This window comes from Erithacus rubecula (assembly GCF_903797595.1).
Source record: "Erithacus rubecula genome assembly, chromosome: 8".
Lineage (NCBI taxonomy): Eukaryota > Metazoa > Chordata > Aves > Passeriformes > Muscicapidae > Erithacus > Erithacus rubecula.
The window spans coordinates 6,451,042-6,505,159 of NC_136659.1; the positions used below are offsets into that span (position 1 = coordinate 6,451,042).

The 54,118-nt window shown below is 39.4% G+C and overlaps 1 protein-coding gene across 1 annotated transcript; it reads left to right on the top strand.

Moving 5' to 3' along the window:
- Positions 1–6,138: 6,138 nt before the first annotated feature.
- Positions 6,139–51,043, top strand: ITGAV (integrin subunit alpha V). Its single transcript, XM_079310424.1, has 30 exons — positions 6,139–6,443; positions 10,252–10,379; positions 22,313–22,404; positions 22,906–23,020; positions 24,131–24,192; positions 25,675–25,720; positions 27,171–27,296; positions 28,009–28,053; positions 28,226–28,269; positions 28,358–28,414; positions 28,794–28,846; positions 29,230–29,432; positions 31,256–31,447; positions 31,560–31,605; positions 32,160–32,261; positions 32,975–33,033; positions 34,007–34,161; positions 35,569–35,706; positions 36,062–36,129; positions 37,267–37,414; positions 37,754–37,846; positions 38,842–38,921; positions 40,610–40,690; positions 41,595–41,700; positions 42,336–42,494; positions 43,433–43,546; positions 43,815–43,928; positions 44,023–44,130; positions 45,118–45,240; positions 45,595–51,043. Exons 1-30 carry the CDS (start codon positions 6,283–6,285, stop codon positions 45,688–45,690), a joined length of 3,114 nt encoding a protein of 1,037 aa, XP_079166550.1. The 5' UTR covers positions 6,139–6,282; the 3' UTR covers positions 45,691–51,043.
- Positions 51,044–54,118: the final 3,075 nt, after the last annotated feature.

Here is a 54,118-nt window from a genome sequence, read left to right on the forward strand (position 1 = left end):
AGTTGTTATACATGAATAATTGCCCATTCTTTGTATGTATGGGCAGCAGGAGAAGTGGAATGAGGAATCTTCCCCCAAGAGGGCAGAAAGGGAAAAGCTTAAATGTGCTCTTTATTCAGGGCTTGGAAATGTCTGTAGTTTCCACCACTGGTAACTGTTGTCAGCATTAACTTCTGTTTGATAGATGCAAAAATAGTTCTTTCACCAGCAGCACCCAGCTGGGACTCCACTGCAGTGATGCCTGGCAAGGGCAGGCTGATGGCTTAGAAACAAACAGTACAAATTTAAAAACAAATTTAAAAACAATCACCTGCATCCCTCACTACCCTTGCCAAATCCATTAGAATGGGTAAAGGTCTGTGTTGATCTATGTTTGGTTTTATTCCTTGAGGAAAATATTTGTTATTTTACTCACCAATGGCATAGTCACCAGTACAGTGTTTTATAGATAAGGGCATGCTTTGGTTTAATATTAATGTCAGACAGGACAGTATTCTTGCACACAGAGGTTCAAAGTAGAAAGGCTTCAAGGTGAGGGTGGGTTGAGGTTCTTTGGGGAGAAAGGGGCATTTCTGCTTGGGGAAGAGGGAGGAGGTTTGAACTCTGGGGTATTCTATAACATGGTAAGGTGTCCTCTGATGGCTGAGCTGACATATCAATGTGGACAATGTCTGGGCCCAAACACTTGAAATGCTTCTTGAGAGACAAGGAGAAGGAAATACCTCTTTTAGTGTCAGTTCTTGGTATTACCATGTCTTAGTGCTTTTGTATTTGAGTAAAAGGATATTCAGAGTATTGGATAGAAATGAACTTGTCTGCACTCTATTCCTCTGCTGCCTTTCAATCCTACTTACTCTGCATCCTGTTATTATTTTATTATCTAAGTCTTTAACTTGTTTGAAGTCTGAGCTTATTACTAAGCACAGAGCAGCCTGAAGAATCATCCCTTTCTCAGGGAATTTGAAAGTTTTAAACTTGTTTTTGTTCCAAATCCTTCAGCAGGAATGTGGAAGCATTACTATTAATACAGGAGCACTAGAGGACAGATGCTTCAAGGCAGATCTGGCATTATGTGCCTGGAATGATCAATTAAAAAAGCCAACAACTGCTCTGTGAGTCTGAGTCTTGCTAGATTCCTTTGAAAATGCATGATGAAAAACATCATATAAAAATCAGAATGTTATTAGGGAAAAATAGAAACTTGGGGGAAAGATTCAAAAGTTGTACATAAGAAGCTGTAATTTATAGTAAATAGGAGATAATTTGCACTGAAGTCAGAGATAACAATATCTCTGGGATACAACAGGAAGCAGTGGTCTTGGTATTTCTGTATAACCAGAATCAGTCAAGAATGTAAGAAACCTAGGAAATGCCTCTTGTCATCTGGAAGTTTTCCATAAATGGAAATAAACTAGAAAGTGACCCGTCTTCTGTGCCTATAGAGCCTGTGTGTGGGGAAGTGCTCTGTTCCTCTTTGTCCACGAGAATTTCTGCCAGACATAGGCACTTCCACTTTCTAAATAAAACCTGTGTGCACACTTGCCATGGATGATGATCTCAGCAGAATGGGCAGTACTTAAAATAGTGTGAAAACAGTAGCAGGCAAAAGAAGAAAAAAGCTCTTAGGAAGGAGAATAAGACATAACTAAGAATAAGATGGTGGCAGAATACAAAAATCTCTTTCTCACCTTCAGGGAACTGTATAAAAACAGCATGCTCTAGAGGGTCTGTGTGAATCTAAAAAGGTTGAGTTAAAATTCATGGCATCCAGCAAGCAATGTACCTTCCTTCCAGGAAAGGAAGAAATAAGTGGAGGAGAGAGTGATGAAGAGATGGGAGGGATGATTCTTTGTTTAATCAAAGTATTAATTGTGACTGTTGTGTATTTACAAGCTTTGCTGGACACAGGCAGGAGGGCAGATTAGGAAGAAGTGCAGGGCCAAGTGCAGTTCTGTGTGATGGAATTGTCCTCTAAAGGAACAACTACTGCAGGAGTAACTCACGTGGGAGCTGGAGCTTTCCATCCTATGAGCTCACAGCTGCTGTGCCAGGTCAGATGTTTCAGTGGGGCAGCGAAGCAGAAGTACTGAACTTTCATACACAATATTCATATTCCATGTGAGACAAGTGCACAGCATGTAGATTTTGATGTTTCATCTCTTTTCCCACTCTAGGAGCAGAAAGCCAGTTCCATCACACTCTCTAGATTAGCAAATTCTCCCCATTCTCTTCTAAAAAGCTTTCCTGAGGTCTTTCCCACCAGAAGATCCAAGAGCCCCATATCTCCATGTCTCTGTCCTGGGAGCTCCATCACTCCTTCTGGGGATAGGTGTGGTGACTTCCCAGGCTTTTCCCTCTGGGCTGGTGTGTTCTCACACTCTCTTCCTTAACAGAGCAGGGTGGTATTTAGCTTTTTGTCTCTATTACATCTTCTATGCATGCATATTACAAAAACATTTTCAGAGGGATGCTGCAGAGAATATTATGGAGTTTGTTGTTTGGACTTTTTCCTGATCCATTTCTCCTTTATTACATTATTTCCTGTCAAAGCTTTTCTCTAGGGGGAAGTATTCTTTAAAAATATCTGAGTCTTTGGGGTTGTTACTAGGCAGCATCTGGATATATGTGTTTGGTAATCTGCTGAGTGCTTTGTGAAGCAAAAACTGAGTCACATGTGATTTATAATGACCAGCTTTGTCAGATTGAAGAAATGTATCCTTGGGTAAATCAAGCAGTGCTGTCCCTGAATTTGATGCTATGGAATCCTAATGTATAAAAAAGGGCCTGGTGAGTAATGAACTCTATAAAACACAAAAAGGATATTGCAGAAAGACTCTGACTAACACTGGAGTAGTACAGCTATCAGTACTGAACAAATCAGGAAAAATCCTGGTACAGCTCACTTCCTTTTGAACTGGGAGATTTCAGACTCTGTGCTAGGAGCTGGTTTAGCAAATGTAGCCATACCCTTGTTGTCCTAGAGAAAACGTTGCCCCATAGCCCCAGGCTAAGGACAGCTTTTGCTGACAACCAAATGAGTTTTGGCTGATGTGAATTGCTCATAGGGGCAATAAAGCAAATCAAGCCTAAACATCTCTAGTGGTTTCCTGGTGTTTCACCACTTAATGCTTCCACAGTTTTCAGATGTAATGTTTTATTTTTCCCAGTGGATATCAAAAATAATGCTAAACAAAATATAAACTAAAAGGCACTAACTTACTAAAGCAAACTAATCTGTGAAGTCCATCTTTTACTTCGTTTTCTACTGCCTTGTTAGAAATTGAGTTACATCTGAAAAGGTCTGTTCAGAGCAGCTAAACCTCTTGAGAAGTCCAAATGTCTGGATGGCACAAGAGCAAAATATTTACTAAACACACATTGATTAAGGCTTTTCTAGGAGACTCACAGTAGTCTCTATGAACAAATGAGTGATGATCTTTGCTTCAGGTATTCATTCTGCTGGTATTGTTTTAGAGGCTGAAGTTTATTGCTTACATACAGGACCCCTTGCAGACCCTTTGAAGCAGGACCACAGTGGTTTGCACATTTGCAGTTTCTACCAAATTGTGGCACTTTGTCCATTTCTTGCCTCTGCCTTTCGTGTCATGAGGTGGAGACTCAAAGTAAAAAAACATTCTGAAATACTGTATGTTACAGGCTGGACACTCAGGAATAGCAAAAAAATAATACCTGCCTACCAAAAGTGCTTTGCATCTTGCAAAGTTTTATTCAACTGTGTTAATAGCTGAACAAAAGCAAGACCAGTGAGTTGTAACAGAAATATGAGTTTGATCTGTTGGATAGAGTCGGAGTCTTTAGACTCCAATCAATTCCAAAATAATTGCATTCTGTTTTGAATACAGACAAAAAGCTTGGTGTCTTGGAAGGAATCACTCCTGCCCACTTCTTAGCTGTTGATTTTCACCACTGGGTATCTTAGCCTGAGAACTGAAAGCTACAGGTAACAATTAAACATAGAAACACGTAATTAACTTGTTTACATTCTGTAGGATGATCTCATTGGCTGTTCCTTATCTATTTGTTAGTCATGCTGAGAACTTAATCAACAGGGAAAAAAAAAAAATCACATCCTCACTGGAAGGTGTTTGCTGCTCTACACAAACAGCAAAGTCTGGTTTTGACTTTCACTTGTCTGTATATTCTGTCAGTCATTTAGCTCGATGCAACAATGGAATCAATCACTCTGCCTCTCCCCAGCAGAAAGCACTTCCCCTCATTCACAGTAAGCTTGGCTTTGATTGGAGTCTATCCCCAGCCTGGACACTTCATTTTCTTTTCCCACGTGGAGGCTGGGAGGCTGTGGAGCCGCGTAGGCTCGGCCGTCTGGCCGGGTTCACCGGGATGGTGTCGGGAACTTTGTCCAGACAGCAGCGCTGAGTCAGGAGCGGGCGGAGCGCGCACGGGCACGGAGCGGCTGCCGCACAGCATCTCCTAGGGAGAGACAACATTCCCCGGGTGAGGAACCCCCGGCTCGCTCAGAACCGTCTGAGTTACTACTATGGCCTGGCAGCACAAGGAGAAGTGCTGCACGGCCAGTCAGTCCCCAAAAAGCCAGAACTGGTCATTTGGTTAAAAACAATCTAGTGTCTTAAAGATAACTTATCCTTCACTGCTTGTGTGACGTGAGGTTATACAGTCGAGTAGAGGAAATAAATCCTCCTTTTGCCTAAGTTACTGAGTCACTGATCAAAGTATTCATAAAGCACTCTTTTAGTTTATTGCCCTATTTATTAGAGTTTGGGAACTTATTAACTCATCTGCAGTTTTGCTTTGATCAGATCTACAAAAGCTTTGAGATAAGTCAGTAAATAACAATAAAAGTAATATGGAGTTTGTTTTGTTGGGTGTTTTCTTTCTTTTTTTTTAACCTGTTGAGGGAGCAAATTTAGAAAAATTAGCAACAAGTATCAAGTCTTGTGTAGGAACTCCCCTTCTTGATAGAACTTTTGAGGTGGCTTCCTGAAGAAATGATAATTAATTAATAGCAAGAAGAAGTGAATGGAACACAGGAATGGCTGGTGGTTCTCTGGGCTTTCCTCTGCTTGTTGTAGAAATGCCTTTCTTTTGGGATTCCCATTAGACTAAATATCTATCTAACTTGGATTTAGGGCCTGAAACAACATTATTTGTTCTGTTACTTTTTCTCATGCTCACATGAGGAAAGCAAAAAGTTTAGATGTTTGGTGGCAAGAAACTCCAGTCCTGTTATGTTGTACAAATTAATATTCTGAATCAATATGAATTATTTGCTCTTTGTATGTGTTCAATTTGTTTTCTTTTACCTGAGATACTCAGCAGATCTTGAACTCTTGTGTCGGCTGAGGATGGCAAGGCTAGGAAGGGTTTGGCAGCAGCCTGCAGCTGACTGAGCCAGGATGATAGTGCTAAAATGTTATTAGTGAGAGATGATACAAGAGCTACAAACTGCAACTGAAGAGATTGGAGCTGGGGTGCAACAGTAACAGAGCGCTCCATCAGGGAGGGTTTGCAGATCCCATCTTCCCAGCCTTGCACCTACTGCTGGGCATTCCTGTGGCTGAGACCGTGGGATTTAAAATTACTTCATTTAATAGTCTGTGTGTTTGAAAATAAGGGGTTTTTTCCCTCCATGGCTGGGTCCACACTGGCACTCCCTTCACTCTTTGTTCAGCAGTTTTCCTGACAGATTTGTTCACCAAGGCTTCACCAAACAGACTTGGTAAGGCCTGGCACGGCACTCCTTCATAGGATGGTACAATGGTTTGGGTTGGAAGGGACCTTAAAGACCGTCACATCCCACCCCCTGCCATGGGCAGGGACACCTTCCCCTATCCCAGGCTGCTCCAAGCCCTGTTCAACCTGCCCCTGAACACTTCCAGGGATGGGGCAGCCTCTCTGGGCACCGTGTGCCAAGGCTTCACCACGGTCACAAGGAGGAATTTCCTTGCCCTTTCTCCGGCCTCGGGCTCGGGCGGAGATACGAGCGGGATGCCCGAGGCGAGGGCAGCTCCGGGGCCGCAGCTCCGCAGCCCGGGCGGTGCCGGGCGCTCCCCGCCCGCTCCCGGCGGAAGAGAGCGGCGGCCCGGGCTCGGAGCGGCCAGGGCCCGCCCCCGGCACCACATGATGCCGCCGCTCCTTCCTGCCGCCCCCGTCCCAGGCAGAAAGGGGAAGTGGCTGCGCCGTGCTCCCCGCCCCGCCGCGGGAAACGCGCGGCCCCTCCGCCCCCTCGGCGCGGGGCCGGCGGTCCCGGCAGAGCCGCGCCCGGAGCAGCGGGGCCGGGCCATGGCGCGCCTGCCGCTGATGCTCGTCCTGCTCCTGCTGGGCGCCGCGCTGGCCCCGGGCAGCGCCTTCAACCTGGACGTGGAGCGCCCGGCCGTCTACTCGGGCCCGGCGGGCAGCTACTTCGGCTTCGCCGTGGACTTCTTCGCCCCCGACCCGTTCTCGTAAGTGCGCGTCGCTCCCGGCCCGCGCCGCCGAGCCGCTCCCGGCGCTGCGCAGCGCTGTCCCGCCGCGGGGATGGGGAGCAGCCCCCGGCGGGCCGGGGCCGCTCCCGGAGGGGCTCTCCTTGCCCAGGCCCGGCGGGGATGGAGCCGGTGCCGGTGCCCAGCGGGGACCGCTCCGCATCCCTGCCCCGCTGGCGGCCGGGGCGCGCTGACCGGGGAGCCCATCGCGATCCCGAGCGGCCGGTGGGGCACGGACCTTGCGCTGCGGGGTTCTCTGCACAGCCCGCTCTCAGGCGATAATGGTGGGGATAAATACGGTGTAGAAAGATGCAGTTATGGTATTTTGGTTTCTGAAGCTGTGTCCCGTGGCATTTCAGAAGATCTGCTGTTCTCTCTGTGAGTGCGCTTTGCGGGAGTGCTGTGTTTGAATTGTGGTGAGTTTGTGCGAGTCGCCAAGCTGCTGAGGAGTCTAGAGAAGGAAAAGTTCCGTGTAAGCACCCTCCACGTCTGCTTCCTGAATGTGTTCCCGTTGCCTGTTAAAGATTAGGCAGTGTGTAGTCGCTGTCGTGTTTCAGACCTTTGAATCCTCGAGTCGCTAACAGCACAGCCTCGGTGTTCACAGAATGAACCGGGCTCTAGTTCTGAAATGCGGGATACAGCAACATCCAGCTTTTGTCACTTTCCCCCACTCCTCTCCCGTCTTTAGTAAGGGCTGTAAGACTGGAAAAGCTACTGGCTTTCATTCTGCTGAGGGGATATTCTCTCTCCTCCCTTAATCTTTAGCTTGTAAAACTTTATAAGCAAATTGTACAGCTATTGGCCAAGCCTTTCTGCAGTACATCAGCCAGCCTTGTTTGCATTTTTTTATTGCCTACATATATTAGAAGCCATCCTGTCTTAACTTGCATATGTTGCACCATCTTTCTCTGCTATCTTAATCCTGTAAGTCTTGGTACTAAAAGAAAAAAGCTTCTATTTTTGTCCTGCCCTTTATTTTTAAGTCAGCATGTGTGTCTGCAGAGTTATCAAGAGACTGGTAAATGCATGTAATAAACTTTCTTCCTTACTTTCTGATAAGGAATTATATGACCCAGCTTTCCATTAAATCATTATTTGGAACCTTTCCATTATTTTTATAAGAACTATTGACCTCAAAGTGCACTGCTGTAAAAGAAAACAGTGTGGTTGTCAGGCAGCATGAAAAACTTCTGTATATTTGTAAGTGAATTCTCTCCTTGGTTTTTTGTTATCACTAAAAGTTTGTTTGTACCTGCTAAGCTAAACACTTTATTTTACATTAAAGTTCTTAATTGAGCCAAGTAGCTATTGTACTTTTACAGGAACAGGCTCTAGTGGTGTTAAATTTTCAGTTTATGCCTATGGACACTGATATTTTTGCTTCCTGAAATAGCCAGAAACACTTGTATGCAGTGTCTAGGCATATGGGCTGTCAGGTGGTTTCTACACCTTTCTTTTTGCTTTGGTGAGTTTTATTTATCACCTATTATATACATGAGCACCAGAGGTTAAGTCAGTTTCCTTGGGCTAAAGATATTTGGATTGTCTGGCCTGACAACAAAGGCATGATATAAGTTCCTGAATTCTCAAGCTGCTGTTCCACAGTCCATTTTGACCTGCTGGATGCCAAGCTAAAGCTATTTAGAAGTCCAGTGTGGAATGGCTATTCCAGGAGTGGAAGTGTGGTGTTGTGTCAGGGTCTGTGTGGTGCCTGGCAGTGGGCACAGCTCCAGAACAACTGGAACAGGTTTCTCATGCACCCTGTGTTTCAGAGGAGTTGCACTTGATAGTCCAGCATTCACCTCCATGGAGACCCCAGTTTCTTTGTTGGCCATGGGAAGCCCTGGAAAGAGGCTGTTCCTGAAAGCACATCAGAGGTGCCAGAACACTCCCAGTCTTGTCCCAGCATTGGGATGGGGTGGATGGTTCAGGACATCATTCAGGAAATTGACAGTATCAAAGCATAGCTGGTGCATTCCCATGGAAATACAATTGTCCCTCTATTCCCTCTTTCCCAAAGTGTGTGGATTGGAGATTTCTTAGTATTTGGGTAATTTGCATATTATTATATGAGCTGTGGCAAAATCTGCTTGCTTGGTCTCTGATGATAAAAATGCATTTCTTTTTTTTTTATTTGGGGAAAAGACCTTTGTGGAGTCACAAAATGATTCCTTTATTTGTAATCTATTTAATGAACTTCATCACAAATATTAGCCTAAGAAAAATTTAAAACATACAATTAGAATGGGAAAGATTAAATATTTTTAACAAGCATTTCATTTGGGGGACTTCTCAAAAGTCAGTGGTACAAGAATAAAATGGGAGGTAAGCTACCACTTGTTGAATAGATTGTAATTATAATAATTGATATGTTTCTTTACTTGGCATTATAATGCTCATTTTTAAGCATTTCTGTTCTGCCCAGAAAGTTTATTTTAAGTTGATTAAAGTGTTTCAAATTCACGCTCTAGAAATCTAGACAGTCTATGAATGGCAGCTAAGGAAAATAAATGGATTGCAAGCTAGCTTGGATTTTCTATCAGGGTTCATGCCAGGACATTTTTAAGGATCTGAAAATTCACACAGGTTGAATACTGGTAGGTCTTCATGTGAACTGAGCTTTGGTGAGGTGCTACATGTTTATACCTACACTTACCCCTTTACTAGAAAGGAGTCTGGAGATGGCTCTGAAAACCAGAGCAAGTTTGATAAGCCTGGATTTGCCTGCCTGTAGACATTCTCTCCAACCAGTCCTGCAGCTTTTTCAGCAAACCCAGTTTCCAAACCAGAGGACTGTGATGCCTGACAAGACTTGCTCTTGTCTTGCTCCCTCCTAAGCAGTCGAAGAGCAAGCAAAGGAGCAGACTGATCCTGATGAAAGGAAGCACTTGATTTTGTCTTCTAAGCATGACTTCATGCTTCAAATTGGCTTTCTCAGTCAAGTGCTGATGAGTCAAGTGGGTCTCAGGGGTGCTGGGGCTCCTGGAAGGTGCTGGAAGATGCCAAGATCCTTGTTCAGTGTGTTCCTTACTTTGCCACTTCTGAGTTTTGCCACTTGTGAATTTTGCCACCTGTGCAGGCACAGGCTCAGGCTCAGGGCAGCTCCTGCTCAGAGTGCTCTGAACAAGTGTCTGTAGAAGCAAAGGTGCAGAAAAGCACAGAAGATCCTAATAAAATGATGACTGTGCACTGAAGGTGGGTAAGGGTTCATTAGCATGCAGATCTGTGGCTGAGCGTGGCTGGCACTCCGAGACTGTTTTTAGAAGAGTACTTGCTGGGGCAGGGCTGACTCATCACACTCAGTACACGCTGAGCTCCCTGAGCACTACTGCTTTGTTTATACATTGTTCCCATTTTTGACTGGCTTCCTTGAATTACCCTTACTCACAAAATTCACCAGAAATTATGCCAGCTGATGGCTTTCGTAAGGTACAGAAGTACACAATTTCCTGTTCTGCTGTACATGTACATCTTTTTGAAAGGCAAAAAAAAAAGAATACAAAATGCGTTTCTCTTATTTAAAATATAATCCTAAGCAGGCCTGGATACTTTAAATTTACCATATCTTTTTTCTCTCTGCTTTTGGCAATTTTCTTTTTTTTTTTTTTTTTGCATGCTTTTCCATGCAGAAAAGAGAACCTCATATGAATATCTCTGTAACTGAGAGTAGTTCAAGTTGGATTTAGATTAGAGTAGGCAAGACTTTTGCTTTATTAACTCTTCAACTGTCATCAAGTAATAACAGCTGTGCCTCAGGTGTTAAAAATTTGTTTTGCTTTTTTTCCTGCAGGACATTTCTTCTGGTGGGAGCTCCAAAAGCAAACACTACCCAGCACAACATCATAGAAGGAGGGCAGGTGCTCAAATGTAACTGGAACTCAAACAGGAACTGCCAGCCCATAATATTTGATGCCACAGGTAAAGTGTGGGTCACTGTGGGGGAGATGGGAATGTCTCTGCTCTAATGCTGTTGTGGGGAAGCAGAAAGGATTCAGGTCCCTGTGGGATTTTTTCATGGTCAGTGTGAATGTGGCTGTTTTTTGACTGGCAACTAATCAAGGCTTGCTTGTGCTTTCCTTTTCCTCTCCTCTCTTTTAGAATTCGGTTGTCCCTGGTATGTGCTGAAAGCTTGAGTGAGCAGACATTGTCCTTCTTGTGTTTTAACCTATTTATATTTTTCCTCTGCACTTTCCAGCAAGCCTAAAACATTTGGCAACCTAATTCTAAATGAAGCCCGAGGGGTTTTCTTCCTATCAAGAATGTGTCATATGAGAAAAGATACTTTTCAATATCACCAAAGGTGGTATAGGCAGAAATGCCCAGGAGTTTGATCTGAAACCAGGAATCCAAACTAAAAACTGTGGAGAAACATATTTTTAAAAATTTTCCCCTCAGATCTAACTCCATAGTGTTTGTGCCTTCTATGAAGCAGCACTCAGCTGCCTCAGGTCTTAGGTATTCCTTACCCTTTTCTAAAGCACAGAAGAGCCCAGCAGCAGCAGTATGGACATGAAATATTTCAGTCATTCTTCATGCTCTGGTGCACACAGTGATTTCCACAGGCTGTGGCAGGTCATGGGAATGCCCTGCATGTGCTTTTCTGCTCCAGCCACTCAGTGCTGAATCCTGTTTTCCACAGCATGTTTCAGGGAAGCAGAAAAACCTCCCCATGTCATGGGAGGGGATTAGCAAAACCCATGTGGTAGGGCAGAGGAAACACCTGTGCCTTGAAGGTCTGATTGGTTGTAATTCATTCTTGCCTCTGCCAGCATTTTGACTTGGCAGCCTAAAAGTTGCTAGATGGATGCAGCCTTTAAAAATCGTGTGCAGTAGAGTACAGAAGCTCTTCTTCCAGTTCCATTGTCGAGGTATGCCACAAAACATGGTTGGTGTTCAGATTTCTGAAGTCTTCATATCTTTTTGTGAAAACCACTGTCATCTGTTCCATTGCCAAAAAAAAAAAAAAAAAGTATGTAATGACACCCACAAACCCCAAGTCATTATCACTCCTTTGCTCATTAATCATTCTCTTATATCATTCTATAGGACCATATCTGCCAGACTGGTAAAAATCTCTAATAAGCTGCAAAATCTGATATTTTTGTCTGCATCAATGTCAAGGCAGTAAAAACAGATTATAACTATCTTCTTTTTGTTATTGTACCCTGAGCTAATTGTTTGCTAGAATACAAGTGTACTTTTTGTTTGCTTGGGTACTTTCAAGAAAGAATTTCAATGTCCCTAGTTAATAATCATCATTAATATCTTAGCCCAAAACTTCTGGTGGGGAAAGATAAGCCACACATGTAGGTTCTAGACACATCTAATGGGAATTATGAGTTTATGCTGTGAACATTTGCAGAAGGCTTTACCATGTGCCAGGTAGAGTTGATAGAGGCCACACTGCTTTGCTGTGTGTCTGTGTCCTGGGCAAACAGACATTATTTTGCTCATCATTTGCCTTTAAGGAGCAGGCATGTTAATCACTAGAAATTTAACAGTAAAAATAGCAGGTCATAACAGCTTAAGAGGATTTCTTACAGGCATGCTTTAACTCACTCCAGCTTTGAGGCAATGAATGGGGAAATAATACATTTGTCAATTATTCTCCTGGTGAAAAGGGGCATTGTATTTCAGATAAAATAATAAATGCCCTGAGACAAAAAAGAAAATGTCTTTTTCTTTGTGCACAACACAATGCTCGATTCCCTGTGTTCTGGTGACAAAGTGACACTTACACCAGCACTGTAAGCCCCTGCCTGCCCCTGCCTCGTTTGGGAACAGGGATTAGGGAGGGCTCCTGACCCACTTTGAGGAAACAGGAAGAGGAAGATCTGACCACTACTTGTGGTGCTGTTGCAAAGGGGCTTTTTGCAGATGACTAAATGCAGCCTCTGCAGGAATCCAGGCTCATCCCCCACTGCTTCTCATTTGTGCACTACCATTTGTAACTCCAGAGGTGCTGCTTAGCCCTGTGATACAAAGCAGAATTTTTATTCCCTCTCAGATTTGCTGGGAAAAGCAGGTTCTGCATAATTACTTAGATGTGTTTCTTCAGTTATTTTCTAATTGCTTACAGCCTTTGGGAAGTCTGACCTGTGGAAATAATGAGAAGCTTGTACTTGTGGGTTTCCTCTGTTTGCCTGTCGACACCAAACTCCTATAATTAACAGGAGTCATGACCCCATTCCTGCTCCTGCTCCCTTCTGCCAGGTAGCACAGCTGGAAATGCCAGAGCAGGCCAAGCAGGGAGTGAGAGCAGGGCAGGGGCTGTGTTCCTGTGCTGGGAATGTGGCAAGGGAATGGAGGAAAGAGAAAGCCTTGTTCTGACTGTGCAGGGTTGTGTTTGTCCCTTTGTCTTGTATCACAAATAAATATGACATTAGGGTTTTACAGAAGTTTTTTCCTCTATATGTTGCTCTTTTGTTATTAATTGGGACTATTTCTTCTTAAACTATCCTCATATTTATTTAAGTTTTTCTGCAGCTTTACGGGTCCATTCTTCTTCCCCATCCATCTGTACAAAAGCTCACTGGCTGTACAGGGCTGGGTTTTATTTTCTAGCTCTTGCATTTGGCTTTAACATCATATTTGCATAGCAGCATGGTCATTTATGTGATCAAATGTCATGGCTCTTCCATAGCCCAGGAGGGAAGGTACCAGCTGCTGGAGGATAATATTTGGAAGAGTTGTTCCAGCCCTAGAGCAGCAGCAGCATTGCTTGCTCACTTACCCTTACCCCAGCTGCCCTGGAGGAAAGTGATAAGTTGTTAAGCTGATAGTTCCTGTACTACAGAATTTACTGCTTTGTTTATTCCTTCCTGTGGGTGACCACTCAGCTCTGTCAGGAAGGGAGTTGGGCAGTAAGAGTCCATTGCAGTGGAATGCAATGTCATTTATGTAGCTCTCATGCTGAAATTGCATGTATTTTCCTCTTTCTCATGCCCTTCCCATCACCCTGTAACATAAAAGCCAAAATCAAACAAAAGCAGTTATGATAATTTTTAAACTTTTGGCTAAAAAAGCAATGTTCTTTCACAATGTATTTTCTCATTTAAAACAGGAATCTATTTCATGGAATCACAGGATGGTTTGGGCTGAAAGAGACCTTAAAGATGATCTAGTTCCTGCCATGGCAGGGAGAATTTGTGAGAGGGAATCCCCCTTTGTCCTGGATCTCTCAGCACACTGGTTCTACTCACTGAAAATTCACTGGAGAATATCCTGCCCGCTTGTGTCTGTTTGTTTCTGTGCACATTACACTAATTGCTTTTGACATTCTGGTATTACATGGTGGCTTTGGAAGGCAAAATGTGTATATGGCACATTAACACTTCCCAAATGTAAAGATGCTTCACTGTGGGGCTTCTCAGCCTTTTAGCAGTGACATCAGTTGGCTTTGATTTAACACAGTTCTGACTGTGTGACAGTGGCATAACAGACATGTGTGGTAGAGTCTGCCCTGAAGTTCAGGGGTGCACATGGCTGTGCTGCATGTGCTTGTGTCATGGGGCTGGAAATTGAATACTTTTTAAAAATAGGCTTTCTAATGTCATCAGGCAAGTCTTTCAGGCTGGCTTCTTTTCTTAGGAAAACATAAAGGTGGTAGGTTAAGAAAGACCCAAGCACCAGAGCAAACTTCCTCATCTGCACACCTCTCTTTTGGTCCTATTGTAAAACTGAAATATTAAGCAGTGCTGCTCTTACTTTAACAGGTTATCCTGCAAGTCTAGATAGAAACAGGTCTGATTTAAACACTTTTTTAGCTCTGTTCCTGTTTACCTTGTTAATTCAGCAGTGAACATACCTCTGTCACAAAACTAAAACTTCTGGTATTGGTTTTCTTCTATATCTTGTCTTCTTTCTACAAGTGACAAAGCACTATCACAATTTCAATTCAATCATTATGCAAAATACTTGGAATTTTTCCCTTTCGTCCCAGTTGACTTTCAGAATGTGTAGGAAGCCTTTGGTTTTTTTTTTCAGGACAAGCACTAAGGGAAATTTATATTCTTAAGGCAACATATTCTTCAAAAATATCATAAGCACAAGCAATGATAATAAATCCTTTCCTCTGCAAGATGTTTTACATTGCACATTCAGATTAACAAAAATCACAGGTTGTAGCTCAAGGTAAATATTTATCTTCATTCATTCTTATCTCTTCTCCACATTGGATAATTTTGTGACTGAAAATCTAGGGGTTTTTTTGTTTAAATCCATAGAAATAGGGGGATACTCTGAATTTTATGAGGAAGAAAATGTCCAGGAAAGCAAGTTATGGAAAAACTGTTTTTACACCTGGCTAAGCCCTTTCTACCAGACTGACCAGGGATGTGGTTCCTCTCTTACAAAGCTTAACACTTGGCTTTTTCTGCCAGCTGCTCAGCAGCATTTTCCAGGAATAACATATTTCCTGTGGTAAACTGTGAAGGGAATGCAGTTAACACAACAGCCCATTTTCTGTTTCTGATCAGTTCTGAGGCCAAGGTCCAAAGCTATTTGTTTCAAAGATGTATCAATCTCCCTCTCCTTTTTTCATCTCCATCAGCCTTCATGGACTGGCACAGCAAATTTTTTATAGGTAGTACCAGATAGTGCCAACAGTGATTCCATAATCTTCCTCAGGAAAAAGATTCTTGAAAAGTTAAAGGATAATCCACAAATTTATTTTTATGTAGTTGTTCATTTTCTGTGTATAAAATTAAATATATGTTTTCTATGCAACAGGAGGATCAAAAGTTCACTGAGCCAGACAGCAAAACCAGTGAGCAGAGGAGTGGCCAAATGTGCTTTTTAGGAAAATCTACACATCATAATTATGTTTTTACTTATGTGTTTTACAGTTAGGCATGCATGGAATGGCAGGGTTGATACACTTGCTAATTGTCTGACATCTAGATAAGTAACTCCATTATTTGTCCCTGGAATTTTAGAGGATCATTCTGAGTTTTCATTTCAACAAACAAAAAATTTTTCATAGACCCATGTAATCAGTCGGAGTTAGGCTATACACATGGCAAATTAATATAAATAAAAAGTTTCCTATGTGCTTGTTTTGTTTTGTTTTTTTTTTTAAGTCATAATTATTTATATTATTTAATTTTTCTTATTGGGGTCCTGGCTCATCATCAGTCAAGAACAGTGGAAAGTGGGTTGGCAGAAATAGTGTTTCTTCATGTGTCTATTTTCATAAAAGTTTAACCAAATTATTTTATTACCTGCTGCTTTTTAAAAAGAAAACTTTAATTGAGAAATGTGTCTGCTGCAGTACAAGATGCTTGAAACTGCAGCTCTTTATGTCAGCACCAGAAAGTGCAGTCCTGAGACTGCCTCAAGAGCTGCTGCATTTAGAATCATCTGATGAAATGCAGACAGCTCTATGAACTGTTACAAAGGAAAATATGCTCACAAAACCAATTTGAACTTCTACGCTAATGAATAGCAGATTTCTTGAGCAGAATTCGTGTTAAGGCCAGGGAGATTTGCTTGCTCAGACAATGGATTGTTTTGCTTTTCTGAGACCTGTGGTAAACCAGGGATGCATGGCTGAGTGGTCATCCCTCCTCTTGGGGAAAGCTTTCCCTACTGCTTTCATTCCCTCTAGCAGATCTCAAAATTCAAGCCTGGGGAGACTTACAGAAGCTGTTCAATACTAGAAACTGGGAGCATCTCAAATGTTTTCAGCTCATTGTGGTGTGTTTTTAGTGCTTTGAGAAAAGAATTCACTGTGGCCTCTGCCTGGAGAAAGTTTTATCTCCGATAGTTGTGCTGTCCCTCCTCTTCCCTCCTCCTAGGGTTTGATGCAACAAAGTAATTTTAGAGAAACTGTTTGTTCTTCAATGTTTTTGGATACAATTCTTTGGAGACTGGATATTTTGTTTTGTGCTAAAAGAGGAGAAGGAAACTTTTGCAGAGGAAATACCCTTGTAAAGAACCCTCCTGATTCCTCCTTATGTTTGCCGATTTGGTTTTTTTTGTCCCCCAAGTGGGTGATTTTAGACAATAGGGGGCTTTGTTTGGAAGCCTAAACCACCAGTTTGGCATGGCTGGATCTATCTGTGACCTATTTAGCTTGAAGTGGGTATTTTAACTGCCTGGGGCAGCTTTGAGCTAGATCTGCTGATCTTGAAGCAGACCTTGAAGATCTGCTGATGCTGAAGTTATGGTTGGAGTGCCATAAGCTTACATTTCCCTTCTGGAGATTTTGATCATTTGTACAAACAAGTCAATTGTTCAAAACTCCATCATTTCCACTTACAAAATAAGGAAGTGTGAGATAGGTCGGTATTCTTTGAAAATAGCTTGCTTTAACAAAGTACTGCTTTATTTTTGGCTGATTGCTTTATTGGTATCACCATGGAATCCACAGGGGAATTTCAATCTCAAAGGCCATTGATTTCGTCAAAGCTAAAACAATAAATCTTGTGAAGACCATTCATTGATAGGGAGTGAAATGGATTGATTTTTATCTGGCTAAACCTCTCATTAGCTCAATGTCCCTGAAGTTGGTTGTTGTCCTTCTCCTTTTGCTGGGTAAGTGGGGCGTGCCGTGGGATGTGAATGCAGAATGTATCGAACCTGCTCCGCTTGCTGCTGGAGCTGACAGCAGAGAGCTGCCCGTGCTTTTGTGATCAGGCACAGTCCTGCATGAACACTGCTGGCTCTGTGTGTGTGTGGCTGGATCCCAGGGCTATGACGAGCTGGAAAAAAAAAAAAAAAGAAAAGAAAAAAAAAAAAAAAAAAAAGCAGCTTACTTATATTAGGCAAGGGAAAATATGTTTTTGTTCCAGCGCTGCCCGGGGAAAAACGCAGGATTCATACCTCAGAAGAGGGAAGGTAGAAGTGGGAAGGTCTGTATTCCCATCTCCTTGAGTTATTGCAAAACGCTGGGGCTAAACCAAGGTTGCTAAAGCATCAGCTGCCTCCCAGCATGGGGAGTTTCAGATGAAGATAAGCTTGTGTTCGCTTGCTCCTGCTGCGTCAACTGAGCTTTAAATCATTCAGATTTTGGTTGTGATGATAGATGAAAGATACTCTACACTGCACAGAGTTCTCCTATTATGAAAGGAAGGCTCTTGCGTATTTTATAGCTTTTTCTTTCTTTTGGCTAGCTGCATAGTTTCCATTTACCTCGGAACTATAGTTACCTTTTATCTATCAACTTCATTTACATTGAATCAGCGTAGTTACAAAGAGGTTTATTTTAACAACAGGTCTGTGAACTGGGTAACTACGTTTTACAACTTCAGAAGTGGTTTTAGTATGGTGACACTGAACCAGGTTTCATCAGTTCAGTGCCCCTTGACTCAGGATCATCTCTGTTAAGTCTGGCTGAAGATGGGGTAAATGCTTTAGTTCAGTTTGCTCATTACCATAAAAACGGGCAGGCTGCAAGTTACAACTGGATCCACTTACTCAACAGCAGGACTTTCCTAGTAACTCCTTTGTTCCTGTAGCTGATAACATTTACCTTGGGAAAAGAAGGTGCCAGCTATCCAAACGTGATCGTTAAAACAATTCCATTGCTGAAAAAACTTTGGATCTTTTTATTATGTTTGAAAGACGGATTTATTTTCTTTTTCTGCAATTTCTACCTAGCATCTCTCCACATTACTACATCCTATAGGATTTGAATTTATAAATGAAAATTAAAGAGACAGTGTTCCGTTGGTCCACCAGCAATGGACCAATTTTTTTGTTTTTTAAATTTTAATTCTATTCTTGCCCTGACTACCCCATCCCTCCACCTGGAAAGTACCTTGTGAGACACAGCACTGTTGACTTGACATGTCAGCCCTTTTTCCCTATTGAAAGAGTCATGTAAAGTCATCTTGTGATGTCTGCTACAGTCAGAAGGAGCAAAGGAAAGAGCAGAGCATAAGCTGCCTTTACAGATGGAAATAATACCCCATGGTCATATGACACAATCCTGGAATTAATGACTCATCAAGTCCTTGTAGCACTGACAAATAGCACTGTATAAAAACTCTGAATTTAAAGGCTTTTTCAAGGCAAGGTTGGATGGAACTCTGAGCAACCTGGTTTAGTGGAAGGTGTCCCTGCCCATGGCAGAGAGGTTGGAGCCTTTAAGGTCCCTTCAAACCCAAACCATTCTGTGTTTCTGTGATTAAAAATGTATGTCATTGTCTTCAAGACATGTGTATGGTATTTTTGGGATCCCCTGAAATTTTAGAAATACAAGAAAAGTCTGTAAGAAATACAATAAGGAATAACCCTTATAGTACTAAGGCTGATTATAATACATCAAAGCATTGGTCTGGATTTATGCATCCCTGTATGCTTAAATCTTACCTATAATACAGTTTTGGTTTGTTTAAAGTTTGTTTTTGGTTTGTTTAAAGTTTGTTTGTTTTTTAATGGGTATGGGAGAAGGCTTGTTATTTTTGTTTTTTAAAAAAATATATAACTACCACCAAAAATGATATGAAGATAAAATAAAATCAAGTCAGCCTCTTTGTAATAAAACACAGAAATGCTCAAGTCAGTCCTGTACATTCTCAGACACTTTATGGTATAGGTCAACATTTGACTGTGGTTAAAATTGCTTCAGTGAAGGCTCCTATTTAAGTGTTTTAACGTTTGTTTTTCCCACTCATGAAGAAAAATTCAAATGGTTTCTTGTTTAAAGTAAGGGGATTTTTGTTGAATGGGTGTTTTCCAGATTTCCTCATAAAATTAGTTTCTCTTTGGATCTAAGAGAAAGGCTTGTAATCTATTTGCAGACTTTTTCCTGAGAGGAATTTTGAGTGAGGTGAGCTAATAGGTAAAAAATAGGTTAAAAAAGGTTATTTTCTTCTGTAATGGGGAGTTAATGTCAGATTTGGCCTGTGTCAATTTTTTACCTGAGACATCTGTCAGTGTTTCCAATGTACATACTTTCAACTTGATCTGGATCTTCTGTCAGTGTTTCCAATGTGCATACTTTCTACTTGATCTAGATCTTCTGTCCTCGTGCACTTTCCAGTGTTGCCATTTTCAAACTGAGAGGGTTCTTAAGACCCCTTAGCTTTACAGAACCTAAATAAGCTTTAGATAAAACTCAGTCTAAGTCATCTTAGCCTTGCAGCACATCTTGGTTTGTTATCTGTGTCTGCACTGACACAGGGCATCTTGACTGAGATGTTTGCAATTGTGTTTCTACAGCAGCAATGTGCTATAAATAAATAAAATCCATTTTGCCAAATTGCCTAATGGAACACATTTTTCTGTGGGGTGGTGGGGTTTTGTAAGAATTCCTCATTTGTTGGTCAGGCCTTCAGAAATTACGATGCTGGCTTCTGAAGTCATGACATCTGGCACATAAACTGCATTTGGCACATCATTATCTTTGTGGTCATGTTCATTTGCTTTCTGGTTTGGAGATTTGGGGCTTTTATGTGCCAACTTCTAGTTGTATCTGAAAGCATGGAGATTTCTAATATTATCCTCAATTTAGAGCTGAATCAGGGCTTTTTAATACTGTAGAAAAGTATTTTTGTCCCCTAACCACTAAAGGAGATGCTGTCCTGGATACTGATTCCTCTTGGCAGCTGGAGAGTGTGCAGGGAAAAGGCAGAGAGGAGCTTTTTGGGCAGCCTGTGCTGGTGGTTCTGCTGGCTCCCCTCTCCTCCAGTGCAGTCAACACAGACCATGGGCAGGTGGCACCACTAACCAGTGTTTGGCTTTCTTTTTATTGTATTTTTTATTCTCGTAATTCATCCCAGACTTGGAGGAGCTAATTTCCTTAACAGCTGAGATAAAATCAGATTGTTGATAATGCAGAATTGCTGCTTACTTGCTATTGCAACACAACCTTTCCTTCTACTTCCTGCCTGTTGTTTTAAACTTAAATGGGAGGTTTGCATCCTAGACACCTTTATAGTACCTAGAACAATAGGATTCTGCTTTACACTATGGAACTGCTGTACCAGCTTTCATTTTTGCCATATATATAAATATCCAACAAAAAAGTATAGAATGCCACTCTACAACCATTCCCAAGTTTTACATTGTTTAAAGCTGTGTTTGGCAAGTAGAGCTGAGAGATTTCTTTGTATTCAGGAGTAGCTGGAGGAGTAGAGGGCAGAAGCCAAATCTGTCTTTCCAGGCTACGTAACCCTGGGTGTGGTTAAAAGATGAATTAACCACTTTTAAATCCCTTTTGGTGCCAAAAAGGATATAAACCTCAGCCTTGTGTTGGTGTCTTCTCCCCAGCAAGTTAGCACTGCTCCCCTCCCCTTGCAGCCAGCTGGACTGGAACCTCATCCTGCTGAATAGTTTTTTAGAAGGGTTCATTTTTAGGTGGTTCATGTTGTGGCCATGTCACCAGGGAGTAGTGCCAAGAGAGACACAGGCAGCAGGAATGAACACATGGACAGGAGGGAACTGCTGCAGCTTCATCTGAAACTAATCCAGTCATGCCTTTGAGCAAAACTATCTGTGGGTGGATTTTCATAGTTAAGGCAATGATCAGAAAAAATGGTGGTAAAACAGGGATTTTTGTGTGTGCCAAAGATAGTTCCCAATTTGGAAAACTTCTTGATCTGGTTTTGTTTTTCTGTACCATTGAAAGGTGACATGCAGGTCTCCAAGCTCCATTTTAGCCTGTGCAAGGGTGAGGGTACAAAGGTTCAATGTACATGGATCTGTGCAGGTGTGCTGATCATCAGCCCCCCCAAGCCTTTAGCACCAGTCCAGTAAGAGATGGGGGAGAGATAACAGAGGGAGGTGGGGCTTTGAGTCAAAGTCAATGCCTTTGATGACATTAGAAAAAGCCACAATAGTTCTCTGTGCTGCAATGTGCTTGGCATTGGTTTCTGTGCACTTCTAATCTGAGAGCAAAAATAGTTCAGATACTTGCTTGTTTTGGCTGACTCGGCAGATTAAAATCTCTTCTGTCTTTTTCATGGGACTTTCCTAAAGGAAGTAACACAATCTCTGCAGACAAAACATTCTTTACAAGGTGTGGAAGTTTTGATTCAAGTGGCCACAGTCTCTGATTCATAGCAGGGTTGGGTTTGGGGATCCCCCCTGGCACTCTGGAAGTGAAATATGTCTTTTGTCTCATCATTCCTGTAGTTTCAGCCTCTATAAACCAGCCATTTAGGGAACTTTTAGAAAAGGTATGTTTTTCCCAGTGTTATATTGATTTTCTCATCATGCTGGCAATGTTTTCCTCATTTTGCCAATGAAAGTACACAGGAAACAACAAATAATTCTGACTTTCAGCATTCACCCCTGCAGAAATACTACTTGTTTCTATATGCCAGCGTCACAGAACAGACACCAGTGCAAATTACTCTAACTTGCTCTCTTTCCCCATATCTTGTAAGCTTTCAAATTGCATTGCAGTGACACTCAGAATAGAGCTGTTACCACTTGGTAGAATTAGGAGAAGGATCTCATTCCTGATTCTAGCCAAAGCTCACATGATTTAATCAAGGCAATATTTCTTTTAGAAGCATTAGTCCTAACAGGGCTTTGGCTCTGATTCTTGAGCAGTGCTGTAATCTGCTTGGAAGTCAAATATCTCAACTATGAGGTATTTACTGTGTGGCTGTCAAACATGCTATAAACTTTGAGCTCTTACAACTAATCTGCTTTGTACCAATGCTCTGTGAGCAAGAATAGCTGCTTTGGGCCCTTGATATAAAAAAAAAAAAAAAAAAAAAACCCAAACAACTAATAAATCCTTTTAAAATACTGTTTTCATCAAAAGGTGATATTCTCCCATGTTGCTGTTTCTGGTTTTCTCTGTATGCATCAAAACCAATGGCTTAGTGATTTTTTTTTTTTAATTTTTACTGTACAGGTTCCTGTGAAATTAGGGTTCTTTTTTCTCTTTGTAGGTAACAGAGACTTTGCTCCTGGTGATCCCCTGGAATTTAAGTCTCATCAGTGGTTTGGAGCTTCTGTGAGATCCCAAAATGATAAAATTCTGGTAGGTCTTTGATGCCCTTCAGATGCATCAGTACTGAGATATTGCCATGGAAGAAAATGCAAAGAGATCCAGATAACTTGGAACTTAAACAAAACCCCACTAATTAGCATGGATTGTCTTTTCTTCAGAATTTCTTGGCTAGGCTTTGCTTAAGTCTTTATAAACAAAGGTTGGAGCATTTTTTTATAGTCTTAAGGAAAGTAGTAAAATTAGTTTGATGGAGTTAGAATGTGTTACAAATTCTTGATAAATAGTTAAAGCTGTTGCTTTAAGAATATATATTTCTAAAATTCTTGCTATAAATTAGTTATTTATAAATTAAAAACTGACCATAATTCTGCCCCACTGCTGGTAGTACATATCTCCTCTAATATGACAGGATGCATCTGCCAGGTTTTTTGTTGCTTTTCTGTAGAAAATTGGAATTTCATTGTATTATTTGATAGCCACCAGCATTTTGAAGAGGAGTTTGTTTCCTCACTGCTGTGTGTTCTTCCCTAGGCCTGTGCCCCACTGTACCACTGGAGAACTGAAACAAAACAAGAGAGAGAGCCTGTAGGAACTTGTTACCTGCTTGCTGGGTCAAAATTTGTGGAATATGCTCCCTGCAGGTCAAGTAAGTACAGGGCTCTTATATTGGTTTTCTCTTTGGAATTCCTCTTGTGTGTCACATTTTGTGTACATTTTGGAGCAGAGTGTTTTACAGCTATTTCTCCCTTCCATATATAGCAATTAGAACAAAACTTAAAAACTAGATTCAGACATCTGCAAAATTATGTAGCAAGTGCTTTTTCAAAGACTACATCTAGAATTTTTATGAATCTCAAGTATTTTATCATTTTTCAAGCACATTAAGGTGCAAGATCATTTTAGAAGACAAGGTTTTACAGAAATAGGTTCTGATGTCCCTGTGTGCATACACAAGTAATGATGCATTGTTTCATTTATATTAATTGTTGAACATTTGTAGTCTTATTTTCCAAATGCTTTGCATTTATTGGGTTGATAGATTATTCAGAGTTTTTTTTTAACCTAAAACTTGAATGTTAAAGTTAGGATTGACTTTTTATTTGCTGAAAATCATTTGTGAGCAGGAGAAATAAAATCCAGCCTGGTCCAACGTAACAAGAATTTAAATAAGTAAATATTAAACTAAATCATGCTAGGTAAAGAGTCACACTTTCAGATAAGGAGCTTCCAGCATTTCTGCTCTGAAACTGTATAATCCTAAAATTGATTCAGCCATAACAATTCTTGCTGGGATGAGTCTCAGTATGGAGGTATTTTTTTCAGCCAGGTGTGCTCTTTTTGTTTTAAGCCAATTCACCTTTCTTTTCCATACCAAAAGAAAAACTTACCCCTCTTTTCCAGATAACTTATTTTGTGAATAAAAATTGTAAATATATTTTCCCCAAGATTTTTTAAGATTAAATACAAAGGAATATGGGGTTGCTTTTTGCTTTGACTGTGCTAGCCTAGAACATGTGCTAATGTTACATGTCTCTTAGGCCAGCCCTAAAGTTATTACAGCATTTGGTTGGGAGTTGTTAATAGAGAGAAAATACCGATTAGGGAGAAAAGTATTCCAAGGTTCAAGTTTAGGAGTGCAAGTTTACATAGGAACATGCATTGAAAAGTAGCTGCAGAATCAACTGATTAAGTACTGATAATAGTTTATTTACTTATTTTTCTCCTCTTTCTTTTCTATCCTCTTTTTGTTTGGTAGCAACTATCGATGCAGATGGACAGGGATTTTGTCAAGGTGGATTTAGCATTGACTTTACAAAGGTATGTGATTTTTTTGTCATTTCTCTGGGTCAGCAGACAGCTGCAAGTTTACAAACACTCCTGATACAGAACACTTAGAAGCACAGCTATTATGAAACCAAATGTTACTGCTCCTGGCAGGGAGTGAACCCACAGCCAAGCAAAATTTATAAATAAACCACTCAAAGAGCTTTTATAAGCCTGTTTCTCCCTACATCTTCACAGCAGCACACTTTCACCTCTTGTAGGAACCATGTCCTGAACAAATAATCTGCTTTCCCAGCTTCCTGCCATACCCCTCTGCTGCTCCTCACATGGATTCAGCTGTTAAAAGTCAGGATTTTTGAGATGTGTTCATAGCTAGTGTTACTTCTTGAGGAGTAACAACTCAGGGAACTGGTAAACAAAGTGCTTGATTTTTGATTTTCTCATCAACTAGAAGTACAGGGGTTTATTACTGACTTACATTTCTTCTACTTTTGTGTTCTCCCTGCCTGTTGTAGTTCTTTATGTGCTTCAAATTCACAATGACTTTTGCAATGCAAGCCCAGTAAAACTGTTCACAGGTCTGAGAACATACTATAATGATTTATATTGTACACTGAAATTGCTGAGCAAAGTCAGGACATGTTAAGACCACGCAAGCCCTGTTTGTGATGTGGCTTTTTTTGGGTTCTCTCATCTCTGGATGAGGTCATATCCTGTCACTCTGTGCCCAAGGCCACTCTTGGTTTTTCTCCAGAGGAAACTGCCAAGTGCAGGATAGCACTGTGAGTTTTTGGGTTGTTTTGCACACATCCTCAGATTCACGATGCAGAATCCAGGCCCAGTTAAAACCAGCTTTGGGCTCCAATCCAAAACCTTAGAGTGGGCAGGCCAGGGTATATCTCCAAATGTCTGACCTAGATTTTTTCTGAGTGGTGAGTAGGAGCTTTTAGCATTAAAACCTGAATAAGTGACTTAATTATGCACAAAGCCTATGGCCTAATTCAATACTTACAGAGCAAATTCCCAACCCCAGGATAGCTAATGTAGTTAAAGTTCCATAAAATGGTTTGTGAATTGCAATTGTGCCAAAAAATGTGGAGTGGGGGAATTACATCACAGTTATTCTGAATAAATATTTTCTAATGATAAGTTACAGAAAGTGGCAGAGGCAAAAAATGACACTATTTTGTGTGCTGACCTAAAAACATGATGTAACACTGAGTTTTCTCCTAATAGTATTCCTGTTGCCATACATATATGGAGGAAGAAGGCTCTATTACAGTAAAAACAGAATTCTACCTAGCATTCTAAATGGTGAAATAGGTTAGCACTTTACAAGATGCATTTCTAATTAATCACTCCTTCAGAAAGGAAAATGTGTGGTGGTCAGCAGAGCTAGTGATGTATATGCATGGGATTTCTTCCCACAAACATAGGACATGTTGTCTGGCTTTAGATGTGCTTAATGAGTTTTTAATTTTTCTTTCTGTCTTCCTTGTTTTATTCCCTTCCAAGGGAGACAGGGTGCTGCTTGGAGGACCTGGAAGTTTTTACTGGCAAGGTGAGATATATCATTAAGTCACAGAGATTTTCTCTTTATCCTCTTGGTCATTTTGATCCACACTCCTCCAGCTGTCGTCAGTAAGAAAATTGATAGAAATATTCCTTTGTCATTATCTGCTGAATAATCAAAGCAACCACAGATAAAGGTTGTAGTAATAATAGTATAGATGTCCTTTGTGTTCTAAATAATTCCATGATCATTATACAGGCTGGAACTTGAGATTTGTTTTCATCAACAGGATAAGTTTCCTTTAGTGTATTTTGTTTCACTATCTACATCTTTTATAATCTGACACACATACAAATTGCATGCAAACTTTCAGTGAGAAATATCCCCTTTAAAGAGAATTCCATTGTTTTTCTCTGATGACAAAGATATTTTGCATTTGTATTAACTGGTTTGTGCTGTGGGGCGCATTTTACCTTTACCTGGCATTACCTGTATACTTTGCTCACGTGGGATTCAGCTGGTGTTTGTTTGCAGGATTATTTACCCTTTAACTGCAGCTCTCTGTTCAAAGGAGGGTGCTGCTGTAATCAGGACACAGCTGCCAAACTCTGCTGCCTGCTTTCTAATGCAACATCTAATATTTATTAATAGATTTCTGTATCATGACAGCCTACATGTAGGTGCTACAGCACAGGAGGCTTATTCCAGTCCTGTGTTTTAAATTACACACAAAACTGAATGATTGGAGCTAAACTGCAGATACAATATCATATAAATTAGATTTCTGTGTTCATTTTATTGCTTTTTGGCAAAAGTGGCACTTCATCTGCCAAAACAACCTTATCCTGTTCTACTACCAAAAAAGCCTACTTGGCTCTGAATAGAAGACAATATAATACTTCTGAGAATGAAATTTTTCGTCCTAAACTTTTATTCCACATCCTGAGATGCTGGAGAAGGAATCTTCCCTTCACTTCATACATGTATTAATATGTATATGAAGTCAGTGCCATTTTGAATGGGGTTTTTTGGTGATTCAAGTTTTCATTTAAACTGGAAGAAAAGAATGTAATGGAGTCACCACCTAGTGGCTGATGAAGAGAAAACGGAGAACATGGCATTACAGTGTGCTCATCTATTTTTTGTTCATTTTACTGACTTGTCTGCCAAAACAGGTTCTTCTGTTGTGCTGTTTGAGCAAGGAGCACCCAAAGGGTTCAGTTCTGCACACCCATAAGCATATGATTCTAAACACTGCCTTTTAAGTCCTACCTTAGTGTAGGACTGGGCTCTGTTGTGTGCTTTTGATTCAGTAAGTGCACGTTTTTGCTGCAGTAGGATCCCTATTTCTGTGTCCTTGTGCAGCTGGCCCCTCTCCGCTCGGCGTTGTGCAAGAGCCGCTGCTTTCGAGGGCAGCATTCTGCAGATGAGTCACTTCAGTGAATGACTTCACAAATCCTGGCTGGGGTTTTAAGCTGTTTTCTCTCTCTCTCTTTAGGCCAGCTTATTTCTGACCGAGTGACAGAGATTGTGGCAAAGTATGACTCCAAAGTCTACAGTACCAAGTACGATGAGCAGTTAGCAACCAGACCTGCCAGTGCTGCTTTTGATGACAGCTACTTGGGTACGTGGTGGGAAATGAGAAACCTCCAGCTGGAACACTCCCTGCACTATTGATGCTTACATCTAAATCACACAGCTAATGATTCAGCATCTGACAGATAACAAGGGGGTGACATTCCTGAAAATGCAGTCGTTTGCGTATGGTGGAATTGTAGTTATTTATTGTAGTTATTTTGCTGTGGGCTTGACTCAAAAAGCACCTGATGGCAAAATAAATGGAAATGTTTTTATAGTTTTCTGTGCTTTGTGATTCATGCTGAATATGGGAATGCCAAAAGCATGATTTTTATATGAGAGGTTAGTCACATAGTTGGTTGTTTCTTTGTTATTTAAAAGTGGCTATTTCTAAATAACCTACCAAAACAAATTAAAAATGCTAAAGAATTTTGTTTTGGAAGAAAAACAACGAGGAGTGGGAAATCATCATTTTGCTTCATGTATGTCTAACCAGGCTCAGGAAAAACACAAGGATATATCAGGACAATTTCCACCACAATGATTTTAAAATTTTCATCTTCTGATCTCAAATTCCTGGATACTGATGAATTACAGCCACTCATGGAGGTCTTCACAGTCTAAGGTGCTTCAAGGCAATATTTATACCAGTGCATTTTAAGATGAGGAGAGGAGGACTGTGCACAAAGACACCTGTGAGAAGTAGGAGAGATGAAAGGTTTAATAAGGTTTTTAAAGGTTTTCATCTGTCTCTGCAGGTTATTCAGTGGCTGTTGGAGACTTCAATGGTGATGGCATTGAAGGTAAGCCCCTTGCTTCAGTAAGAACATCATGTTAATAGGCTGGGCAGATCTTTCAAATCAGTGGTACAGTGCACAGAGAAATGCACCAAGGGCAAGGAATGAGCTGCTCTGTTTAGCAAAATCACTGTACTTTGGGATCTGACTGTTATCTGTGTCTTCCTTCATGTTTCAGACTTTGTATCAGGAGTCCCACGAGCAGCAAGAACTCTGGGCATGGTAAAAAATTTGAAACAATAAAATTTATAATAAATAAGAAAAGGTGACAATTGCTGGTATGTTGTAATGTGTATTTCTTCACATGCAGGTGTCCATTTACAATGGGAAGAACATGTCTTCCATGTACAACTTCACTGGAGAGCAGGTGTGTGGCTTTGCTGAGTGTGGTGGGTGACCAGGAAGCTTTTCCTATGTTGCAACAGTATTTAGAATATTAGATAACAGCCTGCATATTACTGGCTTGAAAGCCAAAGCAAAATTTTATGAAGACTGAGGGAATTCTAATCTTATTTAAATAAAGAAAATGCTGTCTGTTTTGAGAGCTGAGGAAGAGACTGGATCATGAAAGGGGAAATGGAAAAAGTAACTGATAGGTTACAGAGCATGGAAGAGAAATTAAAAAGAAAGGAACAAAAAAAACCTGTGGCATATATTATCATCTCCCTGATGCATTTTGTGTACAGATTTGTGTAATCTTGCTTATCACTACAACTCACAGGTTTGGTTTGGATTTTGTTTTCCAGATGGCTGCCTATTTTGGGTATTCAGTGGCTGCCACAGATATCGACGGGGACGAGTAAGTGTCCTCTTCTCCCTCTTCTTAGCAATGCCAGCCAGTTTCTTTCTGGAAAGACAAAAAAAAAGCTTTTATTAAAAGGTCTTTGCCACAATCTAGATTTCTGTCTTCATTGCTGGTTTAACACATCTGCATGACTCTTTCTAACTCTCCTGGGTTTTTTTTTGCATATGTCTACATAAATAGATATGTATATTCACATGCTTAGGGTCCATTAAATTTCCACATATTTGTGCTTACTTTGTCAATAAATACTTGCCTTCAGTTGCATTTAAAGCTAGTTAACTTTCATCTGAGTGCTGCCTTCAGTGCTGAGTTCACAGGTGCTGAAGAGAATGAATTCCCATGCTGCTACTGAGGAGCTCTGTCCTTTTGTGGTCCAGTTACACAGATCTGTTTATTGGAGCCCCTCTTTTCATGGATCGAAGCTCGGATGGGAAGCTGCAGGAGGTTGGCCAGGTGACCATCTGCCTGCAGCGAGCCTCGGGGGGGTTTCAGATGGCCAAGCTGCACGGCTTTGAGATCTTCGCCAGATTCGGCAGCTCCATCGCGCCCCTGGGGGACCTGGACCAGGATGGCTTCAATGGTAGGATATGCTCCTTGGGCAGGGCCTCCTGTTGTGGAGGGAGCAGCCAGCACTGGCAGTGTGCATGCTGCACACAAGCACTGGGTGCTGCAGCTGTGGCCGAGTGTGGGACGCAGGTCTAGACTCCTTTCGATGCTTGTATGCTACTCCCAGGAATGCTAACAGGAGTTCCATGGATGCATCGAGCAGAGACTATACCACTGAAACAACCCCATGGACTGCTCTGGCTCTTACACTGACCACCTCATTGCTGTGGTGGAAATACTCAATAGCAGCTGCAGCCAGATGTACCCAGAGCTGAGTGTCTTGAGTGAGTAAATGGAGGAGAGGTTTGAGTCTGACACAGCTGGAGCTGAGGATTCTCAAACCCCTTGCCTAAGCTTCTTGTTACTTTCTGATGGGAATGAAGAGCAATGAAGCAGATAAGAATCATGTAGTGTTGAGATGGAGATTTCCAGGGACTTCTTAATGTCCATTGTACTCCAATGTTGCCTGAAGAGTAGTGGGAGTTTGAGTTCCACCAGAAATCTTCTTTTTTTTTTTCTAAACTGCATGCAAGCTAAGTATTTTCTGTAAGATCACAAATTACAATAGATGGTTACTTCAAATTCCTGGGTAGCTCTAATTTGTTTTTAATGCATAAGTTCATACTGTAGACCTTTTTAGTTGTTAACTGGATGTAGAATCAGTATGAAGATGTGAGATTACTGCAACTATCTACAGAAGACACTGGACAGCTGATAGCCAAAATTCCAGTCACTTGATGAGATTATCCCAAACATTTTTTGATTCCATCATACTTAACATTTGAAATGCACTGTAGGAAAGTGAATCATAACAAAAGCTGCCTGTTTGCTGTTATTTAGTCTGTTTGTTTTGGGTTTTATTGCTCTGCATTATTTTGCGAGTGTTAATTAAAATATCTTCCATCATAGTTTAGTGCAAGATAGAAATTTTTACTGTCTTCATTAAGTTTTAAAATAGGAATCAAAACCACAAAATTGTAAACTTTTGAGTCCTTATTCTTTTCATCAAACTTCCCCAAATTTCAGAAAAGAAGGAGAAATGTAATTATTCCAAGTAATGTTTTATGTTTGGTTCATGACCTATCTATGGACATGCTGAAATTAAATCATATGTAATTTCTAAAGCTGTCCATACAGATAGTCTAATTAGCATTTTGTTTCTTACCATTTATTAATCATTAACAGTGAGTACTTTTAAATTTAAGGAATAGAATAACTGCACTAACTGGAAGTTTTCCATAAAATATGCTGCCAAGCCATGACTGGGATAGACTGGATTTTAGTATTTACCATTATTTGGTTTAGGATGATTTAAATTTTCCAAATTATTAACATGTCCCACCCATTGGAAGAACATGAACATTTAAATGAAATGGGAAGAGAGTCACACTTAGTTTTGTGGTTTGGCACCCACAGTGACTAACTCTGCTTGTTTTAATAATCTCAAAACCATCCCAAATCCATATGATTTTACTGCAAGTCAGTTACTAAAGTGCAGAAGTATTTGTAGAACTATTTCTCTCCTCCCTATCCCCATGAAAGGCTGTGACATGTTCTTGTTAAACATTTGTACTTTTTAGAGAAAATAGCATCCAATAATAAAAGAAAAGACAGAACAAATAAAAGGAGCAATAAGCAAACAAATGTTGATGAACATTTTAAAGGCTGGTTGCATTTCCTCCCTATGGACACACATTGAAACTGAAAAAAAAAAATCAGAAATTATTGATTGATGTAAGCACAAACATGTTCTAGTTTGTGTCTGGAGATGTTGATGATCCTTCTTTTGATTTTCAGATATTGCAATCGCTGCACCTTATGGTGGAGAGGACAAGAGAGGACTTGTGTATATCTACAATGGAGGAGCAAATGGTTTGAATGCCATGCCATCCCAGACCCTGGAGGGACAGTGGGCTGCTCGCACCATGCCCCCCAGCTTTGGGTACTCGCTGAAAGGAGCCACAGATGTGGACAAAAATGGATATCCAGGTCCTCTGCTCCAAATGGCACTTTGCAATAACTCAATAGCAGTGTCACCCCTGGGAAACAGCACATCTCAACAAGCAAGTTGTAATGTGTAATATGTCTCCTCTCTTTCTAGACTTGATTGTTGGAGCCTTTGGTGTGGACACAGCTGTTCTGTACAGGTAAGGGTTCCTCTGTGCTTGGACCTGAGTGAAAGCTCAGTGGAGTTCTGGGGTTACAAAAGAAGGCAGGATCAAGGAAGTCTGAAAATCTGCCACTCCACTATCCAGACCTCTGGAGGTGGAAAAACACTGTACTACTTTTTTTACTGAGTAAACCTATCTGCTGTCTAAAATTCATCTTTCTCAATAATATGTATTCAGGAGAAAACATAAAGAAGCTGTCTTGAAGGCTTTCTGAGTGTCAGTTTTCTAGATTGACCCAACAGCTGCAAGCTATTACACTGCAATCCCAATATTCTCATCCCAGCTTGCTCATTTTGGGAGAATATGTTGGTCTGTGCAATAAGTAGACAGCTCTTCCTCTTTACACAGTTGTCCATGTTGTGGCTGATGGAAATGACAGGGCACAGAAAAGCTTCATCTAGTCAATGGTTATTTGTTTTTCTTGTGGTTTCACTAAATATTGTGTGTCTGTGTATATTGCACAATTTGATGGGGGGGGGCATTGTCAAACATGGTGTTGAGTGCTCTTCAAGAGGATGTTTTCTTTGCAGGGCTAGACCAGTTATTAGAGTAAATGCTGCCCTGGAAGTTAATCCAACCATCCTAAACCCAGAAAACAAAGCCTGTTCACTGGGAGATCTAAAAGTTTCTTGGTAAGCAGAGCATCTGTGTTTTCCTTTGAGGGGAGGGATTTCTTGGGTTTTAATTTTGTAAGCTTCCAATTTTGAAAGGTCTCAGGAAGTCTAGTCATCTTATTAAAAAAAAAAAAGACAAATATTTTTCTGCAAGAGCAGACAATACAATACAAAATAAGAACTCTCTGACAGCAGATGGAGGGCCAGTACTGTCTTTAGTAGATGCCAGACTGACTCCCAAAACCTGCAGAGACTGCCAGTTGTCTCTTGAGTAGAGTGAGGTCTTCCCAAAATGGCAGCACATCACAGGGTATTTGCAGTGTTTTTACCCACTAATGTACACACTTGGGCAATGATCTGTTCTGTAAACTGATTTTGCTTCTGGTTCCCAGACTATTATCCAAATCCACTTTCCCTTCCTACTGCTAGCTTTCTTTTCAGGGTCAATATAATAGCTTTAAAAATAAGACCCATTTGATTACAGAAGTAAACATTCCAGTCCACAGGAGATTGTCCCTAGACAAATCAAGACTCCACAGCTCTGCATTGCCTGCAATTCTGTCTCCTTATTAATAGATTATAGTTTCTCTTCCATCAGTAGAAAACAGCTTTTGGAAATGAGCTAGAGTCTCAAAAAGAGGATACATCTGAACAGAAATAAACAGTGAGGAATTTTAGAAGAAAATGAGAGAAAAACTGTGTGAAATTAATTTCTTTTTCCTCTCAAACAGCTTCAAAGTAAAGTTCTGCTTAAAAGCGGATGGCAAGGGAAAGCTCCCGAACACACTCAGTAAGTTCTGCTCATTGAAAAATTAGAATCTTGTTGTATTGTTTGCAGACATGAGCAGTGGTCATTGTTATTTTCATGAGAAACAGCTGGGTGCCCTTTGCAGCACACTGCTGCCACTTGGGTGGCATGTACATCTGTGGTTTTTTTGGCTGTATATGTGTGGAAGTCATTTGACCATACCAGAGACTTTAAACATATGTTCAGCTATGTGGTTAACTAGTCTTAGAAAGCCCTTTGTACTTTACAGTATTTACAGTAACTCTCATTGAGGGGAGTTTTAGACAAGAATATTCAAGTATGTGCATTGTTAGGCCTGAGAGATACAGACAAGCCACAGGGAATTGTGACATCTGGTTGAGATCATGACTTTCTGATTGATATAATTGACTTTTAAAATCAGATTCTGGGATCAGAATCAGGAAAATATTGTTTCAAACAGGTTTTTAAGTTGTCTCCCAGAGATTTTGTAGTGTGTCAAGCAGCCTGCTGCAATCAGGTTTTGTCTACTGATGGCAAAGTCTTTTCCTTATTTTCTGTGGCACATACGTGGGAAGGCTCTGTTATGTATTTTAAGTTTTGTTATCTATATCAAATATTTCAAGTATTTAGATTAGTAGTAATATTTAAAAATACAAGTGTTATGTGCAAGATTGCTTGAAATTTTCTAGGGGAAAAAATTCTAACTTTATTTCTTGCAGTTCTACAGAAATTACAAATTATAAATGTATCTGTGTTCTTATATATTTCCATATTAAGGAAAAAGCAGAATCTAATTTAGAATAGCAACAGTGCTTGAGAACTAGTGTAGTGACAGATTTCACATGGAGAGAACTGGAAGTTTTAAGAGGGGCAAGCACTAGATTTTCATTGTAATTGAAATCAGTGTTCAGCTCCATTTCTGAGTGCAATGGAATGAGTTTTCTGAGTTTAATGGAATGAAATATCCCTAACCCAAACCCTTTGGCTTGGCCAGATTTCCAGGTGGAGCTGCTGTTGGATAAACTGAAGCAGAAAGGAGCTATAAGGAGAGCTCTCTTTCTCCACAGCAGACAGCCCAGCCACTCTAAGAACATGACAATTACAAAGGGGGGAAAAATGAACTGTGAGGAACTTGATGCCTTCTTGAGGGTAAGTAGCTATCAAAGTTTTAGGCAAATAATTTTTGGTGTGTTTTCTATTATAAGTTCATTGTGTAAGGTGTTAAAAAACCCCAAAATAACAACAACAACAAAAAGAAAATAAAAGAAAAAAATGCTAGAGGAACTTCATTTTCAGTGGCTAGACCTGAAATTACTAAAACCATATGTCTGTCTCAAATTACTGCTGCTGTCACAGGATGAGCAATGAATCTTATTGTGGCTAAGGTCCTGGTCCCTAAATACATTGAAAATTCAGCTCAGAACTTTGTTCTGGACTTCTTGGATAAGTCATCCAGGCACCAAATTAGTTACAATTTCCAAAGGACCATGAAAGTGAATAAGCAGAAGTTGTCCCATCTACTTTGGAGGTTAAAATTTGAAGAAAAATAACTGACAAGCCAAAATAAGCAAATAGCAGAGGAGATGAAGAAAGTTGAAATAATAAGTTTGCTTTTTCTCAGTCTTTCTGTTTTCATCCCCATGATTGTTAAAGATACTAACACAATTTAAAAGTTTAAATAAATAGAAGAAACATTGTATGTAAGTTCTATGCAGCTCAGTGCTCTCTGAGCACTTATAAATCAAACATATATAATACTTGCTTCCTACTAAAAAAATCCCAAATAAAAATGCTAGCAATCATAAAGAATTCACAGAGGGTAGGTAATACTTTCTATGACCTGACTTTTGTGAGTGGGTTATATATGGCATTAGACATCTCAGAATTTAGGATTAGTAAAGATTTAGCACATTTCCTCCTTACATTTTCATAAACAAAGTAATGGCACATGACCTATATGAAATGGTTATAAATGGGGTGCAAAGACAGTTTAAAACTAGATAATCAGTAAGTTTGTTCTTAGAAAAACATAGGAGACATGTTCTGAAATAAGATCCTGCAGCAAGCTGTGCCAGAGTCAGTAGTTTTCATTACTCTTGGAAATGAAGCAGAGTTTGCACTGAGCAAATCTGTGGCTGTTGAAAAGCTAAGAGATGGTTTGTAAGTTCTCTGAAAGGCAGGATCAACATTTGATAAACAAAATGATTTCAAATGAACAACATGAAAGTCAGCAACTTCCAAGTGCCAAGTAATAATTTCAGGAAGGAAAAATTATAAGTACAAAGATGAGGGATATTAGAAGCAGACTGAGGTTGGTCTGACAGGAAAGAGCAGAGCTGTGTAGCCCTCAGGCTCCTTGTTCCTGGATTTCCATGACTTAATATTTCTGTATGCTCCAGTTTTCCATTTGTTAAACAGGCATGTCAGTGCTAAAATTGTGCAGGTTTTCTGACAAGAGATTTTCTACTTTGAAAAGAGCTCAAAAGTTTCAATGTTGTTTTGGCCTCTCCATTCCTACTGCATTTTAATTGTGGTTCAAATCTTTGGTTTCCTTAGGATGAATCTGAGTTCAGGGACAAGCTCACTCCCATCACTATTTTTATGGAATATCGTCTGGATTACAGAACAGCTGCAGATGCCACAGGATTGCACCCTATCCTCAACCAGTTCACTCCTGCTAATATGAGCAGACAGGTAAAGTGCTTAGAATGATGAGAGAACTCAGGACATGCTTTGGTTCTTAGGGAGAAAATCAGTTAGAGTAGTACTGGAAGTGTTAACTGGAAGGCTTGGAGTGTTTCATCCATTCTCATTCTGCTCTATGTACATTATTTTTTTCCTTATAGTTTTCTCAAGGTAATAGACATAGGTTTTCTATTTTCTATAGCAAAACTCACTTATTTACTTCTAAGACTAATTACATGAAAACATTTCGTAACCAGCTATGTAGATTTTTTTTTATGTGGTAGTGAAACAGTATTACTGAAAATGTATGTCAGAACAGATGAAGGAATTATTACAACAATATGTGTGTTTGATTTTTGTATAGGCCCATATTCTGCTGGATTGTGGGGATGATAATATCTGCAAACCAAAGCTGGAGGTGTCAGTAGAAAGGTAAATACATTACAAAAATACAACAAGGAAAAGCAATTTCCCTACTTGAAGTCTAAAATTCAGTAGCTGGTAACACATTTGTTTAAGGGATGTGTTGAAATAAGTAGGACTTCTCATTGTACATGATCAAAACTCAGGCTTAAATGCTTAAAAAAAAACCCAACTATTTTCTGCTTTGTAACTTAATGTCTTTATCATGTAATGCACCCCTCCCACCCCAGCCTCCACTCTAAGTAGGCCATATTTATTTATTTATTTATTTGCTAAGCTGGACATGTACAGTGAGAATAAACCACTGCTAGCTGCCATTGTTCTGTTGTTTAATACCAGATAGACACATGAAAATGTGATTTTATCCAGGGGGAGGAGTAGGTCTCTCTCATCACATCTATGAAAAAAAATTGCTGGTATTGTTAGTCTCTTTTATCAAACCTGAAAAAAAGAGACAAATTTTCAGTGGTAATTCATGAGTCTGAGCTTTTTGTACTTTGTGTGGCCTGAAACCTCTCTTACTGTATTATCTCATAATCTGTTTTTTTAATGCATTATAGTATATGCACATTGTTTGTAGATAGGGCACTTCACAAGCACAAATTCATACAAACACTTCAGAAACATTTTACATCAGTGTAGGTACCTTGATGTTTTTGTTCCTAGTTGGTGAAATGAAAATACATTGTTTGCCAAGATTGTCTTTTTGTATCTGAAACCAAAGGTATTGCAAAGGTCTTGGCTCTATTCTGTGTAGTTGAGCCTTCCCTTGAGTTTTTTTATAAATATGTGCTTGTACCTCTGCAAAGTGGGCCTATAATTCAAAATGTACACAGGGATTTAACTGCTTATAATTGTTTGTTCCTTGTGAGAAAAGGGTGTCAGTGGTTTTTTGTTTTGTGATGTATTTTACAGGAAAGGTTCTTACAAAAGAACCTAATACTTGCTCCATTTGTGATTGTAGAAATAGGGTTTTTTAAAAGTACCTTAGAATTCTCCTGACACTCCTGAAGGAAAGGTACTGCCTCCAGATTTCTCCAGTGTCTTTGTGAAATTTCAGAATGTCTCCTGTTTCTCTAGGTTCAGCCACTTCAATGCAATTTAAAACCCAAATGCAGAGCTCATTTTTCCTCTGTTTTTTTGTAGTGATCAGAAGCAGATCTATATTGGTGATGACAATCCCTTGACCCTCATTGTCAGTGCTCAGAACCAGGGGGAGGGAGCCTATGAAGCAGAACTCTTCGTTGTTGTTCCACCCCAAGCAGATTTCATCGGCGTCGTTCGTAACAACGAGGTAAAATTCCAGCTGCTTTTGGGGAGTCATCTCAGGTGCTGCTGTGGAAATCTGTAGTGGTTTCTATTCTTTCAGTCTTAGAGCAAAGAAAGCATTGAAAAAGTGATCAGATTTTTCAAAGCCCCTCTCTTTTATAACCTTGAAAACAGGTCTGTCATATTAAAAACATTTGTCTCCTTGGAAACTTTACTCAGATTTTATTTTATTACTTGACTGTGATATGGCTGAGAAATTATATTAAAATTAATACAGCATATCTAGTTCTTCTCTCCAGACTTTCATCCAAGTGTTCAGATGTAAAGAATGACATTCCTAATCTGTCTTTCTGGTTTATTGCAGGCTTTAGCCAGACTGTCTTGTGCTTTTAAAACAGAGAATCAGACTCGCCTGGTAGTTTGTGACCTGGGCAATCCCATGAAAGCAGGAACTAAGGTAAGGTTTGTTCCAGCAGGTGCCTGGTGGCTCACCCAGGAGGGCAGCTGGCATTTTCTTTAATCACAGTAGTGTTTGGGCAGGAAGTTTTCTCACAGGAATTTAAGATTAGATCTGACATTTAGCTGCCCACGCTTTGTTAGTACAGTAGTAGTTGGTTTCAACTTTTCAGCTAAATTGAAGGCTGAAAGGAGTGTTCATGAGTTTTATGATGCAACTCAAAACGAGTTGTTCATTAATTAGTGGAATTAATGGAATTTGGTCCCACATGAATTTTTTATATTTATCTGATATGTATTTTTGGGATATAACCAAGAGCTAGCCCACAACACTTCTTTCTCTTGATTCATCTCTTTTCTGTCTACTTTCATGAGGAAGGACAGAGTTTTGTCCAGTTGAAATCTCCACAATTTTACCAATTGTAGCTGAAATTGGAATAATTAAAAAATTATTAGGGAAACATGGCAGATTTTAAGGTGGTAAGAGGAAATGAAGTGAAAACCAGTCACAATTATAACAATTTCATGATGCTTTTCTTCCAAGAGCCATCTTGTATAAACTAATAGATCCTATTTCCAAAGTCTGTTGAAATGTGTCAAGCTGAACTGCCCAGATTTTAAAGCAAATATGAATTGTCTTTAACCAAACCTTGGGAAATAATTTTTAATCTTTAATGTGTTCCCTGCTCTTTAGAATACAATAGTTTTTGCAACACCTGGTGAGGCTCAGTTATGTGTTGCAATAGCTGAAGTAAGGGTGGGGAGCATGATGCAATCTTTATTTTGTGTTTTATGGCAGTGATGCCTTGGTAATCTAAGAGAGGGCAGTTTATTTCCAGCCTGGATCAACTGGACAACTTTAATTTGCCCATTCTGTGTGTGTTCTCTCATCACCAGAGTCTCAAGCAATTTCATTGTATTCTAATAGCATTGAGAAGGTTTTATTGTGTGTTTTATTGTGCCTCCAACTGACCCACAGTGATTTTTTCCCCCCAGCTCTTAGCTGGCCTGCGTTTCAGCGTGCACCAGCAGTCTGAGATGGACACCTCTGTCAAGTTTGACTTGCAAATCCGGAGGTATGGAGATCTGAGTATCACCTGGGAGAAGACACACACAGTAAATTCACTACACAGTATCACTCTGACCTAATTCTCTTGTCTTTGTCTCATAATGCTTGAAAAATAAGCACACTGAATTAGGTTTCCTAAAATAGAGGAAAAGACATAAGGATATTTGTATGTGCATATTGTTGTGCTCTACTGGCATTTGTGGTGCCACAGAATGACTTTGGGTTTATAACCCTCTTTTAAAACTGATGTTTGAACTCTGAATTCCTTCTGATGCAAAGCCAGAATTTTATGTATTTAGAGGAGGACAATCTTTCAGGGCAGGCAATGGTGTAGTCTGAGCAAAAGCAACATGCAGTGAACCATCACAGCAGCCAGCCTAAAAAAGCCTGAAAATTAAATGGAACAAAACAGTAGTGTTCCTGTTAATTATCAGATAAGCACAGCACAGCCATATAAATGTAATATATAAATCTGAATTTGTAACTTTGAAAGATGGTGTCTAAGGTCAGAGATGTGGTTATTACAAGTATCTTTACCTAATGCAGTTTTATGTTATTTTTAATGGACAGTACGAATACAGCTGTTTTTTTTTTTCCCTGGGGTGGACCAAAAGCACTTTTGTTCTTTTTCCATTTAAGGGCTTTATTTTTTTTAATGTAGTGAATAAATTAATCTTATCCTCATATGCCTTTGTCATCTCAGGGAGTTAGGAAAGATTAAAGCTGCCGTTCCATTTTAATGATAGAGTGGTTTGCCATACCCATCACAGGTCTTGGCACATGAAATATCTCTTTGATCTCCCTTTGGTGTCTGTTCAGTTTTTTCCCTTCTCTAACTGGTAAGATGTGCCAGTGGCACATCTGCTCTGGGGTGTCTGTCACCTTTTTTAGGCTAACAGCAGCCACCTGCCACTGTCACTGGGGCAGAAGCAGTCAGTGAGGTTGCTCAAGTCATGCTTGTCTCCTGGTGGAAGAGAAGGGAAGTTCCTGAAGTGCTTTAGGCCTTTTAAGAAAGAAAATCTTCAGTGGCTTGTGGATGCAAGAAGGATGAAGTGTGGTGCAATGGAACACAGTAGTCACAGTTTATAGTGACAGGCATTACCAGGGAATTATCTGGGAGAGGTTTTAAGGATCACACTGCTTGTCTTAAACTCCCAAAGCTAGATTTTCCTATGCTGGCTCAGCTCCTAGCAGAGCAGGTCGAGTCTCTAAAAGAGTGAGGTATTTACAGGTCAGGAGGAAAGCACTGTTGCATGTGTTTGTTGATTACAGCAGCAGTGAAGAATAATTAGAAGATTCAAGAAGGTCTTTGTAAAGGAAAGTGTTTGGTTAGGGAGACAGAATAATCAGATGTGTCCAAGGAGATCAAGACTCTGCTCCCAGCACCACTTTGAGGGGGGAGCATCCCCTGTATTTTCTTACATGACAGCTGTATGACAGAGTCAGCATCAACTCTGTGTCCTTCATCAACCAGCTGAGGCTCCCCCAAACTGTGCAGAGGGTGGGGCTCCCATGCATTCATGTGAGAAATTGCTGCAATCTGCTCCTTAATTTTTAGCAACTGTGCTTTCCTACAGTGCTTCAGGACTCATGCTATGATGTTACACACAATTACTTTGAGGTGTGGAGGGTTTTTATTTTTATTAAATACTTTGCTTATTTAATTTATGAATTTACCTTTTATTTTCCCTGCAGTTCCAACCTGTATGACAACCTGAGCCCAGTAGCATATTATCAGGCTGACCTTGCTATTTTAGCAGCTGTTGAAATTAGAGGGTAAGAAATTCCATTTTAATAAACACTTTTAAGGAGCTTTCTACATTTGCTTCTTTATATTCACCGAACTTCCTTTCAGGTCTGCATAAGCTTTTAAGAAGGTTTGGGGAAATTTTAATCATAAAGACAATGTGATTCTTTCTAGCCAGCCTTTGGAACTTCTGGATGTTGAATAATTGTAAATAATTAGAAAATTAATTCCAAAACGGATATTGTGCCTTCATTACTAGACATATTTTTAGAAGAACAAAAAATCACCCCTCTTGTTTGCAGTTTTACATTTCTGCAGGTCACTTTTCTCTTTCACAAACTGACTGGGGTTTCATCTGAAAACCCCTGAAACCCAAGTTGAAGATTCCATGGAGTTTGTAATGTCCTCACCTTCTTCAGTCTTAAGCATTGTATTAATATTGTAATGACTTGTAACTCCATCACTTCTACTTCCCACCTAAAAGTCCTCTTGCTTAACCACTTCACGTGGTTTCCTGAGTTATATATTTTTTTAATTTTCCACTACATTCATTATTGTAACAAATTTGTTCAGTGTCTGAGAGGTGGGGTATGGCACACAGGAAAAGCATGATTGGTATATTCACTGTTTCAGGGCTGAGTTAGTCTTAGGACTGTACTGCTAAGGCTCTAAATCACCAATATTTCTCATTATCACAGTATTTCACACTGATTTTGTTTGGATGACATGTGTGCCATTAATCTAGTTTAAACCTAGAGAACAGAACTGAACTTCTAATACTGAAATCACTTCTGTTCTTTCAGGTGTTATATAGAGGATGAAAAAGTGGAGATTTGTATTTTAAGTATATTGACTTTTTTATTTCGATGTTCTAGAGAATGACATTTATTGTTTCATACTTGCTAATAACAACTCTTTTGCTCTGCTCCTTAGTGTGTCATCCCCTGATCACATATTCCTCCCTATTGCAAACTGGCAGCCAAAGGAGAATCCCCAAACAGAAGATGATATTGGGCCTCTTGTTCAGCATATCTATGAGGTGTGGAATCACTACTGATTTCAGTGTCATGGTTCTGTCATATATGAAAATAAACCTTTTGTTGTAGCTTTTCTCTGGAATAATTATGTTTTTTTTTTTTTCTTTTGTCTTGCATGTAAGGAAAGATTTTATTTTTTTAATGCTAGGCTAATGATTGGTATATCCTAGAAGGGTTGGAATGCCTACAATTAGTGTAACAGGGGTTGATTACCCCCATAACTACATGTATTATATTTTATTGCCTTTTGAAATCTAGATCAAACATTTGAAGTAATGTGAGCTCCTGAAATGACTCATAGCTGTAAATAATTGTACTCTATCTGTTCTGAATCACTACTCTGCAGCCTTTTGCTGTGGAAAAAAATTAAGTATTTAAAATTTCCTTAAAAGAATTATCAGAGATTTAATCTAGATTGTTTAATTACACAAAACTTACCAAGAGAGCTATCTGAATAATAATAGTTAAAAGTTTTACCACTTTTAGGTAAGGTTTTGATGTTATTGCCATAACTAGTTGGGGGTGGAGGTAGTACCAGTATCACATTCGTGGATTAATTATGAAGTAACAACTATATGCACATTAACAGAGAAAGTAGCACATTTTTAATATCTGTGAATTTTATTTTCATAATCAGCTGAGAAACAATGGTCCAAGTGCATTCAGCAAGGTGATGATGACTCTGCAGTGGCCCTACAAATATAAAAACAACACACTGTTGTATATTATGCAGTATGAAATTGACGGTCCCATGAACTGCACTTCTGACATGGAAATCAACCCACTGAAAATTAAGGTAAGCAGGACTGTCCCTTTGAGTGGAATAAATGCTTTGTAAATACTCAAAATAGCCAAATCCCTGAGAATATTACAAACTCAGATAGTTGTTCATGGATGAAAAACTAAGTCTATACTTTTCCACAGTACATGTCAATGTATGTGAAATAAAAGGTAAACAGCAGGTCAAAACTGTCAGCTCAGAGATCAATTTGTCTTGTTTCTTTTTATTGTGGGGTTTTCTTCCTTTCGTTTTTTTAACTTCAAGGCTGTTCTATATGAGTTCTATGTCCAAAGCAATAGAATTATAATGAATGTGGTCATGAACTAAAACCTAAAACATACCAGATGCTTCTGGACTGTTTATCTAAATTTTCTGGGTTTTGTTTCTTGGAAGAAAATGGTATTATTTTTTATATTACATTTATCTATTTATCTAATTGGATAAATTAATCTGATTTGGATGAATTTATCTCTTCATCCAAAGGTCAGAAATGACAATAAGGGTTAGCTATCACTGCCAGCAAAACATGGGATTTACAGAGCAGAAGAAACTCCTTTTTCCTGGGCTGGACTAGGCAAAGAAACACCAGATAAAGCCCAGCAAGTTTAATTGAGTGTAGAGCTGATTTCTAGGATAGTTTCTAAATAGCAATAAAAGTCAGTATGTTAGTTTAAGAAGAATTTGAGCAAAAAAAGGACAGAGGGAAGATATTCTATGTATAGAACAATTAAGAATATTGTACATCTCTGATAACCAAAAAGCAACTTCAATGAATATATAAATACAAAGTTCCTGTGCTTCTGCTCTACAATTTGCAGTGATTTATTTTCTGCCAGGATCTGAAGAATAGCTAAGATAGAAAGAGAGAACTAGCAGTCAGGTGGTTTTGTGACCTCCAGCTTGAAGCCTGCAGTTAACTAAATCATTGTTTGGGTTGCCTTGGTGTGTCCTAGATTTCTGCTTCCAAGGATGATGAGAGGAATGAAACACTTGGCAGGGAGGACCATCGTGACCACCACATCAGCAGGAGGGATCTGGCTGCTGCAGAGGGGGACGTGCACACTCTGGTGAGCTCTCAGCACTGAGGTGTTGGCAACACACCTAGATGAGATTTGTCCTTTACAAATGTGATTGGAAATAATCTGTAATAGGAAATAAACATGTCACCATATCACTGTCTTTGAAACTGAAAACTATAAGTAATTATCCAATGCTGGATATGTATTTTAATAGTTTATGGTGCTTTGCCAGTGTAGGTATATGGTTGAAGTAATGCCATTAAGGACTTTACAAATATTTTCATACTTGGAATATCCTTCCTATTTTTATACACAGGGCTGTGGAAATGCTGACTGTTTAAAGATTGTCTGTCAAGTTGGCCACCTGGAAAGGGGGAAGAGTGCAATATTGTATTTAAAATCACGCCTTTGGACCCAAACTTTCATGAATGTGAGTGACTGTGAATATTTTGTCACTGTTTCAGAAACATTAAAAGTGACTTCTGTACACAAATGCAATACTAATTTTGTTTTTTCTTACACAGAAAGAAAATCAGAATCATTCCTACTCTCTCAAATCATCTGCTTCTTTCAGTGTCATAGAGTTCCCTTATAAGAACCTTTCCTTTGAAGATATTCACAATTCTACAGTAGTAAGTATTTTGCATCCAGCTTGAGTTACTATATACAATCACATCAAAATTAGTACAAAGATAGTTATTGTTGAGTAACATTTTTATGGCTTGGCATTTTAATTTTATCAACTATTTGTTTAATTTGTTAGTTTGTGTATTTCAGTTGGAGATTGGAATTGACAGTATTTGTGGCTTGTAAGACTTAACTGAAAATGAAAAGTTAACAGTCCTCATATTCCTGTTAATGCCATTGCTAGAGAAATATTTTACTTGAAATTTGTTTTCAGCTGTAGTAGCAATTAGAGCTTCAATAATGAACTTTGATTATATCATATGAGGCACTATGTGAGGGTGAAACAAAAAGACCTGTGTCTCAAGAGGTTTCAAAAGGAAAGGAAACAGGGTGCAAACAGAAAAGAAGATGTAGGCCACTTGTTTGGGCTGGCAAATTGAAAAGTTTTTGGCAAGTATTATTGGATTAAGAGATCTTAAAGAAAAGGTAGAAAAGGATTATGATTGACTTATTTTTGAATATGGTTTCTAATGCCTGTTATTAACTGGGTTTTTTCTCTCTCAAGTCTTGTAGACTTGATTTTTTGTTTCAAAAAGTACTGCCTTTAAAAAGAAAAAAGGAAAAAAAAAAAGCCCTTAATTATTTTTCTCTAATTCCAAAATATTTCCAGATACCTACAGTTTTACTGAAAATCAAGAATTACGGAAGACATGTTGCCATGTTATCACTGATTACAAAAAAGCAAACCCAGGCAAAACAATCCCCAACGCCCTCTTAGAATTTAATTTTAAAATCATGTTAAATTTGGGTCAGTGAAGTCTTTATGTCACCAAGAATCTATGGCTTTTGATTAATTCTGGAGAGAAAAAATATTTTATACTGGATTAAGATTATAATCATGATAGGATAAAGGTATGCAAGATTTAAACTTCATGGATTAACTCAGCATGTTACTGTGGTACAAAGTGTGATTTATTGTGTTTTTCTATCAGGTTGCTACAAATATTACATGGGGCATTCAACCACAGCCCATGCCTGTGCCAGTGTGGGTTATAATTTTGGCTGTCCTAGCAGGGTTACTGCTTCTGGCTGTTCTAGTGTTTGTCATGTACAGGGTAAGTACTGTGTCTGGGGGATTTTGCTTTTCCCTAATAGTGATGAATTATTTCATATAGTACCAACACTTTGCAGAAATGCCTTGGCCACCTAATCATTTGAATCAGTTAAGTTTTTGGAATAACTGTAAAAGCTTTTCAGCTTTGTCAGGAAGAAGCTGGATAAAAGAGCATGTCTGTGATAGTGCTGAACTCAGTTTAATTTTTCTGTCTTTGGGGGTCAGAAATGAGGGAAGAGAGTAGGAGTGGAAAGATCACTTAATCAGTTAAGATCTGATAATGAAGGGAAGAGAAAGGATGTGTGTATGTTTTGCAAATCATAATACAATTTCTTAATTGTTGTCTGAATCACAGATGGGCTTTTTCAAACGTGTGAGGCCACCTCAGGAAGAACAAGAAAGAGAACAACTGCAACCACATGAGAATGGGGAAGGAACATCAGAAGCTTAAGCAGAGTTTTATCTGTAAGACATTCTGAAATGTACACTTGCCTACATCTTGGTTACAAATATTGGCTTCCCCCTTCATAAACAAGCACTCACCACTGCAGAGCTGCTGGTCTCAGAAGGCATCAGCACGTACAAAACAAGAGCAATACACTTAAATCCTCCCTCCTGTGTTAATCCTGTTCCTACCTGCCACTAATGCATCTGCACTGACCCTGTGTGACAAACTCAAGAGTAGCGTTGGGATTTTGCTTACTGGCATACAGGAAACATCATCTTTTCTGCTTCATGTACTGCCTCTCCATGAATTGCTACACAGATTCTGCATTTGCTCTTGGAGCCAACAGCCTCCAGAGGTGCTTGCTGCATTACATGTTTAGTTCTGGTTGGTTTTTACTGGAGTACACTACATTTCATTGCCTAGCTCTTGAAAGTCAGTTGCACAAAAAAACATGAATGTAGCTTGTTTTACAGTACTGCAGAATGTTCTTTACCCATTAGCTCTGATGATGCTTTTTTTCTCCTGCTTGAGAAATAGGAAATATTCAGTGCAATCTTTCACATCTGATACCTGTTCTGCTCACCTGTTCCCCTGCCTACTCTCACCTGTCTTGTGGTTTCTCTAGACCTTACAAATACTGTTCTCCAGGTCCTGGGTCTCTTACTGTAGGGACTGAGCCTGCAAACACCAAGTGACTGATAGACATGTGGGGCTGATGTACTTTCTGTGGGACTTGGGGAAAAGATTCAGGGCAAGATCCCGAGACTCTGCTGTGTATTTCCACAGCACAGGATCCAGGTGTTCCACAGAGCTCTTGGCAGCTATGTGGAATGCAAGAGCTGCAGCTCTTGGATGCATTCATGCACTGCCAGGGACAAGATGGAGGGCTGAGGCTGCCAACAGACATGTCTAAGAAAACCCTTGATGTCCACAGGTCAAACCTCTGCAGGGTTTGAAGTGAAGGCCATACATTCCTTGGATTGTATTTGAGTTTCTAGCAGAACACTGGAGGGACACTGTGTGAGAGGTTACCTGGTGCACTGCAGGGAGCTGTTAATCCTCACTTTCCCTGCTTGACCATGCCCAGGTGCAGGATGCAGTGACACAGGGGCTGTGTAGACTAGCCTTTCTGCCAGCCACATCCATGGATCTGCATTACACCTGTGCTTTAGCCATACTCACACCTCCCTCACCTCCAGTGAACCTAATGAAACAGGGACAAGGCAGTGCACAAGGGTTTGAAAAGTAAAGATTGATTTGGCTTCTTTCATTTCACTCATTCATTGCTTCATTGGCTTGTTTCATTTGATTCATTCATTGTTTCAGTCACTGCATGTTTCATTGCACAAGGCATTTCATTGCACAAGACATTTCATTATGTTCAATGCATTTCATTACCAGAAAAGACACTAAGTATTTTGATTCATTGATGTTTTTTGAACATACCAAAAGGTCAGTGGTTTAAAGTCATGGGTTTACATCACTCTCAGCTTATTTCCCTCACCACTGGTGTAGTAAAAGGAAACTTCTGACACTGATTGACACAAGATCATTGTCTATGCACTTCAGTAGACAAGTACCTGCAGAGAAGGAGGTTGTTCACCTTGCAGCCACAGGTTGCACAGAACCTAAAGTGAACATACTTAAACCATTACTAAGGTGCCTTCTATGAGATGTGTTTATTCTCTTTTCCAAAAAGGGAATAAATTGTAGCATGAACTCCCTGTATGCAGCCAGGTACACAAAGGAAGATGTCTACTGTACTTAGACCAGTGAGATTTCTATGTAGACAAGCTCTTAAAAGACCAAAAACTCTGGTTTGGTTTTTTACCTTGGGGTTTTTGTTCACAGCTGCATCTCCCCCATAAATACAGCAGTGCCCACTAAACCCAGAATTTTCTGAAATGAGCAGTATGTTTCAACTCTTATTTCTGCATCCTTTCAGAGATTTAAATCAACCATGGCTTTTGTTAAGTCCATTTTTACTTGTTGATCCATGATGGCATCTGAGTCCCTAAGGGAGACAGCAGAGTCTGGGAGGCCAGTATGTTCACCAGATATAGGCTTGCATATTTATCCATTTACATGGGTTGGGTTTAGACAGTTTGTTTAGATAAAATTAGTTTACATGAGAGGGTATAGGGTATAATTCTGCTTTCACTGAACTTTCAAGGTCTTCAGTGTGGCCAATGTTTTATTTTTGTCTTTATTTTTAGTATTGTTACTAGAAGTGTAGTAGAGAATCAGGAGTCAAGCTTTGACCCTGGCCTCAAAATGTGACTTTGATAGAACAGCATTTTCAGTTACTTACATGGGCTTGTGGTTCTCACACTTTATCAGCTGATTATTTATGTGCAAGGAGATTGGTTTTACCCAGTCTTAATCTTATAGTAGGGTAAGAGGTTTAAGAGCCTGCCAGACAGATTATAGCTCTAATTCCTACATGTGTGCTTTCATTATATGTACACTCCATGGTGACTTGAAATTTCTTAGACTACTTGCATGTGTAGGCATTATTAGGAGATGAAAAAGAGTATTTAAAAATATCACAGTCAAGATCTCTCCTGCTCACATGGATGGGATCCCATAGCATTGCTGATGTCAGTGCTAACTGCATCCTAATTTTGCTGTGGCAACTGGAAACTCTCATTTTGCTGATTTTCAGGATAAGAAGGTACATTTTATTGGTACAACTACTGTAGCTATGGAAAGTATCTTCCATTTTTGAAGTTACATAAAGTAAGACTTATTTAAGTGATTTTTATTTCTTGCCTTCTACTAGAGAATGAAAGCAAATAGTTGCTTCTTCCATGTCAATTGATTTCCAGTTTGGTTAAAAAGACCACAATTGCATATATAAATGGAGTATACAGGTTATTTAGTGAGCATAGATGTAACACCTCAAATACAATTTAAAGTAGCATTTGTGTTTCACAGAGATTCCAAGCTGGAAATTTTCCTGAATGGGGGAAACTTTTGATAGTATGTTCTAGATTCAGCAATAAGATTCAAGATTATGTATGTACTTGTGTCAATATAAATTTCACACTGACTTACAGGCATTGATGTATTCTTACAGCAAGTACTGTAGAATGATGTTAAAGCTTTTAAAGAAACTTTAGAAAAGGTATTTTAGAATGAAATTAATGCCTTTCAGTCAAGCTTGTATGCATAAGATGCATACTAGAAGCATTTAAAAATACAAGTACAGTAACAGAGATTTAGTCTTCTTTTCAGAGCTATGTTTCAGGAGCAGATTTTAAATGAATATAAAATCAACAGCTATGTAATTATTTAGACAATAAAAACATTTTAATAGGGCTATGTCTTTTATAATGAAATATGAAATTATATAAGTACTCCAGTTTGCAATTAATGCAGCATCTCATGATCAATATTGAAAAGTGATTTATATTACAAAATGCATATTATCTATTACTATATTTGACAATATTTAGAAAATGTAAAGCAAGGAGTCTAATTAATAGGTTTACATATTTTTCAAGAAACTATGAAATTGTGGAAATACCTTTTGTTTAAGCATGACTGTAAATTCAAATATGGGCTATATTTATCAACGTAATTTGAAATTTTTGAGTAAGCTTGCCAACATTGTTTGCCAAGTTATCAGGGTTTTTTCTGTTTTAAATCTTGATTTACACATTGATCTCTAATTCACATAATGCTTGTGGAAACTTTAGAAAGTTTACTACATGTGCTCTTTCTTTATAAAACATTTATTCCAAGCAAAGGTATTAAATATTTAGTTGTTTCTAAACTTGTGTCCACACTTAAATAGTCTTAAAGGGTTTTTTGGAAATACTTTGGCTATAATCAGCATGGTCTTAGTGATTTGAAGGAATCACTTAGATTTTTGCCAGCATTTGGGTTGGTTCCTTGTTACCCTGGCAGAGCCCTGCAGTATTTTTTCCTGCACCCTCCCAAACAGTCTCAGAGCAGCATTGTGCAGGTGAAAATCAAGGCAGTTTTTGTCTTTGGTCCAGACTAACGTGTCCCTTTGAATAAGATCCTTTGTGTTCAATACTGCTGGCTGTTAATGAGTTGAGAAAAAAAGCATTTTGTTAAAGAAAAACAGGAATCCAAAAACAAAGAAGGTAATGGCAGGGCCCAGGTGAGCCAGATGCCCCAGCTGGGATCATGGTTACTGCTGAGCTCTGGTAACTCCTGTGGGTGTGAGTGGGATCTGAACTCTTTGGTACTGAATCTTTAGCCTCCAACCCCCACGTGCAATATGACATGGTCCGACCTGGTTCACTGCCAAGTCCAAGTTTTGTTGGCCTAAGAAGGGCCACGGTGTTTCCTTTTTTGTGCAGACATTATTTGTGAGGACAGTGTTTGTGAGGACATGACAGAGCCAGCGTGCTCACTGGAGGTGGTGAATTGATACAAGTCTTTGATCACCCACATTGGGTGAAGCTTGGTGTATATTCTAAAGTGTAGTACTAACTAATCCAGTACTAACTCCTGAGTTCTTAAGGACTGGTACCACCTTCTTTAAGTCCATTGTGGAAAATTTGACTAGAGACTATACAATAATGGGGTTGAGTCTGTAGTACTACTATGTTTCATGTGATTGTGGTATTTAGGTCTATTTTTTCCCAATGTGTAGAATTTTAACATAACACAGGAAATCTAACCTTTCATGCAATGACTTTCTCCAGATATGCTGCATTAAAGGTGAATAACTTGACCCTTGGCTTTTGCAAAGTAATGGAAGATTTTATGTAGCATTTACATCTTCAAAAAAACTTTTACAGGTTTTGCTTTTCTAGTCCATGAAGGAAACCTGTATTTGCTATGATACAAATACGCTGAAAATGTAACATTTTATTTCTTCGTAATGGATTTTTTTTGCTTTTTTTTTTTGTGTTTGCTCGTGCATTAAATCAGTAGAGCATTATTTGCACAAGCAGAAAATTAACATAGTAACAAGAGTGTTGCATTTTATGCTTCTTTGTCATGCAGTAAATACCTGCAGCATAAATGGGAATATTTTCAGTTACTATGAACTTGTTTCAAAGGTCTTCGGTACATTTAAGGAGAGCAATATACATTTGAAGTCACCTTATTTTGTATTAAATTATAAATTGTGCCAAGAAGTGGGTATTGTGGCACAGTAATTTTGTACTGATATGAAATATATAGCTATTAAAGCTATGATTTGCTTTTTAACTCTTTTCATCCTAATGCAAAATTGAGTGTTTTTATTAGGTTGTATTTTTCTATGTATATATACAATTTCAAAATACTATGATTGAGTAAACTGAAAATGTAATTATTGATTTGATTCTGATATTTAGAATTTTGGAATAAAATACCTCTTAATCAATAGAAATTGCTGTAGGTCTGTTTTTTGTTTTTGTGGGGTTTTTTTGTTTTTGTTTTTTTTTTTTGTTTTGTTTTGTTTTTTGTTTTTTTTTCTTTTCCTTAGGTGTATTTGTTAAAATGCATTTAGTTCACCAGGAAATATTTCATAGTATATGTTTGTACTCCACAATTATGTGCTAAATTCAAAAAGGTTACATTTACATAACTTTTACATTCACATCTCAAGTGGCCTCTTGAGTCAAAAAATATTATAATAAGTAGCAAGAAAATTGATCTAGTCATAGACTATATTGTATCACCAGAAAACTGATTTCCAACAGAAATTTCTACATACTAGAAATAAATGAACACTTTAGAAAAACTCCAAACTAGTGAGTTCCCTGGCTTGCTAGTAGAGAATTTGTTATCATAAAGAGAATACTGGAGCTATGCTGCTTTTGACTCTTTGAACACCTGAATGATACTTTATTGTGTGCTTTGATCATTAGTTAGATTGTAAATGAGTTGTTAATACATTAATACTTTTTTACACATTAGAAAATTAATATTTTTAAACTGCCAGTTCAGGCATTCTCAAGAACACGGTGAACAATTGGAAATACTTTGAAAAAAATCTTTATAGGAACTTCTCATCAATATATTGTCTGATATACATAAATAATTAGGGCTAGTGCTGCCAGCTGCCCATCTACTCACAAGGTATTTCACAATCAAACTGTTCTACTGCATCTTCCTGATAAACCTTCTGAAAGTTTGGTGCTGAATTATTACCCCTCTTGACAAACATACAGGACATGCTAAGACTAAGGTCACAGGGCACAAAAGTACAACATAAACCTTGCAAATGTGTAAGAAACAAGAGTATTGACAGTAAAATACCCCATTACTGGTGTTTGTAATTTCACATGCAGGCCAGGCCTGTGTCATACTGCTTTTGAGACTATTGCAGAGTCCATATAGATTGATATTTCTCTGTCATTTGTGCACACATTTTCAGCCCTGGCAGAGCAGCAGATGCCATGTTCAGTGGTTGATGACAATGGCTGTAATTTGTTTAGAGTTTGACAAGTGTGTAACAACCTTTAAAGGCTGCAGGAGCTACTGCTGGACACAGTTCCTCTAGAAAATACTCAAGTAGTAGAAATAAATTACTACAAACCTTCATTTCTTCAAACTTATTTAAGAAGACAGTCCTGATTGTGATTATATTTTTTTCTGAAATTAATGTTATGTTGTACCCTAATTTTTCTTAATAATTTTTCTAAATGTAATACAGACAATTAATTTCCACATATTATTCCCCTTTTGGAGCCATTTTCAAGAGCACTTTTATCACACATTTAACAGATTGTTTTCCCCCAGAACTTTATAAATTAATAATTATGCATATTCATATCATCAACATTAATTTAAAATGTTCCAGCTGACAAGTTGGTTCAACTATCCCTCTCCAAATAATTTATGTACTGTTAAAAGCTCGTCTGCAAACATTTGGAAATAAATTTGTGATCCAACCTTTCTCAATGCCACACCCCTCATTCTCCAGACAAATTCCTGAACAAAGGAAGCTCACAGCAGCAGCAAGTTCTCTGTAGGCTCTTTTCTCCCACCTGGGAACTCACACAGTTGCAGGGAATCCAAAATTAATTCAGTTCTAACAGTGGCTGTGCAGGAACAGCCACTTTTACTTCACAGTGCCCACGTGAAAGGTTGAAATAAGAAGCTGGGTGAGAGGATGTTAATTAAGCAAATAGGCACTGAGCATGTCTGCTAAACTAAAAAGAGAATTTTTTTCTTTATGAGTTTCTGGAGGAGTTTCACATCAAATAAATGTTTTATTTGTATGCTTTTTGTGGTCCTTTGCTTTCTTTCAAGAAAGATCCTGTCAAATGAAATCAGGTTTTCATGGCAAAGGTTTTTTTTTGGTGCTGATGAAGAAAAAAGAGATTGGCAATAAAGAATAGTATTGAGAAGTACCTGCTGAGGAGGATGTGCATTTCCCAATGCAGCATTACCCTGTGAGCAGTGACTGCTCCAAAATGGTGCCAATGAACTATCAGCAACTGAATAAAAACACAGCATATTTTCTATGTCAATCCCAAATCTATTTCATGTCATTGTTAATGGTAGTGAATTAATTACATTGTACTGTATTGTATGACATGGAGGCATAAGGAAAAATATATTCGATTTTCTTCAAACTTTATAAGAGATATGTTGAAAATATGTACAGTAACCTGTGCACAATTCTTCCTTTCAGTATGGGCAAATTTATACCCCACTATAGTTTGTGAGGATTCCTATTTCTCTTTCAGTGAAGAAATTTTCTGTGATTTGAAAACGACAGGATTTGGCCTAGTATGTTACAGTGTCTGATCCATATTTTGTTAGAAGGCAATTCAAGTAATTGTGTACTTTCTAAAGAAGTTTCAATTCACTATTTCAACTTACACTGAAAATTTGGTATTAGCCCGTTCTGTAAGTGCTGACAGTGAATGGGATGTTGGCCTCACTGAAATCATGGTAGGGGCATGTTCATCCACACCAGCTCTCAGATCCCTGTGGGGTGATCCCAGGGTGTGCCCAGCTCTCAGGCATGCAGCTGGCTCTGGCTCAGTTTAGTTTGTCTGGACGTGCTGCCTTTCCCCAGGTTTTGGGGTTTTTTCCAGCCTTACCTGCTGGGATCAGTTGCCGTGTTTTTTCCATGCCCCAGCCTGGCTCAGCTCCCTCAGGCTCTCCTCATCAGCCGTGCGCTCCCATCACTGTGACAGACCCTAAAATCACACCAGTGTCCCCTAAAGCCTTGATCCTACACACAGCCATGGTTACGCCTATCATATTTTTTTCGAGTTAAGGATGCACATAAGTAAAATCGGAATGCATGCACATGTGTTTGTGAGGGCAGAGATGGGCAGCAGAGCTTCTGTTGGGAAGGGTCTGGAGCACAAGCGCGATGGGGAGCAGCTGGGGGTGTTTATTCTGGAGAAAGGCGGCCCAGGGGAGACCTTATGGCTCTCCACAACTCCCTGAAAATGAAGGAGCAGCCAGCTGGGAGTCGGGCTCTGCGATCAGCGACAGGACG

Bases quoted from the DNA above. Each gene is read 5' to 3' on its own strand.
- ITGAV (XM_079310424.1), top strand. From the start codon at position 6,283: ATGGCGCGCCTGCCGCTGATGCTCGTCCTGCTCCTGCTGGGCGCCGCG. The intron at 32,262-32,974 runs GTAAGCAGAGCA...CCTCTCAAACAG, and splicing joins GGAGATCTAAAAGTTTCTTG to CTTCAAAGTAAAGTTCTGCT. The intron at 38,922-40,609 runs GTATGGAGATCT...TTTTCCCTGCAG, and splicing joins TTTGACTTGCAAATCCGGAG to TTCCAACCTGTATGACAACC.